The sequence below is a fragment of the Heterocephalus glaber genome, unplaced genomic scaffold (assembly GCF_053883595.1).
Source record: "Heterocephalus glaber isolate CG9 unplaced genomic scaffold, H.glaber_assembly_v1.0 deba00001538, whole genome shotgun sequence".
Lineage (NCBI taxonomy): Eukaryota > Metazoa > Chordata > Mammalia > Rodentia > Bathyergidae > Heterocephalus > Heterocephalus glaber.
In genome coordinates this window covers 2409803-2481891 of record NW_028258333.1, presented here as the reverse complement: position 1 = coordinate 2481891, position 72089 = coordinate 2409803, and the positions used below count along the sequence as shown (strand labels likewise).

The window sequence follows — 72089 nt, the reverse complement described above, 5'->3', positions numbered from 1 at the left end:
TGCATGTACTAATTTGCCAAAATCAAACTTTATTATGTATTACATATATACAGTAATAGAAGAAAAATACAAGCAGTTAATAATAACATCAAATTACAACTGAAGATCTTCCACATTGCACTGTTTTTGACTTACTGATTCTTATATTTTGCTGCACTATACATTTCAAAATAGAGCAATTCCAATCAAATGATAATCCTTAAGATACAAAGATGGTTCTTGATTCTAAATAACTCATATGGCTAAACATATCATACACAAATATGTAATGTCATATTTTAACATAAACCCAAGGAAAAAAACAATTCATAATTTTAAATAGTGGGAAGCTATTTAACTAAAACTTCTTCAGATACCCGAAAGCATCTCCATTTGGTTAAACTGACTCATCATCATTACCTTAAAATCAGAGTATTTTATAAAAGTTACTCCTTTCTCACTAGTCCCAACTTTAAATACAACTAACAGTGATGGGTAAAAAGGTAGTAAAAAAGGAATCATCTTCTTTATCCAGTCTCCAGTTGATGCGCAATTGGGCTGTTTCCAGTGTGTGTGTGTGTGTGTGTGTGTGTGTGTGTGTGTGTTTTAATGGAGTACTACTCTGCCATAAAGAACAAGGAACTAGAGACATTTGTAGCTAATTGGATGCATATTGAGGCCATAATCTTAAGTGAAATAAATAGGACACACTTGTGTAAATTCTGACTAGTTTCTCTGGTGTGAAAAACTAAAAGTGTAAATAAGGATTGAATTGCATAATTGATATTGTGAAATAAGAAGAAAAGTTTTAAAGGAGTAGGGGAAGTGGGAGAGGTAGGGGAAAGAAAAGCGAAAAGAAAAAATATGAGAAAAGGAAAAAATGGAAACAAAGTCTTTGTAAATAGGGAAGGATGGAGCGGGTGAAGGGAGGGCAGGGGAATGGGAAAAAGTTAAGAACCAAGATACATCATGTACAGGTATAAGATCCCAGTGATGAATGTAATTGTATTGTATACCTAAAATGTACCAATTTGGGTTGGGATTTAGCTCAGTGGTGCCACTGCCTGCCTCACAAGTGCAAGGTCCTGAGTTTGACCCCCCAGTACAAACAAACAAACAAATAAACACAACAAAATTTTAAAAACCAAGGAATAATAGCAATAAGATGTTGAAAATGACACATTATATTATAGAAAATATTTATATTTCTATAAATATAAAAGTCATCAAAATCACAATGAAGAATCTGATGCCAGCTTGCTCTCTTGAAAAAGTGCTTTTAAAGAATATAAAAGCTACATTTTATTGACTTGGCAGAAATGTTCATTAAGAAAAACGGATTACATGGCTTTACACCAGTGTTTAGATTGAGAAATCAAAGATTAATGGAGTGGACATTGGATATTAAATAAGAAATCATGCATCATAAAAAACCCTAATTTATGCTTTTTGACCAATTTCTCCCATCTCCAACTTCCCATAACCTCACCAGCCTATAGCAACTATTCTACTCTCTGCTCCTATGAGAATGATTCTTTAGCTTTTTCTCATGAGTGATATCATACTGCAGATGTCTCTCAGTCTCCAGAATATGTACCATGTCTTTTAGTTTCCTTCACACTACCACAAAAAGCAGAGGTTTTTCCTATTTTTAGTACTGGGAATTGAACACAAGGCCTTCAAACTGAGCTATGTCACAAGCTGTTTTATATTTTAATTTGAAAAAAGGTTTTGCTAAGTTACCCAGGCTGGATTCCCCTGAGTCAGCCTCCTAGGGTTCTGGGATTACAAATGTTCATCACAAGCCGATTTCTTAATATGGTTTACACATGCAGCAAAGTAATATTCTACAATAAAATGGAACTTTTTGGCACATATATACTGTATAAATAGTACTCTTGCATGTCTGTACCACAGAAATAATACTTCATTGCATGTACATATCACGATTTTTTTAACCTGTTTATGCAATCATACACACAACTTGATGACAGCAGCAAGGAAAAGATAATCAGATTTAAAAAATGGACAAAGGACCTGAATAGATATTGCTCAAAAGAAGCCATGAAAATGACCAACAGGTATGTAAAAAGCACAGCATATGTAAGCATACAGAAAATACAATTTAAAAGTACTTTGAGTTATCACATTATGCCAGTTAGAATGGTGACTATAAAAATCACAAGATAACAGCTATTGGTGTGGGTCGGGAGAAGAGGAAAACTTAGACCCTGATGTTGAAAATGTAAACTAGTACAGAACAAACATATTACGGTAAACAGTAGAGGTTCTTCTAAAATTTGAAAATAGAATTGATATATGATTCTGGTATTGAGGCTATAACCACATGAAATTGAATTGAGATGTCAAAGATAAGCACACATACTTTCATTACAGCACTATTCACAATTACCTAAACATACACTTTTGTGGTTGAATTCATGCATATATCTTTTCTTCATAAATTATGAATATTTACCTATTTTGATTCTGAAAGGCATGAATAATGTGATACTTATGAATATATCATACCAACTTGTTCAGGAAAAGTAGGTAATCTTCCCCTACATAAACATAGATGAGAAAAACGGCAAAAGGCCTCTGGACAGAAACATTACCATAGCTATAATCAAAAGACTGTATCTCATTAGCATTCAATTTTAGGTGAAACATAAAATACCAGAAAACACTAACTACAGTGTTTTCCAGAGAATTCCTTATTAAATTCAAATTATTAAGTTATGAACCAGAAGATATGTTTCCATTCAATTATTAAATAATGTACTCATATAATACAATGAAAAGAGATGCACAAATACAAAATATTTAGAAACAAAAACCACGTATAAATTTACCTACATGCAATCCTTATCTTGAAGTTCTTTCTTTTCTTTTATTGCTATTTATCTCAATCAACAAGTCTTGATGTATTTATTTTCTGAAAATCACAATGACTGCCTGTACTTTTCATGTTACATTTTCAGCTCAAGTAATTTTCACTGGCTATCTGGATATGTAGTTCCTGGTTCCCTTTTAAAGGTGGCTTAGGTATTTCTTTTCCATGTTGTTTTATTTTTAAGGGTGTTTACAAGATGTGTGACTTTTATAATGCTTCCTTGTATGTTCTCAACCTCTTTCCATTGGGAGGGCTAGATGTTGCAATAAAAGGTTTTTTTTGTTCTTCTTAAAACTAAAATTTTAAAAGAGTAGAAGGAAGTTCAGAGCAACTTTGGCATTTGTTATTTGAAGACTTTCCATAAAAGTCAGTAAATACAAAAGTAGTGAGCTAAAAGTATTATGTTGTTCTATTATCTTTTTATTCTGATATCAATATATCAAGCAACAGAAGCTCTGCACACCCGCTGACCCTCTGATCGCTCGGTCCGTCCTCACCGGGCTCCTCCCAGAGTCACGTGAAGTTGATGACCGGAATTCAACTAGCCCCACCCCCCACAGTTCTGTCGTTGAGCTCTAAGCCTGGCGGTGAGATCTGGTCTCTGCGTGAATCCACAGAGTCTCCAGGCCATCTTGGACCTCCTCTTCTGAGACGCCCCCTGTTACATTTTAAATAACCCTTACCTTAGTGTCAATTCTTTCTCATATTAAAGAAGTTGCAACTTTATCCTTTTGGCTAATGTTTCAGTGATACCTACAACTATTTTTCTTTTTAACTGCTTGTTTGATGTCAACCTTTCTTGTAAAACACAGCAGTTTTTGCTTATATATATAGTTTGATATTTTTATATTTTTACTAGAATATTATGCTATTTAGATATATTATATTGGGTTAAATATACCACTTATTCTATTTTCTAGTCATTTTATCTATTCATTTTGTTTCTTTTTGTCACTGGAAACTTATTTAGGATCATACATTTATTCTCAACAGTTAAACTTTCCTTCTACTTCCTTCATAGGTACATGTCTTTATTATTACTTTAGATTTTACCCTGAACTTAAATACAAAGCTTTGAATTTTAAATTAATCTTTTATTGCTCAACATCTTAAGACAGTAATTTATGGTACATTAATGTTAACTAAAATTAGCCTTTTTTTTTGGCTATTCCTTTGTTTAAATTACAACAGATTATGCATAGCATGAAATGATCCATGTTAACCATTACTGGTGTACAATTCAGAGGCATCAAGTACATTGTCATTCTTTCGCACCATCATTTTGACGGTCTTATTTCTTTTAGCATAGTAGCTTCAAGGTACATTCATAATGTTGATGTATTAGAATTTCATTCTTTTCAAGAACTGAATAATATTCAATTTATTAATATTAGTGTAGAAACATCTGATTTTAATGATTAGGATATATACCCAGGGTGCAATTGCTAGATCACATGATAATTCTGGTATTTCAAATCATTGTGCCATTTTGCAGAACATTTGCACCATTTTAGATTACCACTAAAAATGCACAAGGATTCCAGTAGCTCCATATACTTACCAATACATGTTATTTTGCTTTATTATCATAGTCATTTAATGGATATGAAGTAGTACTTCATTTTCATTATAGTAACATAATTCTATACATGTATTCTCTATCTCAAGTACATACCAGTTACCAGTCATTTATCTTTACCTGCAAAAGTATTTGTAATATTTCATTTTCCTCACTTCCACAATTTGATTTGTGATTTTATATCTTCAATTGCGAAAAAAAAATCTGTATTTCCCTTGGTATAGGCCTGCTCCCAAGTGTCTTAAGAATAACGACTAAACTTTATTTTTGAAAGACATATTAGCTAGGTATATCATAGGCTTTAATTATATTAATACTTTAAGAATGTCATTCCAGTTTTTGTCATGAATAGAATTTTATCCCTAAGAATGACAGAAAGATAATATTGTTTCACCATTGTTACTTAAAAAAAAATCTGAATGTAGCCCCAGTCTTCTGTTTCCTACCTCTTTCAAAAACTCAAACCCGATTTTCTAAATTATATGTTGTTACAGAGGGAGGCACTTTTTAACATCGAATTTTACATTTAGTTTACCATTGTTTAGCAATTTTAGAAAATTATTACCCAGTGCTTTCTAAGAACACTGGTTCTATGTCTTTCTCTTTTCTCCTTTTGAAATTCAAATTGCATATGTGTTAGCACTCCTGAGTTCCTTTTGTTTCTTTGTGATTGTTTTTCCTATTACCTTGTTACTATCTGTCTTTTACAAAAATATTGCTTGCTTCCAAGATACCATGTAGGAAAAATTATATCAGCATTTTTCGGGCTGTTTTATTTCCCAGCGCTTTGGACCTGTGATTTCAGCAGACACCCTGCAGCGTTGGATACCACTGGCATTTGTCATGAATTCAAATCTGCCTTCCTAGGTCTGTGTAACTACGGAAATTTCTGCTGAGCTTCTGCGACCCTTTCAGTTGTTGCATGCTTGTTTCCTGTGAGCCTCGCATTTTGCCTTCACACAGAAAATGACTCAAGAGTAAATTTGCAATTGGAGTTTGACACTCTCTTCCCGGTGATTTATTTCCTCTACATAATGCAGTCTGAACAACCCAAACACTTGTGGACCTTGAACTCCTACTTTGTCTCCATGGACCTTTAAATTTACCCACAACAGGGCCAGGGATTTAGCTCAGTGGTTCCTTGCAAGTGCAAGGACCCGAGTTCAATCACCAGTACCAAAAAAAAAAAAAAAAAAAGATAAAATAAAATAATCCACAACACACTCTCTCAAAAAAAGAAGAAAAAAAAAAAAGGACCAGCTTCCTGTTTGCGCTAAATTATCCTTCTGAAAATTGACAAATGTCTTAAGAAAGTGCAAGGCTACTGGAAGCATACATAACTATCTTTTACTGCTCTTCTCTTGGCATCTTGAACATTTACTGATCTTTGCTTCCAATACCTTCAAAACAGGACTTTTTTTTTCTATTTTATCAAGGTTGTGTTATTATATTGGGGAAAATAAGTTACACATTCCACAGCCGTACAAACCAATGTTACTCACGTATGTGCAGCGATTATTAAGTAACAGCATTCATGTACTTCACATATTTTCAAATCAATACTATGATATTGAAATTATTTAACATGCATATTTATTTAACATGCATATCGAAATTCTTCCACCAAAACTTTATATTGATATTTACATTTATGTTTCTATACCCTACTGTCATTTATTAGAGTTTGGCAGGTTTTATTATTTTATCTTGTACATAAAATCACTGAGAAATACTCCTCTCCTTTATCATCTCCTATGTCACTTTGAATGTATTTCCTCTTTCTAATGTTTCAAGCAGTCAGGAGTACATTTGTCTTTGCTGTCAGGACACTGTATAAATCCAACCAGAAGAAGTTAGGGTGACCGAATTATCTAATTTATGCCTAAACTTTCTGTACCAGACATAAATGCATGTGAGGTTTAGACCAAAGAAAATAGCCAGACATATGCCACTACATTACCTTGAAATCATTTAGCAGGGTTTTATCTGATTTCTACCATATTTTAAGTGAGAACTAATAAAAACATTAAAGTATTTTCTGATTTTGAAGTACAATCCTTATCAAATTAGAAATAAATCAAGAAGGAAACCAATTTACAAATATTCTAACTCTAACTTCAGAACTGGCATCAGTAAGAATACATATGTCATAGTACTTATAACCAGATGTCATTTCAAAAGTAAAAATTCTTAACTGAGGAAGATATATACCTGAAATCACTGATAGTTATTGTGATGATAGCAATAGTTTAAGAAAACACACTTTTGTATGTGTCATGGACAGATGGAATGAAAGCCTGAACACCCATAGGTGCTGAGAATGGCTTCTCATCTTCTGAAAATGAAATAGAAATGGGCATTATGCGCTGTGCTGGAGAAGGGTGAGTGATACCTATCATGCAGAAGCAGCTGCTGTCCTGATGGGATACCAGATCCTCAGAGTCACTTCCCCATGGCTGTATTGCAGAAGCTGTTTGGACAGCAAGAGGTATCTGCGAAATGATGAAAGAACTATTCCCCAAATGGACACTGTCCCTAATACCCCCTGGTTCTGTCCCAGGGAAGATTTATCCACTGAGCTCTTTAGGTTACCAAAAAATTTTCAAAATCTTATGAGTATGGGCTACCTGAAAGAAAATTATATTGGCCCCAAAAGTAATTTCATAAAAAGATGTTATTTGATCGGATGTGGATTTAGGTTCCAAGGTTACACACAAAGGAGCCCTTAGAATGTGAATTAATTGGTCCTACTTTAATTCTCATATTTAAGTTGGAAATAACTCCAAGTAAGTCTTATTTTTGGAAACAAATTATAGATTTTACATAACTATTTATGATTTTCAGAGGTTGAGAATAAGATTATATGGAGGTTATAACTTTGATTTTATGTCTTTCTATAGCAATGAGCATAGATTTTTAGCTAAATATTTGAATGAGAGATTTTGAAGAATGTTGCATGTGTCATCATTTGGATTAAGAATTTACTCTTAGCATGTGTACAGTGTGGAATGTAGATTTTGCATGCACCAACAGATTTTTCAGGGGTAAAATTTTGTACCTGGATTAATAAGGGTAGCAAATGTTGCATGAGGCATTCTACTTTTGCAGAAATAAGGACCCAAATCTATAACCATACTCTTGCTGTAACAGTACATTAACCCACTAAACTATAAATGTTTGTGAATTTTAAATTTCTTCACTCTTTTCTAATAACACTTAGCTTTAAAAACACATTTTACAGCTGTACAAAATTCTTCCCACCCTTGTCCTTTCCTTTATAACTTAATTATTTACTTTTTAAAATGTGTTAAAAACTAAGCCATATTAGCTGTATTCATCCTACACAAGGTGAGCATCATCATATTACTGTTTCCCACCTCCAACTCCTGTATTATTAGAATGATTTTAGGACAGTAACATGAATGGAACCATACACTCTTCTGACAACTGTGCATTCTTCTGAAATAACTCCTGAAGGGCTTGCTTGAGATTGTTTTAGACTTAATATTTCTTCATGGAACTGAAACCAGGGCCTTTGCACTGAGCTTCATCCTTGGCTCCCTTTAAATTTTTTTTTTAACATTTTTTTGGTACCAGGGATCGAACTCAGGTCCTTGTGCTTGAGAGCCAGGTGGCAGAACCACTGAGCTAAATCCCCAGCCCTTAAATTTTTATTTTGAGGTTGTTTTCCTTAAGTCACTAAGTTCATCAGGCTGAGCTTAGATTTTCAATATTCCTGTCTCACTTAGTCTCCTAGAGTTCCAACATTACAGTAGTGCACCACCACACCCAGCTCCAGGGAAATCTCTCTCTCTCTTTTTTTTTTTTTTTAATATAAGGACTACACACTAAAATAAAGATAGAGTATGGAATAGTCAATACTGAAAACAGTGACAGCCATTAATTATCATTAGCAAGTCATAATTTAAACGTGCTGTGCTTTTATATGGCTGGCAGTACAGTAGGTATACATACACTATCACCATAGATACATAAACAAGCTTTTGCAGAACAACATTATGATAACTACAACATCTCGGGGCAATATCAACACACTGTGGAAGTTCCACTGATGATGTCCGTTGTTGACAGAAACATAGTTATACAGCACACAATTGCAATTCTTGCTACTCTGAGTCTCTTTCTATTTTGTAATAAAAATTTTGTGACGTTTTTACAATATGGCGTTCTTCTTTGTCTGTCCTTTTGTACCCTACATTTTGTTAATAGTTTTATTCTCCTTGAGTAAATTTTCTCTTTACACTTAGTGCCATTTTTTCCCTTAGGGAATCTGCATTAAAATGCATGTGCATGCACACACACACACACACACACACACACACACGCACAACTACTTTTCTAGTTCTAATGTTCAAAAAAGGAGTAAAGAAGCCCAAAAATACATCCAAAATCTCCAAAGAGGCTCCTGAGTCGAGAAATGAATTTAAATGAAGATATAATCTCTTATTCAGTAATTAAAGCTTGGTTTTTCTATAGGAAATAATTTATTGATGGGTTGTATTGATATATATTTATATCCCTCAATAAACATTCAAAGTGATAATCTTTTTAAATTCTCTTATTAAATCATCACATTTTATTGCTCATTTCCCCAAATCATTAGACTGACATCCTTTTTGCTGTATGTTGAATGCTGTAGTATATCGAAGTTATATAATGTTGCACCTACCCATAACTCAAAATAATTGTAATTGAAGTTGTGCACATATATCACAGTATGCTTGGTATTGAATTTCTAAGTGATGAAAATGAATCCATTATGAATATAAATGTTACCGCTTGAGTTTTCCCCTTTCAAGGTATGTAACATTTTAACATAAAATCTCAATTCCTGAATTGTTACATTACTTGTTGCACTCTGTATATTTTCATAGATAATGAAGCTTCATCTTACTTTCTACTTAATACCTCGAAAATTATATTCTAGTATCATTTTATTGACTGAAATAATCACATGCAATAGCATTTTTCCTATATATATTCCCTGCTCTATAAAAGAATGTATTAGACTCAATTTGGTGTGTGACTTTAGCATTGCCAACTTTGGAGTTCTACTGCTTTTTTCACATCCAATAAAAGTAAACTGCCTCTCTAAAATATTAAATATTTTAAGCATCTAAACTATAATATATATGGACTCAATTGTATTATTATATTTTAAAAGATAATGAGAATGCTAGGGATTCTTTAACATATGTGTCATAGTCTATATATAAATTTTGATATAATATTCTGAATCTCATAGGGAATTTACATTTATTTCTCTCTCATTGATTTTCATGTCACTACTGTGTGTGATATATTGCCCAGAGAAATAACTTTTCTTTTTGGTAACTACTATTTAAACTTTCTCAGTTTCCTTTTCAATACCAATTCTTATGAGAAATATATTATTATCTTGTCTAGTAATGAAAACTTTTCTAGTACTTTCACTTTCCAGGTAATTGGTTACAGAATACTTGCCCATTCTAATGATGAGATTAGTTTTCACATTCATTTTGCCTTGCGGAAAAGCTGACCATGGGAGAAAAACTGAATTCTATTGGACTGAATAGTGAAGAGTCCTTCATATCTACAGTTTTTATACAGTGTCTCATTCTTTTGAAAGAGAGGGGAAAGGTACACTGTGGATATAGAAGGCACCGACTTTCAGGAATTTGGATACAAATGTGTGTTTCTATAGCAATTATCTTTTGGGAAACCAGAACCTACAGAGTTCTTTCAAAAATATTCCCATGCACAAGATCAGACTTTATGATAATTTAGTAGCCAGGATAAATTTTCATAAAACACAAGGATTACTTATTGTACAACGATACATGTTCTACACTTTATAATTAAAATCATAATTGAGAGTACAACCCAGAGAACAGCCTTTGGTATAACTGCTAAAAAGCAAAACACACAACCAAACAAACAAATTAAGAAAAAAATACGGAGCTGACATTAAATGATCAGGTTGCAAGTTTAAAAAGTATTATTTATAATTAAAACAAATTTTACTCACAGAAATTATTTGTTGAAATTTCTATCTACAAATTAATGAAGTTTACCTGTGTAACATCAAAGGTAGTAATTGTATTAAATCGCATAAATTAAGAGTATCACTGGAAATACCTAAATTTTGACATTTACAATTGAATTTCACTCACCATGAATCCATTAGATAAGAAAAATAAATTTGCGTAAGATCTACTCAGATCAGTTCCTAACTTTTACTAGTTTTCCAGATCTGTGATGACTCAAATACTTTCTTCATCTAAGAACTCATTTTAAAAAGTTTTTTATGTATAGTATACAGTATCTAGTTCTAAATGGAAGCATGCCATATTGTTTTTACCTTTCACCACCAGTAGCCTGGTATACCTGGTTCAAGAATTTTTGTGTCTGTTCTGTATTTATTAGTAAATAAATCCTGATTGTGATGAACACTAATTATTAGTCCTCTAAATAACTCTTTACTGAGTAATTCCAATGCACAACAGCATAAACTAAGGTTTTCTTAAGTCATTGCATACCTGACTTCTATTTCTGTAAAGTTGCTTTGAAAATACATTTTAAATTTAAGGGAATGACAAAGAGATCAGAGGAAATCCATTGATTGAGGAATAATAAATTTTGGAAGAAATGTCACTACCTGTCAACTCTAATATTCAGTTCTTTCCCAATTCTCTTAGCCCTGGAAGGTGTATAAGGATATAAGGTGCAGCTTAAAGGAATAGCAGTAGATGTTAAATCAAATGCAGCCCATTACCTTTCTGTTTTCTCATTTAAATTTATGGATTTTTGAATACCAAATTGCCTATGCATAAAAAGTACAGTGAAGGCATGATCACAGTGAAAATAGATTGTAAGAAATGATTTTATTTTATTTTGAAAATTAGGCCCAATGCTAAAAATGATTAATATGTTTTGAAGTATTATTATTGATCTATGTATACTAAATGTTCTTTATTGTTCATTATAATTGTTCTTGTTTTAGAAGTTCTATTTAATTGTTCATCACTTCAGTTTCAAAGTTTTAAGTGTTGAAAAAATTGCTTAGTAATTTCCAAAAATAGAATATAATTAATTATTAAAGCTGCAAATTTGAAATGGCTAGAAAAATGGTTATCTATTCATCTAAAAATGTCTCAATTTAAATTGTATTTAAATATCTAAAGTCAGATGTTACTCTATTCGAAATATATATAACATTTATAGTCACACTTTTCTTGAAATTTATATGTATAGCATAATCCAATAATATTATTTTTTGATATTGTTTAAAAGTACATATTAAATCTATACCTTGAAAATTAGCACACTGAGAGAAGATTGCATACTGTATCAGATATGATGGCTAATATGTAATTACAAAAAGTGAATAAATGTTGATTTATCAGTATTATTTTTCATTTGAATAAATCCTAACCTCTTTGTAAGGATAAATTATTATTTTCTGTAAACTCATAAACAAATATATTGCAAATATCACGTGTCCAAACAAACATATCTCTGTAATATAAATAACTAATACATTCAAAGTTTTGAAGATAAATTTTCCTGTCTATTGGAATTGAAGATAAATGGAGTTTAACAGGGTTCCAAATTACGTGCAGAAAAATCTTTGGTTTTGGATGCAGACAACAGAGAACTACACAGACTGAATAAAGAGTGTTGACTAGGGTAATGGACCAAAAGCTAGATTCAGCAGGGAAGAAAAATGTAAACAAAGAGGAGTGGAGAAATCAAGTTAAGAATTTGTACAGGAAAATGGGAGACTGAGGAAAATCTAAAGTCTCTTGGTGTCTGGACTTCATACCCACTGCTTATCTCTGTGATGGCTGTTAACGATCTGTCCTCATTAATTACACATTTATCTTGCAGGCAAAGCAAGTTGTCTCCTAATCTTGCATTATCCTTTAGTTAATCACAGTTGATTAATTTTATTGAGTGGCTCTAAAATACTTAGGACATTTTAGAGAAACAAAAAGAAATCTATAGTATAAAATGTCCTAAAACTTTATCAATAAATGGTTTTAAAATAAAAGTGACTAAATATAGATAGTTTGCAATATATTTTCTCTTCAAAGATTATTTGAAACAAATTGAATATAAAATTGTTACTATCATCATTTTGAGTGGTTGTTTATATGTTTTTTACATATTAATATATATGAAGCCTACAGTTATATAGGTTATATAAGTAAATATGACTAGCATATGTGTAGAAATAAAATGTTTAAAATATACACATTTTAATAACAGCAAAGGTATTCCAAATAAATATTTTATTTCCACAACATGATTTTCTGTAAACTAAACACAGACTTTTCAGTGGACAATTCTGATATGTTTTTATTTTTGCTTTATTCAAACATTTGGATAGGTTATGCATGATAATTCAATTCATGTATACAGTGTGCAACATGAAATCAGAGTATTTTCAATGTTTCCATTTTCTTAAACATATTTTAAATTTTTCATTAACTCATAATAATTATATATATTTACAGGATAGTGTTACATTTCAGTACATGTACCCAACATATTTGCTCATTGACATAGGTGATAGGTATTTTTTTCAGAAATATCTGTACAGAAATATGAAAATATTTTTCATGGAGCATTGTTTTCAAAAACTAAAAAATAAATGTGATATCACATGAGTAATTAGCAGGATTATGCAAACTATGATACTTTCATAAAGTATCAAAGGAAAATGCTAGAAAAGGAAGACAGCATAATACAAATGAACAATAGTTTTCATCTGCTCCTGTCAACTGGTTATAATTGCAATGAATGCGTGAACTTGAACCCAAGTCCCTAGAAACTACAAATATAACAGTAGCTGTAAGAGAGTTAGAAACACCAAAGAACAATGCTCCATTTCACATTTAAAGCTTCTTAAAATGTGAAGTAATACATTCATATTATGTTAATCATCTAAGCTTCTGTTAATTTTTTATAACAGTGTTGGGAAATTCAAATATGGGCTTTTGCATATAGATGATATATAATAAAGTAATGTTAGAATTCTACTTTATTATAAATTTGTTTATGTCTATCTAGTTTTCTCAATTTCTCACCTGGATATCCATCTTGTTGGCTAGATTTGGAAATTTTTCTGCAAACTATCAATGAACAATTTTTTATACCATTAGATTCTAACTCTACCTCTTTCTCTTATTCTAATAATCTTTAGGTTTTTTTCTCTTAAAGTCATTTTGAGCTCTCGGATAATCTAGTTGGGTCTTGTTTTTGTTTTAGTATCATGAGTAAACATTCTACTACATCAACCTTGTCCACAAAATCTGTTATTCTATCTTCTCACTGAGACGTACTAAAGCTTTCACTGAATTTTTCATTTTTAGGAATCTTTTTCATATTTTCTAACTCTGTGCTGTCATGTTCTTTCATATACCATATTTTCTTCCTGAATTCATTCAGCTCCTCATTGTTTTCTTCTTTAAATCTATTGATCATCTGACTAGTGGAATAATTCTATTGCTCACGTACATCTTCTTTATCTTGGTTGATCATCTTAGTAATTGATTCAGTAATTGATTCAGCCAGTGGTTTGTGTTTTCTTTGATCTCTTCTATCATTTTTACTGATTGTATTTTGATTTTATTATCTAGAAATTCAGTCACTTCTGTGTCTATGAGATCACCTTTGGGGGAATTTCAAGCTTTTGGAGGATATTTTGTGTCTTGTTTTCTCATGTGTCTTGCATTTGGGGAGTGAAGATTGGATTAGGGTTTGAGTCAAGTTGAACGTCATAGATGAGTTCACACAGAATTCTGTTGCAAAGCTGTGATGGTGTCTTTAGTAAGCTAATGTCTCCCTGTGACATGCCTTGGCTTTTGGTAGGACTCAGTGCCCGGGCACCGATTCACCTTGAACTTGGTCACCGAAGAACGTCCAGCCTGCCATGCGAATCCTGTGCCTGTGTGGTGGGCTCTTTGCTGCCCAGGGAGTTGTGCCAATTTGGGGGAGGAGGGGAAAAGATAGCAGCGCTGGGGTGATCACAGGTCGGGAAAGAGGAAGTTTGCTCTATTATGATGAAAGTGGACAGCCACTCCTCCTCTTGGTGGCCTTTCTCATTTTCCTCCTCCCTTTCTCACATCCAGTGACCTTCAGGAAATGCTGCAGCAGAAAATCAGCCTGAACATCCAGAACCATGTTTTTCTAGCCCTTTTAAGTGGGTTGCTTTCTTGACTTATTCTTCAGACAGTTCAGTATTGACATACATCCTTATTTTGGTATGTTCATTTTGTACTTTACAATTTTTTGTCGAAGGTGTTCATCAGCTCCAATAGTTTCACTTTTTAAAATTCTTGCCATGGTCTCTGTGTAATAACATTTCATCTCAAAATGACAGTTAAACTTTATCTTTTCCAATTTGAATGTCTGTATTTTGCTTGATTGGATTGGTGTAGATTTCCAGTAATATGTTGAATAAAATTGGTGAAAGCAGGCATTTTTGTCTTGTTCTAGATCTGATATAGAAAGCCTTCAGCTTTTTTCTGTTTATTCTGTGTCTTAGTTGCTTTCCTCAGTGCTCAGACAAAATACCCAAAACACAAAGTTAAAGGAGGAAAGCTTTATTTGGCTCGCAGTTTGTAGAGGTTTCAGTCCATAATCTGCTGACTCCAAGGCAGAGTGGCCATAGCAGAGGGGTACGGCAGAGGAGAAACTGTTCATGGCAGGCAGAAGGTAGTAAAGCAAACAAGGGACAAAATAAGCTTCTTTCTCTTTCTTTATTGCTTGTAGGCTACTGGGATTGGGGTAGTGCCAAACCAATAAGTGGATTGATTTAGTAATCGCCCACCCTTAATCCTGGTACCCTTGATCCTAGCATGGTGCCATGAATCAATCACATGCTCTGAATTCAGCTACCTCTGAAAAGCCTCAGCTATGACACCATGAGGCTTTGGAGGGACATTTAGACACAAGCTATAACAATATGTTAGATGTGACTTTCTTGTATGTGGAATTTATCAATTTAAGGAATTTTTATACCTAATTTATTCACAATAATTTTATGAACATATTTTGGATTTTTTTTAACGTGCCTTTTCTGCATTTACTGAGATAATCATGGTATTTGTCTTCATTCACTTGATGGGTTGTATTAAATTCATCATTTTGTGTATCTCGAAAAAGATTTGCATCCTTGGGTTAACTCCAATGGGATAATAGTGAATAATGGATTAATATGCTGCTGGATTCAAATTGCTAGTATTTTGTGGATTTTTTTTCATGAAAATTCATTAAAAGTATTGATATTTAGTTTTTTGTTATTATCTTTGTGTCCTCATCTGTTTTTAGAATTAGGTTAATATGGGACTCATAAAGTGAATTTGAGCAAATTTAATCCTTTTTCAAATTTTTGGAAGCATTTCAGAATAATTTATTGTTAGTTCTTCAAACATTTAAAATAACTCAACAGTAAAGGCCCAAGACCACAGGTTTTATTTCATGACAAATTTTTCCATTACTGAGTCAATATTATTACATTTTATTTGCCCAAATACTATCTTTTTCATAATTCAATTTTGGTAAGATGTACCTGTCAATGAGCTTGTTTATTCTAGCTTATTTGCATATTTAATGTAAAGGTGTTCATAATCATATTTGTACATCTCTTTTCTGTTGTGTTTTCTTTTTCTTCTCTGATGTATTTTTGAATATTTTCTCTTAGTCTAGTTAAGAATTTGTTTATATTTTTTTAAAAGCTCTTAATTTTGTTGATCTTTTGTATTATTTATAATCTCTTTATCATTTATATCAGCTCCTATCTTTATTATTTCTTCCTTCAGCTACTTTGGGGTTTGGTTTATAGTACTTGTTGAATGCCATCAGATTCTGTGTTACATCGATTATTTTAAATCTACTTTTTAATGTAGGCATTGATTGCTATAATCTTCTGTTTTAGTATTGCTTTTGTTATGTAGGTTTTGACATGCTATATTTTTATTTTCATGAGATTTATAGCAAGAAATATTGGCCGAGGATTTAGCTCAGTGGTTCCAGCAACTCCCTCGCAAACACAAGGTCCCAAGTTTGATCGCTGGTATCGCCCCCCAAAAAGGAAAGAAATATTTATATCTCTTTTTTTCAGTTCTTCCTTGATCAACTTGTTTTTCAAGAGTAAGTTGTATAATTTTTACATATTTATAGGATTTCCAAAGTTTTTCTTCTTTCACTGATCTTTTACTGATGTCTTATTTCATTCCATTGTGGTCAGAAAGATATAATTTCAGATTTTAAAAACTTTACTGAGATTTCTTTTCCGGTCTTCTAAGATTTTTCTTGATGAATTTCCCACCTGCAAAAGAGAACAATGTGCATTTTGTAGATGTTGGATGGAATGTTTTGTAGATGTTTTATAGGTCCACTTAATCTAAGGTGCATCATAATTCTGCTATTTTGTTTTGTTTTGTTTTTGTGTCTGGAAAATTTGTCCACTGCTGAAAGTGGGGTCAAATATGCACTACTTATGATTGTACTTGAGCTAATCTCTCCCTTCATTTTTATAGATATTTGATTGATTGATTTGGGTGTTCTGATATTGGGTGAATATATATTTAGAATTATGCTCTCTTGCTAAATTGACTCCTTTATCATTGTTTAATGACACTTTTTAATGTTTTTTATTTAAAGAGTATTTCACTTAAATATTATAACTACTTTCTTTTAAATTTCATGTGCAAATTGACAGATACAGTAGAGTAGCTGGATATGAGGTAAACACTCAAAAATCAATAGCCTTCTTGTACACAAATAACAGTCTCACTGAGAAAGAAATTAGAGAAATAATTCCTTTTACAATAGCATCCAAAAAAATGAAATATCTATGAATCAGTCTAACGAAGGAAGCACAAGACCTCTACATTAAGAACTTCAACACTCTGAAAAAAGAGATCGAAGAGAAATAAGAAAATGGAAAGACATATCTTGTTCCTCGGTACAAAGAACCAATATAGTGAAAATGGCCATACTTCCAAAGCTGCTATACAGATTCAATGCAAAACTGATTGAAATCCCAACAGTATATTTCACAGATCTAGAGAAAACAATCCAAAAATTTGTTTGGAGCCAGAAAAGACCTAGAATAGCAAAAGCAATTTTAGGCAACAGAGACATGGCAGGGGTATCACAATCCCCAACTTGAAACTATATTACAAAGCTACTGTGATAAATACAGCACTGTGCTGGCAAAGAAACAGACTGAAGGATCAGTGGAATAGATTAGAAGATGCAGAAACAACTCCAGATGTACTCAGCTACCTCATCATTGACAAAGGAGCCAACCATCCTCACTGGAGGAAAGATAGCCTTTTTAATAAATGGTGTTGGAGGGGCCGGGGATTTAGCTCAGTGGTTTTGCCACCTGCTGCACATGCGCAAGGACCCGAGTTTGATCCCTGGTACCAAAAAAAGTAAATAAATGGTGTATGAAAAACTGGATTTCAACTTGCCAGAGATTAAAACTAGACCCCTATCTTTCGCCATTCACTAAACTAAAATTGAAGTGGATCAAAGATCTAAATATTAAGACAGAAACACTAAACTTGTTGGAAGATAAGTTAGGTAGAACTCTTGAAGACATTGGCATAGGAAAAATCTTTATGAACTAACCCTCAGTAGCACGGGAGCTAGCACAAAGAATCAACAATTGGTATCTCATCTTATTAAAAAGCTTCTGCACTGCAAGAGAAACCACCAACAGAGCTAAGAGACAACCTAAAATGTGGGGAAAAAACTTACTAGCTGCTCCTCAGACAAAGGTCCACTATCTAGAATATATAAAGAACTTTTAAAAAATCAGACTCCCCAAATATAAAGACCCAATTCAAAAATGGGCATCTGAAATTAGCAGACATTTCTCAGACAAAGAAGTAAAGGCAGCCAATAAGCTTATGAAAAAATGTTCAACATCACTGGTCATTTGAGAGATGCAGATGAAAACAACACTGAGATTCCACTTCACCCCATTAAAAATAGCTGTTATCAAGAAATCAGCCAATAACAAATGCTGGCAGGGTTGTTGCGAGAAAAGAACCCTTCTTCATTGTTGGTGTGAATGCAGACTGATGCCAGCACTGTGGAAATCAATATGGAGATACCTCAAACTACTAGGATTAGAAGTCCCATTTGACCCAGCTATTTCTCTTCTGGGTATCTTCCCAAAAGAATTAAAAGAATCATACCACAGTGATATATGCTCACTCATGTTTATAGTGGAATAGTTTGTAATAGCTAAAATTTGGAAACAGCCCAAATGCCAGTCAACTGGAGATTGGATAAAGAAGTTGTGGTTTTTCTATAAAATGGTGTACTACTCAGCCATAAAGAATGAGAAACTAGAGACATTTATAGCTAAGTGGGTACACATTGAGGCCATACTCTTAAGTGAAATAAATAGGACAGACATGTGTAAATACTGAATAGTTTATCTGGTGTGAAAAGCTAAAACTGTAAACAAGGATCAAAATGTATAATTGATATTGTGAAATAGGAAGAAAAAGTCTAAAGGAGTAGGAGAAGTGGGAGGGGTAGGGGAAAGGAAAGAAGGGAAAAGAAAAAAATACAAGAAAAGGAAAAAAATTGAAAAAAAGTCTTTGTAAATAGAGAAGCGAGGAGGGCATGAAGGAAGGGCAAGGGAATGGGGAAAAAATAAGAACCAAGATACAACATGTCCAGGTACAAGATCCCAATGATTAATGTAATTGTATTGTGTACCTAAAATGTACCAATAAACTTAATGAAAAAAAATTTCATGTGCAAAAAAAATAAATAAATTTCATGTGCATGTAATACCTTATTCCATCCCTTCACTTATATTCTGTGAGTGTTCTTAGAGATGAGCTTAGTTTCTGGTAAGAATTATATACCTGAGTCTTGCTTTTGTGGTAGTGTTGTTTTTGTGTTCAGTCTACATATATTAATGTAGAATTTAATCCATTTCTATTTAATGTAATTACTGATAGATTTTAGTAAAGCAATTTTGTAACCTGTTTTCTAGATTTTTATAGTCCTTTTCTTCTCTTTCAGTCTTCATTTTCATTGGTACTGCATTTTAATGCCTTGCTTATTATTTTTGATTTATCTATTACAGATTTTTGTTTTGTGGTTATCATAAGAATCAAGAAAATCATCTCTTGCTTATAACAATGTATATTGAAATAAGAGCAACTTATCATGGTCATAAAGATAAGAAACAAAAAATTTAAGGTATACTAATTAAAAATTATATATTAAACTATTTCTCCTCATGCCTTCAATTTGCCACTTTTTACATCTTTCTATGCTTCCTATCAACATAATTCTGTTGACATTATTTCATTTATTCTTCACATTAAGATTTGGTTTATGCATCAAATTTTACTGTTAGAACATTTTGAATTTTCTTCATACACTTTCCAGTGAGCTTTACATCTTTCATGTTTTCTCTTCATTCATTAGTGTGTTTTTTATATTCAGTTCAAAGAATTATTTCATATAGATTAGACATAGTGGTAATAAGATCTTGCTGCATGTCAGTCTGAGAATATCATTATCCCTCCATTTCCAAAGCTGGATACAATATTCTTTATTGAGAGTGCCTACCCTTATCCACTGTGAAAATATCACGTCCTGCTTGCTTAGTCTGCAAGATTTTTGCTGGGTGGAATAGAAGTCTGATTCACTGGAGTTGCCATTGTCTGCCAGGCACCAAGGGAGGTTCAAAAGCTCTGTCCATTGTCCTTGGTCTAGGGGAATGGGGAACCTGCTGGACACCAAACATCATCAGCCAAGAATGGAGTTCCAAGGCAAAGTACTTTTCTGACTTTCCTGTCCTATGTTCTAGTTTCTGGAGTTCAAATTGCACGAGGTCTGAGCCCACCATCCTCTCCCCAAAGAGACAAAATGTTTTCTCTACATGAATCGCACCTGAGGCTTTGTGTCCTGTTTACCACCCAGGCCTAACCACAGCATTCTTCCTTCCAGTGGACCCTAGCCACAGCGCCCACCAATGAGACTCATAGGAGAGATGTCCCTGGCGCCCATCCCCTCCCTGGAACCATACTCTGCTAGCTCAAATCCCCACTTCTCCTTCCCAATAAAAGGCTGCTTCCTCTGACATTCAGGGCCAACTCCTGGACTCATGACCCAGGTGTATAAACACATGTATTTATATATGTAATAACACAAGTATGATATATAAATATTATATATAAATATTGTATAATAGTATAAAACACATAAATATAAATATATAATATATAAACGCATGTGATATATAAATATTATATTCAACCATGTCTATATACTATATAACATAAATGTAATAAATATATATGACATACAAAATTTATACATAATATGTGAATGTATAATATAAATAAAATGTATATATAAATAAAGTTTTATATAATATAAGCATAAATAATATAATATATAAAATGTAATAGTTAACTAGATTATTCTATAGTTAATTTTATTGAATAAATTCTTTATTCTATATCAACTATATTTTTTTTGAGGGTCAAAGGTCTTTACATAAGGAGCCTGTGACAACAAATCCTGTACAGGGGAAAGGTTAGGGTCCAGATCCGTTGTTTCAGCCTCGAGACTCCAAGGACCACACCGTTGACCCACAGCAGCTGGTCCCCACGCTTGAGGTCAGCCAGGTCTCTGGGGAGGACGCATGAGATGTAGATGGGTGAGCTCTGCTCTTTCCTCCCATGACGTTGAAGCCCAGCCCCTCCTCTGTCTTGGGGAGCTCCACCGCCCTGGGATGTGTGTGACTCTCACTGGCCGTGAGGGCAGCCACTGTGGCCTTCGCCGTGGCGTGAGCCCGGATCTCAGCGCTGCCTGTGGTGCCCAGCGTGTCAGAGAGCGCATGGCTGAGCAGAGGCCACTCTGCAGAACCTGCTGGAGAGCCTGCAGCTTCTGGGGTCGCCCGAGGCGAGGGCACAGAGGCCAGGGAGAGAGGCAGTGAGAGAAAGATGGAGTCAGGGCGGAAGATGTATAATAACAATTTATAATGAGTTTATAATGATGATTTATAGTAATTTTGGAAAATTAATACAAATTAATGTTCTTGAGAAAATGTAACATAGAATTTTGTTGTAGTCCTCTTCCATAAAATTGCTATAGCCTTCCTCAATAAAATTAAATGAGTATTACAAAATGCAGGCACTGCGTCAAAACATGGCATTTAATAATAATAGCAATTAACAGTGCATTATTATCTCCTAAATAATTTTCATTCCATTGATGAGACACATAATATTAAAACTAAATTTGATCATTTTTTAGGATGATAGCATGTATATGGCTGTATCCATCGATTTCACATTGCTACACACAAAATACCACAGGCAACTAACTTTTAAACATACAATATTTATTACACTCAAAGTCCTGAGAGTCAAGCCATGGCATTTAGTATGGTGAAGGCAGCAAATGCTGGTGCATAATGAGGGATGGGTGTACAGTAGCTAACTGTTCATACCTTGAACAGGGGCAGAAACAGCAAGATAGAGACACATCATCAAAGACATGCTTGCCATAACCTAAAGAACTTACTAACAGTTCCATCACATCCCAGTAGTGTCACTGTGGTCCCGTAGATCAAGCCTTGAACACGTGAGTTTTTGGAGGGTGTCCAATATCCAAACCATCAGAGTGGTCTCTAGCCAGCATGATGAAGACCAATTGGTTAAGCCTGCCAATGTAGCAGTTCAACTAGGTTAATTGAACTATGATAACCGAGCCTAAATGAGAGACACATGTATGTAACAACAATCATATATTAATGTTCAGAATAATTTTTCTTTTATGTTAGAGATATAAATCAGAGTTACATTGCTTAGTAAATGTAGAAGTAAACATAAGAATATCATTTCAAATTTAATTTCCACCATTAAAATTGTATTTAGAAAGAAAACAATAAAATGAGATTTGCAGACAAGGAAAGAAAAATTTATTGCTGTGAGAAATTTATCATTTTGCATAAGGAAATATGCCTTTCACACATGTAGTTTGATTTCTTCACCGCAATGATTCACCTAGAGTAGAGAATCATCATCTTTTGTTCTTCTTCTATCCCTAGAAAATATACATATTTTTGAAACCAGCATTTTGTCTACTCAAATGGAAACAAAAATCTAATTGGAATAATTCAATACATACAAACATGCCTTAATTCGAAATACAATAAAGTGTTTATTCATACATCTTGTCCTCATTTTATTGTTTCAGATTACATTTCTAAGAAGTCTTTCACCTTCACTTATGTTTGTGATTCTCTTTGATTCTGAAGAGACAGTAAAAAATATATATAATCTCAGACAATAAAATTGAATTTAATTAATGTGTTTGAGTTTTCACAAATGTGTTATAATTTTTGAAAAGTGTATGATCACAAAACTCATTTGATTAAACCACTCAGATGTAAAATTTCATAAATGGTTAGAATCTCATAAAATTTTGGAAGAATGAAAAATTGTTCATAATTAAAATGAAAATCTTTGCTTAATACATAATTCATTTTGCTATGGGACCAAATATTTACAAAGTATACTAATATAATGTTGAAAAGTGAGCCTAGAGATTATGTGACTTTTTTTATGATTGTAGACAAAGTCTGAAAAACACTGAATCACAGTATGTAGATTTTAAACAGAAAAACCCATTTAAAATACTTAATATTTACTGATGAATTCATTGCTGGAAAAACATGACTTTCATCTGTCCAAATCTATGTAAGTTTTGGTGAGTTTTATGCTGGAAATAATAACCTAAGTATGAGAATATTTTGTTTGTTTAATCTCTTTTTGTCTTTTTTCTTTTTCTATTTTTTTTTTTTTTTTTTTTTTGCTATTTCTTGCTCCAGACAAAATAATGAATTCTACTGAGCACATTCTGATTTGATCTGACTTATTCAAGAGCAGGTGCAAAAGAAGAAAAATTGAAAAGTAAAAATGACTTTGACTTGTTGGATTGCCATTTGCAGTTTTCTTAACAGAAATGTAGTTGGCTCTGCCTCCAAAAGATATTAAGAAAACCTAATGTAAAATGTGTGCAATTATGAGAATTTTGTTGATGTTGATGGTTATGCTTAAGTTCTTTTACCAGACAGCTTGGATATGATTCTCATCTCAAATACTTAGTTGTCTGTGTAGAGATGTAGACAATATGGCCTCTTTGATAATCTTTTTTTGTCAGAAGGAAGGGACAAATATCCTTCCTGCAAATATCAATAAAATATTAACATAATGGGCTATGTAATCGAATTTGGATAAGAGAGAAGAAGCCAAATACAGGGATTGATTGCGATCTGGAATCTGAGCAGCTGAGAAAGTAAGCTCCATATGTTGATTAATACTGTATAGCCAGAAACTACAATGTTTAAAATTTTGGAATATAGTGTTGTAAAAAGAAGCAAAGTTTTTGTTGTTCTTTGTTTGTTTTTGTTTCTTCATTTTTGTGTTTTTTTATCAGATTGTGAGAGAGATCTTGAAAAATAAAATGGAAAAATATTCATGGTTAGTAGGAAAAACAAACTAAATTTCAGATATCAAATCAACGGGCCTTCTAATTGTTTTAAAAACTGACTCCATGACCCAGCTAAAATGTGGATACTGATGACAAAAATTTGTGACATACAGAATTGAAACTTGATAGAGAAACAATTTTCATTAGACTAGCTGATAACGATGATGGAACATGAAGTCTGGGGCCTATAAATATGAATGGGCCTTTGGAATTAATGTGCTTCCAAAATCTCCCAGGAGACCCATAAAATTATTGGATAACAATCAATCTAGGCCTTCTGATTATAAATCAATTTTAAAAAATCAATTCTCCAGAGTCTGTATAAGCTATCATGTGATTTTTGTTTCATTTCTTTTAATATTTTTCAGTTCCCTAATCTCCTCAGATGAATATTAGCAATAACTTTTTCTATTATCCCAAGTACAGTTGATAACATAACCAAATAAAACAATTTATAAAAAATAAGCACAAGAGCTGGACATGGTAGCATATTCCTGTAATCCTAGCACTCTGGGAGACTGAAGTAGAAAGACTGTAAGTTCAAACCCAACCTGGGCCACTTATGGACTTAGAAAGAGCCTGCCTCAAAATAAAAATGATAAATAGAATTAAAATGTCTGGGGATATAACTTAGTGTGAATGCCCTGGGTTGAATACTCAGTATAGAGCCCCTCAAAAATGCGTGAGACATATCTCTATAATTTAAATATTTTTTCCCATTAAGTTTATTGGTACATTTTAGGTATAAAATACAGTTACATTCATCATTGTGATCTTGTACTATTACATGAGTATCTTGGTTCTTATTTTTTCCCCTTCCCTTGCCCTCCCTTCACCCCCTCCACCCTTCCCTATTTGCAAAGATTTTGTTTCAATTTTTTTCCTGTTCTCATATTTTTTCTTATTCCCTTTTTTCCTTTCCCCTACCCCTCCTACTTCCCCTGCTCCTTTAGACCATTTCTTCCTGTTACACAATATCAATTATACATTTTTAAAATTACAATATAAAGATCTATGAGACATTATCACAGATTTTACAGAATTTAAAAGGATATAGAAAGCATATTTCAAAAATCTGTTTTGAAATAAATTTGACAACTTCAAAGAAGAACCTTGGAAGACAAATTAATGAAACTAACTCTGGAGGAAATATAAAATTTGAATAGCACCTATTAAAGAAAGTGTATCCTAGCTTGAAAACCTACCTATATGACAACAGCAGGCTCATATACATTTTAACTGATAAATTATATCAAACAATTAAAGCAGAAAAAAGAAGGAACACTTCTCCCCTCATTTTAGGAAATCAACATTGAGCTAATCCTAAAACTGGATAAAGATAATAGAAGAAAAAAGTATGAACATAGATAGAAATTTGTTTAACAAAACAAACTATTAGAAGTCAGATCTAGCAGTGTGTAGAAAGTGGTTTTGTTATAGGGATGGCAGTGTTGGTTCAGCATTGGAAGATCCACCCCCAAAAGTCATCATTTAAACAGAGGAAAGGAAAAAGTCATATGATCCTGCCACTAGTTGGAGAAAAAGTATTGGACTAAATTCTACAGCTGTTCATGGTAAAAGCTATCAGGAGACTAGAAGTAGAACAGAACCTTCTCAAGTGATCAAAGACATGTACTCCATACTTCCAGTGAGAATGCCTTACATGAATGGAGAAGATACAATGCTTTCTTCCTAAGGTGGGGAACAAGGGCAGATATGCTTACTCTTTATCTGTCCATTAAACTTTGAAACCTAGGCCCCACCAAAATAGTCTGGCAATAAAATGACACAATTAGGATAGGATTGGCAAGGTAGAAGCAAAATCTTTATATGTAGATGAAATAGAGTACTGGGATTACAGGCACACAATACCATACCCAGCTTTTTTAAAAATTAATTTTATTTGACATTCATTATAAGGAATTTGTACTTATGCACAATACATCTTAATTATATTTTCCCATTCCCCTCCCCTCCATTCAATCTTTCCCATCTCCATAGACAACACTTTGTTTATATTGTTTTCCTTCCACTTTTTAAATTTTTAAAAATTCTTATTCTGTTCCTTCCCTTTCTTCTCTTCCCTATTTCCCTTCCCATTTGAACATTTTCTTCCTTATTCCCAATAGCTAGCTTCCATTTTGGTCCTTACTTACCCTTTGGGTTTTTCACACAGGCGAAGCAATGTGATATTTAAACATGTATGGGTGCATCTTGAGAACAAAATTTTAAGCAAAATAAATAAAACCATACTCAGCTTTTAAATCAGGGAAGATATAACTCCCTTCCTACCATTTTTCACCAAGTCCTAAGATTTTATATCTCAAGGTTGAAAATATGTTGAAAATTTTAATAATACTAAAAATTTTACTCTTAATTGACATGTGTTTACTGTATCATTCAATACATCGAGTACTATACATCTTTGAGATTTTCACAGAATACAATAATGAAAATTAATTTGAGATAAGCCTTTCACAGTGAAATTGTGCGTTACATATCGACTAAGACTCTAGTGTCTATATGAACTTCTAAGAAATTTCAACAATTTAATTTTAAAATTTAAAAAAGCATTCAAATAAAGTTAAATTTTACATTTATATTATATATTTAAATATCAGGACAAAAATGTCAACTATTTGTTAAATACTTTCACTTACATCTTCAAGTATGAGAAATGTATTTCTAGTGGGCATTATTAAAGGTGGTATAGTGTCCTCTACATTCATCTTCAATAGTTACATGAATAATTGGTACATTATCTACTGTCTAAAGGAATATTATGACATTACAGTCTCTCAAAGATCATGTCAAAATAGATTTGAGGAGAAACTGTCATTAATATTTAAAAAGTCTTCCTCCTAGATTATGAGAAGACAAAGCCAAAAGAATTAGAAATTAGTACCCATCTGTATTTTTCTTTTCTAGTCTAAACAGTGACAATGTAGATTGTGCAGTTTGGTCTTATTGTGATCAGCTACTCACTCAATAACTTTTTAATCAGTATCTCTAGCTGCTGTACTTGGAAATTCTTGACCGTGACTCAAGGTTTACATAACCCTCAATTTTAAATAGTTTAATAAACATACGAAATCATCTTAGACATTCTCTTACCAGAAGTATGCTTATTCCACATGTTGAATTATTATTAGAGGACGTTTGTTAGTAATTTTCATCATAAAAAGAACTAATTTCATATTCTTCCAAAGAATTTGATTATTAAAGTTCAATATTTGATGTTAATATTTGATTTGTCTAAGATAATATCATCATGCCATATTGCAGAATATTAATTTAATAAATTGTGATGTAGGCAAGTATAATTATATGAACACATATTACCTGTAATATTATGATTACAAAATTTTCTTTCCTGTGGTAAGATCACAGTTACTTTTCTACCTATGGTCCAAACACTTTCCTCTTCATCCCATGATATGTGTTTCAACTTGAATTAATACAAATTCTCATTAAATTGCATCATAAGCCTTCACAGAGATATTTTTATCCTTTTGTGGTTTAAAATGTATACTTTAAAACTATATTACATAATTTTCCTAATAGGTTGCTGTTTTCATCTGTTTCTCGGTAAAGGCAGTTATATGTTGTAAATTCATGGAGCATTCTTTCAATATTGTGATAAAATATTTAACAACCCTTTTGCGCTTGTCATGGGTGTTTTGGCTGCAAAGAACAGAAAAGTTATGAGAATGAGACCTTCAGATAGTAAAGGATTCATATCTGTAGAAGCAGAAGATAAATAGGAGCGTTGATTCCTGCTTTACAAAATGAAGTAAGGAAGAGAAAAAGAAAATACACAGTAATTCATTGAATATATAGAATGTTGTCAAATATATATATATATATATATATATAATCTCATATAATATGTATCATATAAAAATGAAGGTCATAGCCTGTATTTCTTTGTGAGATATGGCACACAGCATAAGCAATGTGGACTGTGGTTAGAAGATGCCCAGTCTTGAAAGTCATGCATTTGTCTTCCTTTGGAGTGGAAGAGATGATCATTTAGGTTACAGCATAGATGGTGACATAGGATCTTTCTTGGTTTCCATTGAGTCACTCATGGCTGGTATTTTCTTCCGTTTATTTTTTTGAATAGGTTCATCTTCTTGTCCCCTTTAAATATTCGTCTCCACTTTTCTGCCTTCTCTTTAAATTATATGATGTAAATACCTGGAAATTGCATCGGTTAGCACTTCAGTTGATTTCCACATCTTTCTCTTGAGTGGAGAACTCACTTCTGAGCTCCGAAGTCGCACATTTAATAGCGTCTCCACCAGTGGCAGAATGTCTCTGGCACACTGGGCCCTGATCCTTCTCCCTTTCTTCCTTCTTCCTTCTTCCCTTTTGTCCTGACTGCCTCCCACCCTTCCCTTGTTCTTTCCTGCCCTCTCCTGCCCCTCTCCCTTTCTTTTACCCTTCCTATTTCTTTTCCCCCTTACCTCCTTCCTTCCAATTCCTTTCACCAAGCACTGTTTGAGGGGTAGAGTTTGTACTTTCACAAAAAACACACAGAATAAATTGGACCTCTGACAAATCCTCATTAATTCCAGCCAAAAAAACCCCCTCACAGCTTCACTGTCAAACACCCATTTTTCACACTTTTCGTCAGATTTTCTCTCCCTAAACACCTGCCAAGTTTTTCACATTCTTGAAAGTCTAGTTCAGTGCATTTTTTCATGCCTGTTCCTCTGCAGTATCCTCCTGTGAAATCTCGCTGCTGCCTGGACTATTACATCTTCCATTTATCTCCACACAGCTTCAGGAATTGCCTTGCAAAGATGCAAGTATAATCATGTAGTTCACTTGTTTAAAATCTTCAGAGATCCTACATAGACACAATCAGTTGTGTTATATAAGAAGAGGGGCTACTTGAATTTTCTTTTGACAATTATTCTGCCTTTCTTTTTTTGCTTCTGAAATTTACACGGGGCTATATATTACTGCCCTAAATTTTTCTTAGGGAGAATAGAAACTGCATGTCTAAAATGATTGAGAAATGACTTTCTATCACTTGGCTGAACACAAAGAGAGAATGTGATTTTCTATTTCTACTTCTACTTCTCTTTTCTGTATTATTTTCCTTATATTTGAAGTGTTAAAGGACAGTCAGATGAAGTTTCAAGAGATTCAAATTCAAGACAATGCCATTAAAATATATTGTTAAATGTTGGAAAACATATGTAATGTAATAGAGAATCACAATAAATTGCAGTAAATTTTTAAATTAGTTATTTGAATCTGTGCAGATTTACATTTATCTAATCATATAAACCTTGGAGAGTAACTTGAACGAGAGAATGAGGGTTCTGAAATCAATGTTTATGTAATGGTGAAAGGTTAAGCAATGAAGAAGCCTCCCATCTTCAAAACAGAACATAAGTCCTCAGTAGGTTCCTGCACACTCAGTTCAAGGAGTGCAGTCACCATTCAGACCCCAGTCTACCGAAGACTGACCACTGCTCGGATCTAAATGATCACCCAGTAACTCTAAGTATCTGAAATGTAAGAATTCTAGAATCTAAGAATATTTGCAAAGTTGAGCACAATCTTCTCATTTGAAGTGCATTGTTTTTTGGAAAGCTTTTGTCTCACTAGGAGAACTTGAAAAATTAGCACTAAAATCTCAAAGTATAAAAATAAATAAGTAAAAGTATAGGATGTGTTTCAAATTTATCTTTTAAATATTGAACATGTATGTTTTTATAAATTCATAGTGAATATTTCAGCAAACAATTTTTATTATATTTATAGGTTTAATTGCTGAATTTGCATGAATTCTTTAAATATTTTGGAATATTTCCTTGACAAATTTACAAACTTGTTCAATGAGAAACTGAAAACACTTTCAAATAATCAGAACAGTTTAATCTTACAGTAAAATAACTACAGTTTAAAATTTTAAAGGAAAAAACTATAGTCTAAAAATGACACTAATCTCATAAGAAATGTACACATAAAAATATTAATCAGGCCCCTGTAAAGTGGCTGACTTTATTTCATATAAAATTTACTTCACTTTTACTTGCAATCAAAAGATAAAACAAGGTACAGAAGATACTGAATCACCCCGCTGCAGACAGGCAGCCACCTGGTTCCACATTACAAAGACACAGAGGACACCAGACCACCAGACCAAGGTACCGAGTCCTGCTGCTCCCGGCCCAGAGGTAGGGGCTTCTGAGCCACCGTCCCACTGCTCCTGGCCCAGAGGAAGGGGCTTCCAGGCCACCATCCCTCCCACTGCTCCCGGCCCAGAGGGAGGGGCTTCTGAGCCACCATCCCACTGCTCCTGGTCCAGAGGAAGGGGTTTCCAGGCCACCATCCCTCCCGCTGCTCCCAGCCCACAGGAAAGGGCTTTTGGGTCACCATCCCTATCGCTGCTCCCAGCCCCTGTCCCACCTCACCCAGCTCAGAGAAGATAATCCCTGCAGGTGCTAACAGGCCCCGCCCCAGTTGAAATGAGAAAACACATAAATAAATCTCAAAACCAGACTTCCAGATCACCTACAGCAACCCCAAAGGGAAATGAGATGGAACACTCTGATACTCAACCATCTGGTCCCACTGAACCGGCAACAAAAGGGGATTGGGAAAAAAAGAAATCAGAAATAATTTCTCAGATAACAGGAGAAATTGTGCCCCTAGGGCAAGACATGATTAAGAAATCTAGAGAGGAGCTCAGGAACATGATGGAATCCCAATATAAGAAACAAATGGAATCCATAAAACAGATGCAAATAGATTTCCAGGACATGAAAAACTCCATTGAAAGTCTACACAGCAGAATGAGCCAATGTGAGGACAGAATTTCAGATATAGAAGATAAGATTGCAATTAGTGACCAGGAAAAAAAAATTGCTTCAAAATTATAAGGGAACATGAGAAATCAATCCAGCAGCTGCTAGATGATGCAAAGAAGAATAACACAAGACTGATTGGGCTCAATGAAGAAACAGGAGAAATTGGAGATAACATAAAAAAAACTCTTCTCAGAAATAATGGCAGAAAACATCCTAAGCAGGGGAAAAGAGCTTGACATACAGATAAGTGAGGCATATAGGACTCCAAATAGCCTTGATCAAAAAAAAAATCTACACATAAGCATATAATTGTTAAGATTCCAGAAACTCAACACAAGAACAAAGTTCTCCAAGCAATCAGAGAAAAGAAACAAATCACATACAAAGGAAAGCCCATCAGAATCACAGCAGACTTCTCAACACAAACTATCAAGGCAAGAAGAGCTTGGAGTGACATATTCCAAGCCCTAAAAGAAAACAGCCTCCAACCCAGATTGATGTACCCTGCAAAACTATCTTTCAAAATTGATGGAGAAATAAGATACTTTTGTGACAAAGAGCACCTTAGGAACTTCGTGAATACCAAACAAGCACTCCAAAGAATTTTACACAATATCCTAGGAACAGACATTGAGGATCACAACCCCAGGAGGCAAAGCAGAATGAACCCATCTGGCATGACAAGAAATTAAATGTAAAGGAAGAGAACCCAACAAAAAGAAAAAGTCATGGCAATGACAACTCAATACATTTCAGTTATAACCATCAATGTCAATGGTCTCAATTCACCAATCAAAAGAAATAGACTGGCAGAATGGGTCAAGAAGCAAAATCCTACAATATTCTGCATACAAGAAACACACTTAATTCAAAAGGAAACTCATAGACTGAAAGTTAAAGGGTGGAAAACAATACTCCATGTGACAGGAACCCAAACAAAAGCAGGAGTAGCTATCATCTTTGCAGATCAAGTAGATTTCAAACCAACACTGATTAAGAGAGACGAAGAAGGACACTATATCCTTGTAAAGGGAACAATCCAAGAGGAAGAGATGACAATCATAAATATCTATGCACCAAACTGTAGTGCACCCAACTATATAAAACAAATACTAACGGACATGAAAAGTCATATATGCACTAATACAATTGTAGTGGGGGACCTCAACACCCTACTGTCACAAATAGATAGATCAACTAGACTAAAAATAAGTAATGAAATACTAGAACTCAATTGAACTCTTGGACAAATGAACTTAACAGATGTTTACAGAGTCTTCCACCTCACAAAATCAGAATACACATTCTTCTCAGCTGCACATGGGTCATTCTCAAAAATAGACCACATACTCACACATAGAACATGTTTAAGTGCAAAGTAATTGAAGTTATCCCCTGTATATTATCAGACCATAGTGTGATGAAATTGGAGATCCATAGCAAAAGAAACTCAAAAAATTTCATAAACATGTGGAAATTGAACAACACACTTCTGAATAACCAATGGGTCACAGAGGAAATTAAAGAAGCAATCAGACAGTTCCTTCAATTAAATGCCAATTACAATACAACATATCGGAATATGTTCATCAATACCTACCTCCAGAACCTATATGCCAATAAGATGGAGAACACAGAAGAAATGGACAGATTCCTAGGTACATATGAATTACCAAAGTTGAACGAAGAAGACCTAAAAATTCTGAACAACCCAATATCAACCAATGAAATTGAAAATGTAATTAAAAACTTATCAACTAAGAAAAGCCAGGGCCCTGATGGCTTCACTACTGGATTCTACAAGACATTTAGAGAGGAACTGCTGCCACTACTGTTTAAACTCTTCAGTGAAATTGAAAGGGAAGCAATACTCCCAAATTCATTCCTGGAAGCAAGCATCACCTTGATCCCCAAGGCAGAGAAAGACCCAACTGAAAAAGAGAACTATAGGCCAATCTCACTAATGAACATTGATGCAAAAATCCTTAATAAGATACTGGCAAACAGAATGCAGAAGATCATCAAGAAGATCATACACCCTGATCAAGTGGGATTCATCCCAGGGATGCAGGGATGGTTCAATATATGAAAATCAATCAATGTAATACACTATATCAATAGAGCCAAGGACAAAAACCATATGATTATCTCCATAGATGCAGAAAAAGCATTTGACAAAATCCAACGTGCATTTATGGTAAAAATCCTACAAAAATTTGGAATAGATGGTCTCTACCTCAAACTGATAGAAGCCATCTATGAAAAACCAACAGCCAATATCATACTAAATGATCAAAAACTGAAATCCTTCACACTAAAATCAGGAACAAGACAAAGATGTCCACTATCACCACTCCTATTCAGTATAGTTTTGGAAACATTAGCCACAGCAATTAGACAAGAGAAAGAAAAAAAGGAATAAAGATAGGAAATGAAAAAGTCAAATATTCATTATTTGCAGATGACATGATACTCTACATAGAAGACCTCAAGAACTCCGCCAAAAGTCTTCTAGACTTAATAACCAAATTCAGTATAGTAGCTGGACACAGGGTCAACACGCAAAAATCTATAGCTTTCCTCTGCACGAAGGACAGAATCACTGAGAGAGAAATAGGGCAAATAATTCCTTTCACATTAGCATCCAAAAAACTGAAATACCTAGGAATTAACCTACCAAAAGAAATCAAATACCTCTTCTCTGAAAACTATGGCACTCTGAAAAGAGAGATTGAAGATGATATCAGAAAATGGACAGACATCCCCTGCTCCTGGGTAGGAAGGATTAATATAGTGAAAATGGCCATACTTCCAAAACTGCTATATAGATTTAATGCAATTCCAATTGAGATCCTAGCAGCATACTTCATAGACCTTGAGAAAACAATCCAAAAATTCATTTGGAGCAAGAAGAGACCCAGAATAGCAAAAGCAATGCTAGGTAACTGAGACATGGTAGGGGATATCACAATCCCCAACCTACAACTATACTACAAAGCTACTCAGCATGGTACTGGCAAAGAAACAGACTTGAGGACCAATGGAACAGATTAGAAGATGCAGAAACAACGCCAAACACACTCAGCCATCTCATCTTCCATAAAGGAGCCAAACACCCTCACTGGAGGAAAGATAGCCTCTTTAATAAATGGTGCTGGAAAAATTGGGCTTCAACTTGCCAAAGATTAAAACTAGACCTGTATCTCTCACCATGCACTAAACTAAAATCAAAATGGATTAAAGATCTAAATATTAAAATAGAAGCTCTGAACCAGTTGGAACAGAGTTTAGGTAGAATCCTTGAAGACATCAGTGTAGGAAAAGATTTTATGAACAAAAATTCAGTTGCCCGTGAACTAGCACAAACAACAAGTGTGATCTCTTCTTACTGAAAAGCTTCTTCACAGCAAGAGAAACCACCAGCAGTGTGAAGAGACAACCCATAATGTGGGAAAAAATCTTCACCTGCTCTTCCTCAGACAAAGGTCTACTATCTAGAATCTATAAAGAACTTAAAAAGATCAGACCTCCCAAATTTAAAGACCCAATCCAAAAATGGGCACCTGAAATGAACAGATGTTTCTCAAAAGAAGTAGAAATAGCAAATAAATACATGAAAAAATGTTCAACATCACTGGTCATTCGAGAGATGCAAATGAAAACAACACTGAGATTCCACTTCACTCCAGAAAGAATGGCTGCTATCATGAAATCAACCAATAACCAGTGCTGGCGGGGCTGTGGGGAAAGAGGAACCCTGCTCCACTGGTGGTGGTAGTGTAGACTGGTGCAAGCACTGTGGAAATCTGTATGGAGATACCTCAAAGAACCAGGACTGGAAGTCCCATTTGACCCTGCTATTCCACTGCTGGGGATCTTCCCCAGAGAATTAAAAGAATCATACCACAGTGATATATGTGCACCCATGTTCATAGTAGCACAGTTTGTAATAGCTGAAACTTGGAAACAGCCCAAATGCCCATCAACTGGAGACTGGATAAAAAAAATGTGTTTTTCTTTATAAAATGGAGTGTTACTCAGCCATAAAAAATGAGAAATTAGAGACATTTATAGCTAAGTAGATGCACACTGAGGCGATACTCTTAAGTGAAATAATGAGGACACACATGAATAAATACTGAATAGTTTCTCTGGTGTGAGAAACTGAAAGTGTAAATAAGGACTAAAATGTATAATAGGTAATGTGAAATAGGAAGAAAAGGGGCAAAGGGGAAGGAAGTGGGAGGGCTTGGGGAAAGGACAGAAGGGAATGGGATTAATATGAGAAAATGAAAAACTAGGAACAAAATCTTTGTAAATAGGGAGGAATGGAGGGGTTGAAGGGAGGGCTGGGCAAGGGTGAAAAATAAGAACCAAGAGAGACTATGTAAAGGTGCAAATTTCCAATGATGAATGTCATTATATTGTATACTTAAAATGTACCATTGATTAGAATGAATAATCGATAATGCAAAATAGGAGGAAAAGGTCCAAAGGGGTAAGGGTCGTGGGAGGGGCAGGGGAAAGGAAAGAAGGGAAAGGAAAAATGCTGAGAAATGGAAAAAATTTAAATAAAGGCTTTGTAAATAGGGAAGGTTGGAGGGCGTGAAGGGAGGGCTAGGAATGGGGAAAAAATAAGCACCAAGATGCATTATGTAAAGGTACAATTCCCAATGAGAAATGTAATTGTGTTGTATACCTACAATGTACCAATAAAATAATTTAATTTAAAAAAGGAAAAACATTAAAGAAATAATACAGAAACTGCTAAAAAAAAAAAAAAGATAAAACAAGCTTTTAGATCTATAATCTTGATGAACTGTGATTCCCTTAAACCCAAGCAATCTCTTGTATGCCAAGAGCTGCCATACCTTGACATTAAATATCTCATATTACTAACTAAATGGATTAAAACCTAACTTATTTCACAGTAAATTGAATGATTACACATGTCTGATATATTTATATTGTTGCTTTCAATATACAATCCCATCATGTCTCAATAATAATAATAATCCCTTAATAATCCCATCATGTAACAAATTATTTCCTATGTGTTAATTTTTTGAGAAAATTGGTTCTTTCTCAGTTGCCAAAACTATAGCTTTTTTGAGCATGGAGTTATAATTTTTTTAAAAAATAGAAAATGATCTGATGTGCCCATTACCAAAATATAATTGATAGTATAATTGGATTTGGTTTTCTTGTTACAGGGATTTGCTTCTTGTATTCTGTTTCTGTTTTTTGTTTTGTTTTGTTTTGTTCTGTTTTGTTGAGGCAACATTGAATTGCTTTGTTTTGTGTGCAATGTTTTTAATCTGGTTGTATTAAAATCTTGTTTTGTTGGATGTCATTAGAACTTAAAGTAATTTTTATCTGAAAAAATATATGTAACATCTGACTTCCAACATCCTCAGGGAATTGTTTTAGGTTTTATTTTCTTTATCTCCAAATTAGATGAAATCTGTTAATTTGCCTACTTACCAACTTCTGCATGGAGTTTACAACTTTGTCCACAATGGTGATTTTATTGTCTTACAGAAAGAAATTTTAATTCATGAGTATCTTTGTCACCAATACTAATGTTCAATTAGGAAAACAAACAGTTTGAAATAAGTATGAAATTTCTTGATCTTACAGATGGATCATCCTTACATTAAACTGGCTCAGGATTGTCCTTACTGTCTTACTCTATATCCTCTTCCATTGCAAAGGCTTTTGTCATGTTTTCTTGCTTCTCTCTTCCCACAAGGCATTATGCTTCTGTACCTCATAACTGCAGCAATTTTCAAGAGTTTGCTGTAAAATCTCTGCTTGGTTATTTCCTCTCTTCGAAAGCAGAGCATGAGGCAATAGCACAGGTGGAGATAAGTTATTGGGAGATGACTGTGGGAAGGAAGAAAGAGCAAAGAGCTACAGAGAAGTTGGAAAAAACCAATGAAGTTTCTTTTGGTCAAAGTCTCTATGGCGGGCAAAAGGGAGAGAAAAGACTGAAAGGGAAGGTGACACAAAGAAGGAAAGAAAGCCAGTACAATGGCACCTGCTCATCTCAAGCACATCTGATTGTCCTCTCCTGCAGGACTCTCTTCTCAGAAGTCACATGAATTATTGTTCTGTTCATAGCCTTGCTCTTCTTGGCATGTTTGTACCTTCTCAAAAATCAGTGCTGAAACTTAATTCTGAGTGCAACCACATTAAGAGTTGGGGTTTTTCTGGAAGTGACTGACTCAAGAGGGCTCCCCTTGAATGGATTAAGGCTCCTAGGAAAGAAATTTTACACATGTTCTCTCTCCTTTTATTAAACCTCTGAGCAAAAATACCACACCCGTTTCTGACAGTTTATCGAAATGTATATTGTTGAAAATGACACTTTGAGTTACTTAATTAGTTCGGATTTTGAGGATTTTAAAATTTTTTTCCATGAGTGAAAACCACTTGCATTCTCCCTTTCTACCTATTCTTAACAAGCTTGCTCTATATCTGGTAAAAGCTGAACATCTAAACAACAATATGGCTGGATGTGGTGGTGTATGCCTGTAATCCCAGCACTTGGGAGGCAGAGGCAGGAGGCTTGCCAGGAGTTCCAGGGTAGCCCCAGCTACATAGTGAGTTCAGAGTCATTCTGAACTATAATCCAGGATCCTGTCTCAAAAAACTAAATAAATCAATCAATCAATCAATCAATCAATCAATCAATCACAGCTATATGGGCCCAGCTCATTATAGAATCCAAATTTTCATTTACACATAAATTAAAGGAAGCTATTGCACTTGGGTTACTTTCCTTTGCCAAAAAACTTTATATTTATTTTTTTCATAAGTTATATAACTTTTTAAATGACATAAAGAATGCAGCACATGATTTGTATTAATCTAAACATAAGCACGTGTGCACACACACGATAACGTGCAACACAACAGAGCACAACTGTGACATTCACTTTCTCAAACCGCCTGCTCTGCTCTTCCACTTTCTAATCGTGTGCAGACATAGAAACAGGGTACTGACTTGGAAGCAGAGAAAACCTGCACCTAACAGAGACCAAAGCTGATGGTGCTTTGGTCACTGTTTTCCCAGGACCCAGCATTGTAAGAACCACATTCCTATCCATAAGTTACCTTGTCTGCAGTATTTTGTTAATGGAAACACAAGAACCCTAAAAGTGGAAGGAAGAAAAAATATATACTCGTATTTCTTATTACTTATTGGTCAAGATTTTGCCCTATGGGATATTAATTGGCCCATAATTCACCACTATAGGTAGGAATCAGCCAATCCTACGACTTCTCCCACCTCAGGGTCAAGAGCAAAGCTATTTCCGGCAGGATGCAAAGGATGGATACAAGAGGAGGAGGTGACATGGCCTTGAATACTGTTGCTTGAAGTTTGCCAGAATCAGCAAAGCATTGCTTCAGAGGGCAGAAATTCTGAACTGAGTGGAAATATAGCACATTGCTGCCGATGGGGACCTGCTCTCTCCCCCTATGATCGCTGATCTTTCCCTCAATCTCCATCCCAATCTCAGCTCTCTGAAGGAGAATGATAATGAAGGGGTGGGACTCAGGTGAACCGCCCGCAAGGGAAATGGAGACCATATGCACCTATGGGCTCAAATGATGCTTTCTTCTTTAGATTTCCACTGAATCCCTCAACTACCTTTTCAACTTAAATCAATAAAGGTAATGAATAAATCACTCCCTGGTCTCCTTCATTGTGCTTAATTTTAACTAGCATTAATTATTTTCTAACATATCATATATTCACCTAAACATTGTAATGTTCTTATTTGTCAATTTTGAGAAAGGATCTCATAATACTGGCCAGGGTGGTGTGGAACTCTTAGCACCTGGTAATACTCCTTCCTGGGCTCCTGGAATAGCAAGATAACAGGTGTGTTTCACCGTGCATGGTTTACATAATCATTTTTAATTTATGTCTATGCCTCAAAGGTATAAAGTCTATCAAAAAGGGAGGTTTTTTTCCTTTGTAGTATATCCAACATCTACAGAGGTGCCTGACATACTGCAAATATTTAGTAAAATTGTTTTTAAATTTAAATGTAGGAATTCAGGAATGAGTCCATGAACGTATGTTCAAAACTATTTGGTTTTGGGCCGGAGATTTAGCTCAGTAGTTTCACCACCTGCTGTGCAAGCGCAAGGACCCCAGTTCGATCCATGTACCAAAAAAAAAAAGAAAAGAAAAGAAAAAACTATTTGGTTTTCTCCTTGTGTAATGAGATGGAGTAAAATATCTGGATATATTCTCAGTGTATTGGATTTAAAATCTATCAATCATCATTACTTTTATAATATAGTTTTGGCATTTCACTTTGCATTTAATTTTTCATGGTTGCTTGGATTTAGCTCTAATGAAATGGGTATTTTCCCCAGCAAATTTTCAAGAAGGAGATGTTGAAAGCTGCCCTTCCTGAAGCCTTGCATTTGTCAAACTCATCTTTACTTTGTTTTGAACCTTGGCTGGCATGTGTGCTGGTTCCAGGATTATTAGGTTCTGTTCAATTCTTTTCCATACATGTTGGAGTTTTCTCTATTGCCATCTGTCACCTAAAGTTGCTGACATGTTTAAAATAATCTTATCTTTCTTTTTGAATGTCCTCATGTTTACTGTCCCTGGATAATTGCACTTTTTCTTCCTTAAACTTGAAGATGGTGAATTTATCAGAAGCTCTCTTAGTCTCGGTGATCTTCATGAATATTTTCTGAGTCACTGAAGCACAGTGAATGTTTCAAATCAAGCTACTCAGTTTTTCTTTCATTATAAGATGTGCCCTTGTACTTATTCTGAACATTTTGTCCTAGTCTTCTTTTTCAAATACATCAGTTATGGGTGTTTTGTATCTCTAATGTCTACTTCCAGAAGAAAGCTCATGTTTAAACTCATTTTTTTATTTACTTGCTTCTTCTGACTAATCTATAATACTCTCAGCTATGATCCCAATGGTGCTGCTTCAGTTGTTTTAGCTAAAGAGACCATTTCTTAGGGTTTTATATTTCATGTGACATTAAATTCTCTAATTTTAATGTTTTCCTTGGCTTTTTTTATTATTCTACCATACATGACTTCACATTATTTGAATATTATTTTATTTTAGATAATTCATGATTTGTTTAAAACTTTAATTACAGCAACCATGTTGACCGTAAATATGCTGAACACCTTAAGGCCTGGCCTGTTCCTGTCAAAGCCATCTTGCCAAGATGCTTTGGAACCAAGTTTTTTTCATTTCTCCATGTGCACATCCAACCTACTATTTCCCAGCATCTTCCTCCCCTCCCTCTCCTGGATCACTGGGATCTATGGGAAAGCACTGCAGTGCCTCATCCTAACCCTAACTCCTTCAACCCGACGTTCTCTCCTTCCTGCATCATGTTTCACACACTAGTCATGTACTCACAGTATCTGTCCTCACCCTCACATCTCTACTTCTCTGCAATCAAGACCTCTTTGCTTCAAGTTTCTCATATTCAGGAAACCGACTATGGCCTCAGCCATATCAAACATCGATCTCTAAATGTAGTGAGAGGTTTTGAGTCCAGGTCTTTCCTGGAACTTCCAGTCCGATTGATACAGTTGATAAGTTATTCCTTATGGAAGAATAGCCTTTGCTTTATCCTTGTACCTCTGTTCTCTCTTCTGAAAATTGGGAATAAAAACCTTGCCCAGTTCATAGGCTAGATAGGAAGATTTAATTATTTAATAAGTGTACATGACTTAATACAGTGACTCCTTTTATTTTCACCTGAAAGAAGACTTACTAGCTATGTATTTTAAAACTTTCTTCTACATTACATCACTCTGCTGAATTTTTATGTATCATTTAATGCAATCTGATAGTAATATTTTAAAATTTATACAATTGACTGTCTTTCTCCATGAAAAATTTAAATCCCAGAGAGCTGAGACACAGATTGTTTTGATTTTTCTTAACATATTTCATCGTGCTTGACAAATTAGAAAAACAGTCTTCAATAAATATTTTTGAATTAATTTAATTTTCAAGGTTTATGACAATTAAGGAAAAACAATCTCTAATGAGAATTTGATGTACAAGTTTAAGTTTGTTTCCCCTAAGTCATGAAAATTTTATGTACCTGGATTGATATGAGGTCACTGTTACACAACTATTACCCATATACACTACTTTCTCCTTTTTATTTCTAAACAAATTATATTTACCTACCTCTCTGTTTATATATGGAGCTTCAGAAAACACTCATTTATTTGGTTAGTTTCCATGTTGAAACCCCTGTTAAACATTTTGATTATGTTCCCTACTATTAATTCAATAAGTTATTCACACAGAAATAAAATTTCAGAAGAGAAATATAATTCCCTGAATCAAAACTTACCATTTGAGAGTAATTTTTCTCATAATTGAAATAAATTGCTACATGAAAGTAAATATACTTCTCTTTTCCCATTAACGCAGTAGAATCTTCCTTATACTTTCTTTAGCAGTCAGGATATATTGTTGATTGACAGGTTCTACCTCTGCATTGTGAATAGATTCTGGGTAAAGAAATTTATTATCACTATATAAGTGATACATTGTCATATTATCAGTTCAGTTTTGCACTTCAGAAAGAGTGTTTTCCAGTCTCAATTAGTGTGGATTGCACTACAGAGTATGAGGTTTCTATGAAGTTAGAAGTTTTTGAAAAAATTTGCAGATATTAAAAACAAGAAATGGTGGTCTGACTCATAAATGACACATTTTTAGGTCATTTTCTTTAAATATTAATGATTTTGTATATAAACTAATATTTTACCAATGTGGGAATGCAAGGTGGATTAAATTAGTTAATAAATATTAGCAAATAAAGCAGTTTTGCTTCCAAAAAACTTCAAGAGTTATCTGCTATTTAAATTTATGATACAAATTGTATTAAAATTATTTTGTCTTGGCAAGCATGAGGTCCTGAGTTCGATCCTCAGTACCAAAAAAATTTTAATTTATCTTTAGAAAATAAATGATACAGAGTGTCACTGGAATGCATAAAAATTTTCATCATTACACCCAGAGCATATGAATCCTGAAAGATAGAGAAAATTAATGGCCAACAGAAAAAAGGTATAAATCAAAGAATTTTAAGAGAAAACAAAGACAAAATATAGGAGAGGCTTTTTGTAGGACACTAGAAGAGGTGTTTGACCTGCACACACTTGCCATATGGAAGCAGGGCTGGGTTCTGGCACATTACAAACACAGAAAGAAACATAGGTTCCAACTGCATAATAAAAACTGTGTGCCTACTTTACCTGTCTGGATATCTTTTCTCTTGCACAGAAGTTCTTTCCTCAGGCTGCACCAGAAAAGATATATCTGAAACCAGAAGACAATTTAAAAGGGAGATAAATTAACCTTTCTACAATCCTACCATAGATGCTCCAAAAGGAGACCTGAGAGAAAAAAGACAGTGTATATTAAAAAGCATAGATTTGACTTAGAAATTTAACGTCTGTTATACAGCCTAAGGGAAAGAGTTCTGATGGAGTATGATTCCTGGATGCCCATAAAGAGGAATAAAACCAGGTAGAGGACAAAAAGCATCATGCACAATTTCTAAAGACAAATGTTAAATTATGATGATTATATTGAGGGAGGGAGAGAGAGAGAGAGAGAGAGAGAGAGAGAGAGAGAATATGAAGAGGTAAGAAGAGATAATAACTAGTGGAGAGGGCCTCTCATTTTCAGATCCAATATATAAAGAAGTTAGAAGTTATACTTCCATCAATATAATGAGAGAAATCTTGACAAACTGAAAATCAACAAGGCTTTAATCATAGAACTGAAGTTGCACAGAAAAACATCACCCCAAATTGGCAGGTACAAATGACTGTCACTCACAGGTAGGACCTGTTGACCCACAGTGGGAGGGTGGACTCATAAGCAAGCAGGGACATTTAAGTGATAATTCTGATAAATTTCAGGAGACTAAGTGCTGAGTAGCTTGACAGTGAGAAACCCCAGGGCCCACTCTCTTAGAAGAATCTCCCCCACCCTGCTCCTCAGCGACCAGCTTAGCCAGGCAAGCGGAGAGGACCATGGCCTTCTGGAAACGCCCCTCCATCCAACCCATGCCCCACCCACCAGTGAGGAGCTTAGCACTGTGGATGCCTGGAGCCCCCCCCATCACCCCACCCCCCACGCTGGGGTCCTGGCCTCCTGGTTGTGACATTACCTGTTGTGGTTCCAGACTACAGAGGTACAGGGGGTCATAAAGGCCATTGTCCTCAGCTCCAGAAGATAGAGCAGAAGAGAAAAACAGAAAGAGGTCCTCTCTCAGGCTCCTGGATGAAAACAAGCCCACTGAAAAAGAGAAGAGAATCTCTGCAATAAAGGCACACCAGACCACTGTACTTGGTAGGTTGGAGGGATCATGCCCTCCCATCAAAACCTGGATTATCTTCAGGGGAAGAGCAGCTGGAACCTGCAGTAGAACCTTGCAGAGTGCAACCCTGCAAGAGGTCAGGGAGCTCAACTTGGGACTTGTAGCCAGAAATCACCCTGAATCTCACAGGTCTGATACTGGCTTGCTGAGACTCATTGACTTACATCTGCACACTCCTTCCCACTTTGTTTATTGTGACAGCAGAGACATAACCTGAAGGAGACCTTTCATTTTTATTTTTTATTTGATATTTTCAAAATTTTTATTTTTTTTCTGCTCTTATTTTCAATTTTTAATTTTTATTTTTTTATTTTTCTACTCTTCAAATTTTTCTTTTTCTTTTCTTTTCTTTCTTTCTTTTCTCTATTCTTTCACTCACTCTCTCACTGTCCCACATTGTTCATCATCTCCCTTTTTGTTCCTGTTCTGGCCCTAATTCAGATTTCTTCTTTATTTTTCTTTTCTTCTCTATTTCCTTCTTTGGATTATCATTAGTTTTAAGGGAAAGTAAATACAGTTTCTAGCCTCTGTATTACTGTTAGATTGTTCTGTTTTTGTCTTTGTTCTTTCATTCTGCTTTTCCTCTTGTCTTCAACAGTTTCTTAGGGTTTGTGTGATCTCCCTATGTCCTCTGACCTCACTGCTTACTTACCTTATCCTTTTACCTACCTATTCCTCCCTCCCAACTCCTTCTAACACTTCATCCTGAAGGGTAAAATTGGTATATTGAAGAGTTTATTCACTATAAACATATGTTGGTTTGGTCTTTGATTTTGATTAAATTCACACCATTAAAGATGATAGATTAATAACTACCAAAATTGTCATTTTCTAAGCTGTGCTTGATGCTATGGTGTTGCTAATTGTATCACTTGGGCTAAGGTGTTGTGATCGATCTATTTAGGTATACTTTCTGGTATAATGAAAATGAAATAGCTTCAGAGTCATTAGAGACTCAAAACCTAAAGACCAACTAATCTGGAAGACACCTCTGATAAGCAATCATTCCATAAGGGTTCTAAATACAAGCAACAAAGATATTTACAATAAACAGTTTCAAAGTATCAACCCAGGAATTAAATGGACAGTACCAAAAACAAAAATGAGAAGACATTTAAGCAAGGCACAAACTCAGACTTCCACCCCACCAAAGGCAAATTCTGGGAGAAATGAGGTGGAAAAGTCTGATAATGAACCCCCTGGACACCCTGAGCTGATAGCATGGGAAGTAACAAAACAGATGAATGAGGCTCTAGAGAAGTTGAAAACAGAAATAATTTCCCAGATAACTACAGAGATGGTGAGCAGAGTGAAAAACTTGATTAGAGGCTCTAGAACCGAAAAAGATAAAAAATTAGGTGAGCTCAGAACCCTGCTAGAAGCCATGAATTCCCAACATAAGAAAGAAATGGAAACCATGATCACCCAACATAAGAAAGAAATGGAATCCATGAAACAGATTCAAACAGATATCCAGGAGATTAAAAACTCCATTGAAAGTATTCACAGCAGATTAAGGGAATGTGAAGATAAAATATCAGATATAGAAGAAAGGATTGTGTTTATTGACCATGAAAACAAATATTTCTTAAAAATAGTAAGGGACTATGAGAAATCGATCCAGCAGCTGCTAGATGATGCAAAGAAGAATAACATAAGACTGTTAGGAGTCCCTGAAAAAGCAGGAGAAAGTACAATTGACATTAAAAAAAAAAACTGTTCACAGAAGTAACAGTAGAAAACTTCCCAGACAGAGGTAGAGAATTGGACATACAGATAAGTGAGGTATATAGAACTCCAACTAGCCATGATCAAAAAAGCCTACACCTAGACATATAATAGGCAAGATCCCAGAAACCCAACATAAGCACAAAATCCTGCAAGTAGTCAGAGAAAAGAAACAAATCGCCTTCAAAGAAAAGCCCATCAGAATCACAGCAGACTTCTCAACACAAACCCTCAAGTCAAGGAGAGCCTGGAGTAAAGTATTTCAAGCCTTTAAAAAAATAACATCCAACCAAGGCTGTTGTATCTTCCAAAATTATATTTTAAAATTGATTGGGGAAATTAGATACTTTCATGACAAAGAACACCTGAGAAATTTCATGAACACCAAACCAGTACTCCAAACATTTCTAAACAATACCCTAGAAAAAGACAATGAAGATCAGGACTCCATGAAGCCCTACAGAGGAAAGCCACCAGGCAAGGCAACAAACTAAAGGGAAAGGTGAAAAAATAAAAGAGCCAACAACAGTAAAACATCATGACCAGGATGAGTCAATATCCATCAATTATAACCATCAATGTTAATGGTCTCAATTCACCAACCAAAAGAAATAGACTGGCAGAATGGATTAAGAAGTAAAGTCCAACAATATACTCTATACAAGAAACACACCTAACTCCAAAAAATATCCATCGACTGAAAGTAAAAGGGTGGAAAACACTTATCCTCATGACAGGAACCGGGATAAAAGCAGGGTAGCAATCTTATTTACATACAAAGTAGATTTCAAATGAAAACTAATTAAGAGAGACAAAGATGGTCACTACATCTTTGTGAAGGGAAGAATCCAAGAGGAAGAGATGACAATCCTAAATATATATGCACCAAATATGAATGCCCCCAATTATACCAAACAAATATTAATGGACATGAAAAACCAAATAAGCACTAATACAATTGTGGCAGGGGATATCAATACCACACATTCACAAATAAACAGATCATCTAGACAAAAAATGAACAACATATTCTAGAAATGAACCAAGCTATTGAACAAATGGACTTAACAGATGTTTACAGAGTGTTCCAACCCACAAAATCAGAATATACATTCTTTTCAGTTGCACATGGGTCATTCTCCAGAATAGATCACATATTAGATCATAGGACTTGTTTAAGTAAATGTAAAAGAAATTAAGTAACCCCATGTATATTATTAGACCATAGTGTAATAAAATTATATATCAATAACGTAAGAAACTGCAAAACTGCCACAAACACATGGAAATTGAATAACACCCTCCTGAAAAATCAATGGGTAACAGAGGAAATTAAAGAAGAAATTAAACAGTTTCTACAAGTAAATGATAATGCCAGTACAACATACAGGAATCTATGGAAAACCATGAAAGCAGTTCTATGAGGGAAATTCATAGCAGTGAATACCCATATTAAGAAAACCAAGAAAATTCAAATAAATAAGCAAATGCAGAGCCTCAAGCTCCTAGAAAAAGAAAAGCATAACAAAATCAAAGCTCATACAAGAGAGGAAATTATAAAGATCAGAGCAGAAATCAATGCAATGGAGACTAAGAGAACGATATAAACAATCAATGAATTGAACAGTTGGTTTTTTGAAAGAATAAATAAAATCAATAAACCTTTAGTGAACCTTATCAAAAAAAGGAAAGAAAAGGCTCAAATCCAGGCAATTAAGAACAAAAAAGGTGAAGTCACAACAGATTCAGCAGAAATCCAGAGGATCATCAATACCTATTTTGAGAACCTGTACTCTAATAAAATGGAAAACACAGAACAAATGGACAGATTCCTAGATACAAACAAATTGTCAAAGTTTAATGAAGAAGATATAGAAACTGCTAACACCCAAATTACAATGAATGAAATTGAAAATGTAATAAAAATTTACCAACAAAGAAGCCTAGGTCCTGATGGCTTCACTGCTGAATTCTGTAAGACATTTAAATAAGAACCATCGCCATTACTCTTTAAACTCATCAAGGAAATTGAAAGGGAAGCAATGCTTCCAAATTCATTCCTAGAAGCAAGTGTTACTTTGATTCCAAAACCAGGAAAAGACCCAACCAAAAAAAGAGAACTACAGGCCAATCTCCCTAATGAACATAGATGCAAAGATTCTCAACAAGATGCTGGCAAACAGAATACAGAGGATTATCAAGAAGATCTTATACCCTGACCAAGTCAGATTTATCCCAGGGATGCAAGGATGGTTCAACACTCATAAATCAATAAATGTAATACACTGTATTAACAGAGCCAAGGACAAAAACCATATGATCATCTCAATAAATGCAGAAAAGAATTCAACAAAATCCAACACCCATTCATGATAAAAACCCTACAGAAAATTGGAATAGAAGATCTTTATCTCAAACTAATTAAGGCTATCTATGAAAAACCAACAGCCAATATCATACTAAATGGTCAAAGAAATTATATTTTTAAGGTAAAATCAGGAACAAGACAGGGATGCCCACTATCACCACTCCTGTTCAATATAGTTCTGGAAACATTAGCCACAGCAATTAGAAAAAAAGAAAGAAAGAAAAGGAGCAAAGATGGGAAAAGAAGAAGTTAAACTGTCATTATTTGCTGACAATATTATGCTTTACATAGAAGACCCAAAAAAGTCTGCCAAAAGACTTCTAGACTTAATTGACAGATTCAGTAGAGTATCTGGATACAAGGTCAAAACTCAAAAAACAATAGCCTTCTTGTACTCAAATAACAGACTCACAGAGAGAGAAATTAGGGAAACAAGTCCTTTTACAATAGCATCCAAAATAATGAAATATCTAGGAATCCATCTAACAAAGGAAGCAAAAGACCTCTACACTGAAAACTACAGCACTCTGAAAAAGGAGATTGAAGAGGATATAAGGAAATGGAAGGACATCCCTTGTTCTTGGGTGGGAAGAACCGGTATAGTGAAAATGGCCATACTTCCAAAACTGCTATATAGATTCAATGCAATACCAATTGAAATCCCAACAACATATTGCACAGAACTTGAGAAAACAATCCAAAACTTCATTTGGAATCAGAAGAGACCTAGAATAGCTAAAGCAATTGTCAGCAAAGGAGACATGGCAGGGGGTATAACAATCACCAACTTGCAACTATAGTACAAAGTTACTGTGATAAAAACAGCAAGGTACTCACAAAGAAACAGACCCGAGGTTCAGTGGAATAGATTAGAAGATGCAGAAACAACTCCAGACATACTAAGCCCCCTCATCTTTGAGAAAGGAGCCAACCACCCTCACTGGAGGAAAGATAGACTATTTAATAAATGGTGTTGGAAAAACTGGATTTCAAAGATTAAAACTAAGCCCATATCTATCACCATGCACTAAACTAAGATCAAAGTGGATTAAAGATTTAAATATTAAAACAGGAACACTAAACTTGCTGGAAGATAAGTTACGTAGAACTCTTGAAGACATTGGCATAGGAAAAGACTTTATGAACAAAACTTCAGTAGCACAGGAACTAGCACAAAAAAATCAATAGCTGGGATCTCATCTTATTAAAAAGCTTCTGCACTGCAAAAGAAACTACCAACAGAGCTAAGAGACAACCTAAAATGTGGGAAAAAATTTTTATCAGCAGTACTTCAGACAAAAGACTACTATCTGGAATAGACAAGAAATTTAAAAAATCAAACCTACCCCCCCCAAATTTAAAGACTCAATTCAAAAATGGACATCTAAAATGAACAGACATTTCTCAGACAAAGAAGTAAAAGCAGCAAATAAATACATGAAAAAAATGTTTAATATCACTGGTCATTCGAGAGATGCAGATGAAAACAAGACTGAGATTCCACCTCACCCCAGAAAGAATGGCTGCTATCAAGAAATCAACCAATAACAAATGCTGGCGGGGTTGTGCAGAGAAAGGAACCCTTCTCCATTGTTGGTGGGAGTGCAGACTGGTGCAACCACTGTGGAAATCAGTATGGAAATACCTCAAAGAATTAGGATCAGAGATTCCATTTGACCCAGCTATTGCCCTGCTGGGTGGCTTCTCAGAAGAATTAAAAGAATCATACCACAGTGATATATGTGCACCCACGTTTATAGCAGCACAGTTTGTAATATCTAAAGCTTGGAAACAGCCCAAGTGCCCATCTACTGGAAACTGGATAAAGAAGATGTGGGGGTTTTTTAATATAAAATTGAGTACTACTCAGCCATAAAGAATGAGAAACTAGAGATATTTATAACTAAATGGATGCATATTGAGGTCATACTCTTAAGTGAAATAAATAGGACACACATTTTTAAATACTGAATAGTTTGTCTAGTATGATAAACTGAAAGTGTAAATGAGGTTTAAAATGATTAAAATGAATAATTGATAATTTCAAATAGGAAGAAAATGTCCAAAGGGGTAGGGGAAGTGGGAGGAGAATGGGAAAGGGAAGAAGGGAAATGAAAAATTATTAGAAAAGGAAAAAATGGAAACAAAGTTTTTCTAAATAGAGAAGGGTGGAGGGATGAAGGGAGCACAGGGAATGGGGAAAAAATAAGAACCAAGGTACATCATGTACAGGTACAAGCACCCAGTGATAAATGTAAATGTATTGTATACCCAAAATGTACCCATAAAAGAATTTAACCAAAAAAAAGTCTTAACAAATCTCATAAAAAGTGCAGTTGATATGAACCATATCCAAAGACCACTAGAAAATACCAACTTCTGTTTATTGACTTATAGCAGTAGATTGAGCTATGAAACATTTCAAAATGTAGGAGTTAGAAAAATGCACTATAAGGAAGGGGTAGTTATGTTTAATTGTACAATGGTCTTGGTGGAGATTTCTTGGAATTTGTAAACTAGGGAGCTTCTTGAAGTGTCAGTGATTATAAATTTAGAACACAAAGTCTATGCAGAGTTGCTATTAGATCAGCTTCTCTGTGATCTTATCTAAAAACAACTAAGTCTTAAAACACCTGACGGTTTGAATTCAGGTGATCTGTGATGTACATCAACTTAAGCCTGGCACAGTTTTCTGATTTTGCAGGTCAGGTATATTTTTAAGTTACAGTTTCTCTTTCATTTTTCACATCTTTATTTGGATCTTTTGTATCCTTAAGATATTCTTTTTTTTTTTTTTTTTTTTTTTGGCACCAGGGATCGAACTCAGGACCTTGCGCTGGCAAAGCAGGCGCTGGAACCACTGAGCTAAATCCCAGGCCCAAGATATTCTTTGATTGCTTGATATTGCTACTCATTTTTATAGACTCTTTGAAACTAAGGCTAAAAGAGTTTGCATACCAGATCCAATCCCAGGGTCTGTCTCCAAACCATATTCTTTTTTCATTAAACATTCTCTTCTCCTAGATGTGGAACCCTATCTCTGGTATTATTAATGTTCTGGTAACATAGTTTGGATTTTTTAGTGAAAACACTCTCTTTTCTCACCCAAGTGTGTGACTTTGGGCATGGTCAGAGTACCCCTTGCCAAGGAAGCAGAGGCAGACCCTTCCCAACTGTCCCTACTTCTTTCTACCTGGATCCCAGGGATTCTCTATAATTTCTGACTTAAATGAACTCTATTCTTAGTTATTCAGAAACTATCCCTAAGGCTTATAAAGTTCCTAATAATAATAATGACAGTATACACCTCATAGAATCAATGGAGAAATGAAATTTTCCTTTCTAAGTAATTAGCCTAATATCTGCTACACAGTAGGTGCTCAAAAGTTATTAGCTACTCTTACTACTCCCATCGGTAAAAACAACAATAACAGTGCACACCCATACGAGACAGATTAGCAGACCTTACTACAGAAAAGTGGTCTGTTTCTGATCATCAAATGCTCGTGCCTAATTATGACACTAAATGAACTACAAATTGATAAAAAGTTTTTGGTTTTTGGTTTTGGTTTTTGGGGGGTCTTTTGTTTTGTTTTTGTTTTTGTTTTTGGCCTATTATTTTTCTTTCAGAGGGTTATGATCCTATTTACAGGCTTATATGGACCTATTGTCCCAAAGAAGTTTTTATTTTCCCAGGCATGAGTAATGCAACTTGGATCGGAGATACCAGGTGTGTGACTAGCCTACTTAATAGTTAGCTGATGTCTTAGTCACTTTAGCTCACATTCCTGTTGCAGGGACACAACACCCAACACCTACAATTTAAAGGAGAAGAGGTTTATATTGGCTCAGTTTTAGAAGTTTCAGTTCATGTTCAGCAGGCTCCAGTGCAGAAATGGCATGGTGGAAGGGCCTGTTTCTGAGGAGCGCTGCTCAGATCCTGGTGGCCAGGAAGCACAGAGAGAAAGAAAGAGCCAGTAAAGGAGACATGTCCTTCCAGGTCACCCCAGTGGCCCACCTTTTCTGACCAGACCCACCTCCCAACAGCACACACAGCTGCAGAGCTCAATAGCGGATAAGTACAGTGCCCCATGATGCAATTACCTTCCAGAACATGAACATATGCGGCTTTAGGGAACATCCCTGATGTGAACTATAGCAACTCAGCAAGTAACTGATAGAAGAAAACTAATCTGGTTTCCTTTCTACAAAATTATGACAGAGAAGAAAAACCATCCATGGTAGGGAACACGGAAAGGGGACGTTATTAGAACCTCTGCAGTAAGTCCTAGTCCCCTGTGAGCCATGGCAGCACAAGGAGAATTAGTTTATTATACAGGAAAGGTAGAAAAATGAGATTTAGAGAAGAAGCTGAGCTTTGGGTCTGATCAGTGCTGCTCTGGGCGCCAAAGACAAAAGTCCCCAGCTTACAGCACGTTTTATTCAGTACATCGGGAGAAACAAAGTGTAACAATCCAAGAACAGTGAGGAACTAAGTAGATGAAGATTTTGTTCCTCCCAGGATGTCTTCAGCTGGTGTAATCTTGTCCTGGAGAATCACAGCATCACCGGATCACTGAGGTCTCAGCTGTGACCGGAGGCCAAAATGGAATTATGTCTCAAAATGCCATAGCTGACCTGTAGGCAGGAGAACTAGGCCTAATCAAATGATTTTTCCCTAAAATTATGTAGCATTGCTCCTAACAATCCATCATCAAAAAATTCTTCCATGAGGCACAGCTGTCATTGAAGGCGGTTCTTGTAAGAAACTACATTTACTAGCCTTGCTTGCATTCAGAAATTTGACTAGAATTGAGTGGTGGCGAACCTATGGCATGCATCCCACAGCCAGCTGTTTATCATTGAAAGCTCTAAAAGGTTCACCATCACTGGGCTAGATCCTGCTAACACAATGTGAGTAAAAGCAATGTATTTCACTTCAGAGTTTGGATTTTAGAATAAGAAATGAGTAAAGAGCAATGTGTATCATGTCCCAGTGGGCATTCTCTTCATAGTCTTCCCCATCCTGCTGACTAATGCAAAGAGTTTTGAGATTGGAGAGTTTGGTCAAACCACAAGGTGAAAGAAGGCTGGATCCTCAAATTGCCACATGGAGGAAAGCAAAGCTCTCTATTGACAAGGAAAATTCATCATGTTATACTGCTGAAATCATGTACCTCATTTGTTGCAGCAGCTATTACCCTAACCAAAAGTTGTTTCTAATTGAAATATACATAATTATAAATATCTTGCTAATATTGCTATAATTTGGAGCAGGATCTAAAAGGGTATACTCAAGAGCAAATGTTAAGACATCCGCAAAGTTTTATATGTGATTATTTTAATCTGCTGATGCCAACAATGCGATTCTTACTGATAAAAAAAAGAAGAAGAAGACTCTTCCTAATTATTGGATTCTAATTCGATGCACACCACTAGGTTCTCAAGGTGAAGAATATTAGAAAATCCTCTTTCAGTTCTGACCACAGGGGAATATTATCTTTGTGAAACTATCTAAAGCAATCTACAAAGACTTTCCTCCTGGGAGAAAGACTGTTGCTTTCAGAGAGGGGCATTCCTGACACATTAGCCTTTTCTATCCTCCCTGCATCATAGGATGGACTGAGGAAGTGGCATGAGATTATCAACTGGTGAAACACTTGTGTAGGTCACAGCCAAATGCCTCAGATTTTCCAAAGATGAATTTATTCATGAGATTATAGAAATATTTTCCTCTACACTTTAACCTCCACACCAATGCTACACTTCAGTGTAGTAACAGTGATGTCTAGTAAAGAGATATGCATGACACACACTATCTCCAGGGGGTGTTTTGGGAATTCAAATCCAATGAACAAGACAACAAGAATATACAAGGAATCTAATCTTCTTACATAAAGAGCTAAAGAAAACATTAAATACAACCAAACCCTCAGAGAGATCTTCTCATTAAAGACCTAGCCATTGCTCTTACTTGATGCAATGTAGACAGTATTTAGCAACAACAACAAAGTTATACGTATAATGAATGAAAGGACAAGTAAACATATTCATATGAGATGCAGTAAACAAAACTCCCAGAAAACACAGATGTTGAAATTTTCAGTCAAGAAATGTAAAATAGTCAAGATTAATGTGATGGTTAAACTTGAATGTGTCAACTTGATGACTTCGGCATCTTTCTGAGTGATTGGTGGAGCACACTTATAGGTGTATCTGAGTGGGTCATGGAGGTGTGACCTCCAATCTATATCTGGTTCTTTATCCTTCTTCTCTGATGCTGTTCTCCTGCTCTGCTTCTCAGCCACCAATTACTAAGTACCTTTCTCTACGATGCCTTTCTGCTAGATGTTTCTGCTTTGGAGCCAACTGACCATGGATTGAATCCCCTTGCAATGAGTCAAGTTAAACCTCTCCTTATTTAAGTTGAGGACATTGGGTATTGTTTCCACCACTGGGAAAGCTGACTATTGTGAAAATAATTGTCATGATTGGGTACTTCTTATAACTCTTCCTGCCTGTGTGGTATAGGACCTTTTAGAACTGGCTGCTTTGAAGATTTTGGAATGGTTTATGGATGTGGGCCAGAGAAGTCTTAGAATGGTATAAGCATAACCTGATGGGTGATTGTGGTCAGAGTTCAGAAAACCATAATGCTGAGTGTGGACAGTACTGGCCAGAATAAGAGGTGTCAGTAGGGAATAAGGTCTTCACTGGCAACACTCTGGCAAACAAATTGTCTACATTTTGCCCCTCTTGTGAGACTACATAGGAGACTAGTATTAAAGGATATGGAATAATTCATCTGGTAAAGGAAATTTCAAGTCATCTCAACATGCAGGCTGTGGTATGAGCATTGCTTGTTGCTTTTAGCTAGACTCAAAATGAAGATCCAGAGCAAAAGTCATACAGAAATATTTGAAAATCTTAAATTTTGAACCAAGGAACAACATCCAATACTGGGGCCAGAAGTGGGATGGTTGCTCAAGAGATTAGTGTTGTTAAAAAAGAATGAAGTTGTTGTGCAAGGACAAGAAGAAAGATGAATTGAGGGCATATCAGAAATCCACACAACCCCTCTGTTACAGGCTGAAAGGTGCATAAATGTAAACTTTTATTTAACAAGTAAGTCTTTGGGCCTCCAGGATTGACAAGGAACTCTTTGGGAATTGATTTCCCAGGATTCATTCACTCTGCTCAGCCATCCTGGCCATCAGAGTCTGCTATAGTCACGGTTCAAGGAAGACTCACTACTGCTCTTGCCAACAGCAGACCTTGGCATCATCCACATGATACTGAGTAGTTTTTTGTTTGCTTGTTTGTTTTTAACTGGGATGGAGAATCCAAGTGTTGTAGGGTCAAGGAGGCTTGCACCCAGATTTCAAAGGAAGACATGGTAAGACAGGTAGGGAAGCCCTGAGAGGGCAGTGCATGAATGTTAGGATTGAAGCCAAAGTGGCCACGGACACTGGGAAGTCAGAGAGTCCAGGAATATCAAGCATCTTCTGAGGAAAAATGCAGGCATTTAGTTGAGCCAGCCCAAGAAGAGGCCAGGTAAGCTGCCACCAGGAAGGACACAGTGATGGTGCCTCCAAGTCCTCTGGAATCCACACCTCATCACCATGCAGCCCTGATGCCAGATGTGAAGCTACAGGACTTAACCTTTGCTCTGCCAAGTTTCAGTTTTGATTTGGTCCAGTTGTGTTCTCTCCTCCTGGCCCTCCCTTTTGGAATGTGAATGTTTACCCTGTACCATTGCACCTTGGGTTTATGTAACTTGTTTTCATTTACTTTTATGGAAGTTTACAGCAAGTGTCTGACTTAAATCTCAGAAGAGACTTGGCCTTTTGAAAAATGCTTAACTGTTGAGTCACTGGGGAAGGGATTATTGAGTTTGGGGTTTTATGTAAGATGATTGTTTCATGGTAGGCATAGTTATTTTCTTGTGTTTAATTGGAGATTAAGCACTGTTTAGAGAGATGTACTTGGGAGTCAAGTTGACAAGAAAGAAAATAGTACCTCGGGGGAGAGGGAGGGGAAGCGGAGGCAGCGGAGGAGCGGGCTGGATGCGGTGAAAGGCAGGACGCGGTGAAAGGCAGGACGCGGTGAACGGCAGGACGCGGTGAACGGCAGGACAGACCAGCGGGAGCCCGAAGGCTGCGCGCGACCCGTAGTCTCTGGCCGGAGCTTTATTTAATGAAACGTGCCATAGACTGAAAAACCAAACATGAGGGTAGCAGGAGCTGCAAAGTTGGTGGTAGCTGTGGCAGTATTTTTACTGACATTTTATGTTATTTCTCAAGTATTTGAAATAAAAATGGATGCAAGTTTAGGAAATCTATTTGCAAGGTCAGATTTGGACACAGCTACACGTTCTACGAAGCCTCCCAGATATAAATGTGTGATCTCAAAAGCTTGCCCTGAGAAACATTTTGCTTTTAAAATGGCAAGTGGAGCAGCCAATGTGGTGGGACCCAAACTCTGTCTGGAAGACAATGTGTTGATGAGGGTGTTAAGGATAATGTTGGAAGAGGGACGAATGTTGCCTTGGCCAATGGCAAAACAGCAGAAGTAGTAGACACTAAATATTTTGACATGTGGGGAGGAGATGTGGCACCTTTTATTGAGTTTTTGAAGGGCATGCAGGATGGAACAATAGTCTTAATGGGAACAAATGATGGTGGTGAAACCAAATTGGATGATGAAGCACGGCGGCTCATTGCTGAGTTGGGGAGCAGCAGATCTATTACTAATCTTGGTTTTAGAGACAACTTGGTCTTCTGTGGTGGGAAGGGCATTAAGACAAAAAGCCCTTTTGAACAGCACATAAAGAACAACAAGGACACAAACAAATATGAAGGATGGCCTGAAGTTGTAGAAATGGAAGGATGTATCCCCCAGAAGCAAGACTGATGGAAGCACACTTTTACTATTAATGGGAGAGCTATAAAGAAGAAACTAGGTGTAACTATTTTAATGGCATGCAGCCATCTCGGTGTGTGCATGATCATTCTCTTTTGATATCAGGATTATTTATTGGTAACGTAAATAGCTATCTTTGCGAATAGTCCTCACAATGAGCAAATCACTAAACCATTTTTAAGCACATTTCCCTAAGAGCACAATATTTAGACTGCTATGGTAACAACATACTTTAATTCTAAAAGTATACTCAGTGGATAACTGAGCAGATTGTGAAAATACTGATACATATACTGGTTGCTGTGAAAAGCTATCACGATTTTTAGAGAGATTTTGTTTATAGAGAGTGAAATATCTGGCCTCGTGACTATAGTCTCTTTTAAATTAAAGAGAGATTTGAAAAAAAAAGAAAAGAAAATAGAGAAAATAGTACCTCTATGAGAGGAGGAAGAAATAAGGAGTTAGAATTGTGTTTTAAAAGTGGAATTCAGTGGAAATCCTGATAATATCATACCATGGGCCCATCATTTTACCTTTCTAGTGTTCCTCCACGTTATTTGTCTTTCTTTAAGTGCATTTCTACAGCAAATGGAATTTACTGTAGATACAGACAATGCCTTCAGACCAGCTGTTGACATAATCTTTTTTGCTACTTTTAATTATAAATGTGGTCACATCTCTAGTCCTATTAACTCATTCATTTTTCTACCTACTGAACATTTCATTTCCTGATGAACTTTTAATTCAGAGGAAGCTCAATTTCTCTTCTATGTTCCATTCTGTATTTTCTTAAACTGTTAATGTATGTACCAAAAATAAACAAGAATATTGCAAATTAAACTATGTTACTAAAAATGTAGTTTCTTCTTTTCTCACAAACATAAATAGAGCTAGCTATTTGTGTGGGGTGTGCATATGTGCAATCATGTATGTCTGAATCACTTTTTATATATTTCCCTGAGAGACTGTAGCCTTTGCCTTTGGAACTGGCTCTACCCCCTGCTATGGTAATTTGATATTAAGCCAGTGCACTGTGGGTTAGCTAAAGGTGGATAGCAGTGTTAGTCCTGCCATATCCAGTGGGATTGTCAGTTTGCTCCACAATATATTTTGCCAATAGAATTTTTTGAAATGATGGAAATATTCTATATCTAAGTTTTCCTTATAGTAAACACTAACTACAAGTGAATATGGAACACTTTAAATTTAACACTACTTGAAGATTTTTGACTACTGTACTGAAAAATTCTAATTTGGAAAAACCCGTAGTTAATGATAGGATTATCTGGCTGTTGGACTATTTTATAACTCTGTTGGAAGCTATCACAATATTGGTATAAAGTTTACTTTATAATAATATCATGACTACAACAATAAGTAAACCTGTTCACACATGGTGGATATCATCACTTTATCTGTTAAATAAAAAGGTTAAATGAACTATTTATTTTGCTGCTCCCTTAATTGTTTTAGAAATTATTAACAACATTAGATTCAACTCTTTTGAAAACCAGGTATTGAACATAACCTGCTATCCAGTTCCTCATGTGTTCCCTCAAGAATTATTAAAATTTCCCCCACATCTTACAGGCAGTACTCTCTCTAGAAAGTTTCTGATGCACTTTTTGAATGAAATGTTTTATAAACACTGTAACTTCTGATTTTTCATGACAAAGTGCTGGGAGAGAGCTTCTTATAGCCCATTATTTTGCCTGGACATTTTGCTATTTTAAGAATTAATTTTACTATATTAGGGTTGACAAAGAGAGGCTACTGAAAGATGATTGCCCATTGGCAATGGGAGATGGGTACATTTTATTATGTATAAATCCCAAAAACTTGTTTGAGATGTTTTAATTGGTATTATTATTAGTTTTGTTTTATTAAGAATATTGGTGTAGTATGGAGATACCTCAAAGAACTAGGACTAGAGGTCCCATTTGACCCAGCTATTCCCCTGCTGGGTATCTTCCCAAAAGAATTAAAAGAATCATACCACAGTGATATTTGTGCACCCACGTTCATAGCGGCACGGTTTGTAATAGCTAAATCTTGGAAGCAGCCCAAATGCCCATCAACTGGAAACTGGATAAAGAAAATGTGAGTTTTTTATAAAATGGAGTACTACTCAGCCATAAAGAATGAAAAACAAGAGTCATTTATAGCTAAATGGATGCCTTTCGAGGCCATACTCTTAAGTGAAATAAATAGGACATACATGTGTAAATACTGAATAGTTTCACTAGTGTGAGAAACTGATAGTGTAAACAAGAGTTAAAATGATTAAAATGAATATTTCATAATTTGAAATAGGAAAAAAGGTCCAAAGACAAAGGAGTGAAAGGAGGGGAAGGGGAAAGGAAAAGAGGGAAAGGAAAAACTATGAGAAAAGAAAAAGAAATGGAAATGAAATCTATGTAAATAGGGAAGGGCAGAGGAGGTGAAGGGTGCACAAGCAATGGGGAAAAAAATAAGAACCAAGATATATCATGTACAGGTACAAGCACCCAGTGATAAATGTAAATGAATTGTGTACCTAAAGTGTACCAATAAAATTAATTTAAAAAAAGAATATTGGTGTAAAGGCTGGGGATTTAGCTCAGTGGTTCTGCCGCCTGCCTCACAAGTGCAAGATCCTGAGTTTGATAGCCAGTACCAGAAAGAAAAAAAAAGAATATTGGTGTTATAGCATGTCCTTGTTGCCAGAAAAATTGTTTGACTACTTCTTTTTTATTTTAATAAATTTTATTTTATCCCATTCTATCCCCTCAAGCCCCCTCCCCTCCCTAGGTACAAAAGCTTGATCATTGATCATTCAATGTAAGAGAAAGTGCTTTTGATTTGAATTGAATGACAGATCAAGATATTTTGTCAAAATGCCATTGCAAAAGTGGAAAAACTAGAAATTCCACCAAAAATGTCTCTTATCCTTATTCTCACCATTATTAATTATATACATATAAGTTGCTTATTATGATTTTTTTTTTTTTTGGTTCTTTGAGACAGAGTTTCACTTTATAGCTCAGGCTGTCTTTGAACTTAACTATGTAGCCCAGGCTAATCTCGAACTCAGGGTGATCCTCCTGCCTCTGCCTCCTGAGTGCTGGGATCGCAGGTGTGCACCACTATGTCCACCAGTATGATTATTAAACTATTTGAAAAATCTCAAGCAAACATATGAAGGGCAAAAAAACAAACCATCATCAATTCCAGGTAATATATTTGGCAACTTGTAAGGAATTTCTGTCTGTATAATATTGAATATTGTACAGATGTGGGAGAAGAAATACTGCTATTTTTTAAAAAATTCTTTTCCTTACTCATTTTATTGCATTCTAGAAGCTAATAATTAAACATGAATTGGGGATAATTTCTTCCTAATCTGCAAAGTCAGTTGCAGTAGAGTCTGTTTGTCAAATGTAGCTGAGTCTCTTAATGAGGTTTGTCCTAAGAGTAAATCCATTTTCTGCTCATTTGATTTTATAGCATATAAACACTGGAGATTCAAAGGTCACTACCACATCAAAAAAGTTGCAACTTTAAACATTTCTCTAAAATAATTTATTTCTTTTCTACTGATGTAGCATGTGAAAAATAGAATGTGTTCCCCCAGTGCATGAGTTACAAAACCTCAAATGTATATTGCCTTGTGAAGATCAGCATGCTAATTTTTGAGTTATATTTTTGACGGTTGTAATAGAAGATTATCAAAGCATGTCAACTATGAGTAACAAAAATGTGTCTTGTTTCAAGCTGTTGAAATAAATATCTACAAAAGTGTAGGAATGGCACATATTTGCATTTCTAGAATTAACATATGGAAAAGAATATAAAATAAAAAGAAAATCTACTGGGAAAAATGTTAAGTAAATAAGCATCAACAATTATGAAATACAACAAATACCTTATCAATTATTTTAGCATATCATAAGAGATTAATTATGTAGATCAATTTAATATTTTCTTTTATGTAACATTTTCCCATACTTTAAAGTCTTACCAAATAACTGGGGATTGACTCATGTATAAGACAAGGGCAATGAATATAATATGAGATAATGCCAGACAATGTGGCACATGCCTAAAAGCTAGACACTCCAGAGGCTGAAGCAGTAAGTTCACAAGTTCAAGCCCAGCTTGGGCAACTTAGCAACTTAGCAAAACTAATCCTCCCTTCACGTAAAACGAATCTGGAAGTGCACCTCAGTGCAAAGCCATGGATTGAATCACCAGTATGATAAATTAATAAATAAATAAATGTAATATATATGTATATGTGTAGATAAATTTGCAATACACAAAAAGCTAACTACTATATCAATGAAATTATGCTACTAATCCATCTCACTCTCTGTTATAAAATGTTTTCATTTAATTGCATGAACTTAAGCTTTAATACTCAACACATTTATGAACTATATTATCTACTCTTGAGGATTTAAGTCTTTAATCACTCGAATCTTGCTTTTATGATAGACAACCATTGTTATATCTGAAAATAATACAGAATATAAATGTAACTATATAAGTCAGACAATAAATCAAATTTATATTTTTATATTTAATAATACATTTGAATATAATTATGGATTACTATTTGTATGACATGCATATCAAAAAATATTAACATTTTAAAAATTTTAAATGAACTATTAGAAAGCTTAGAAATGCAAGTAAAGACCCAGAACCACTGAGGATTGTTTTCAGTTTTCTACAGTCCTGTCCAGGTTGGCCTTAAAATTCCCCTAGGCATGACTAAAGTTTGGTTTCATTATCTTGGAGCACTGACCACCCTTTCCTTAGATTTATATTAGAAAAATTAAAACCAAAAATTCTTTCTATGCCCCATTTGGATGAATGTAAATCTGCTTCATAGCTTTTGCTAGTTTTACAATATGGAAAAGTTTTTTCAAGGATCTCAGCATCATCTTTTTGAGATCCAATGATAAAGGAAAACATTACTCTATGTCCCACCTCCATATGATGACAAGGAGTCTAACTTGGGAGAACCTTAAATAACAAACACAGATAGACCAATCACAGAAAGAAGGATTTGCAAACTCAAAAATAACTCATCATACTGGTTATGTGCCATTGACCAATCTTTCACCTCCTGTCCTTCAGAACTTTTCCATCAGTTAACTGGGGAATTAAGAGCTCTTCTATCCATTCTTTCAGTGGAATTAAAGTTAGTTTTGTTTCTCTACTAAGGTAGTCTCAAACCAAACTTTGCTTATCTAAGTATGTCCCATGTTTTTGTTTTCCTTTAGCAATTGTCATGTGTCAGAATCCATATTTCCGATAGATATGGGATTCATTACAATGTAATTAAAATTACTTGGACAGTCTTGTTCTTTAGGCTCATGTGTATACAGAACCTATATTTGTTTAAATACTTTGGCCATTCAACAGGAAATCTATATTCATGATCTTGGTAGACCCTTCTGTCTACTTTATTGCATATGCAAATATCCCCGTATTTACAGATTGTGTTTGATCATGTTTTTATCTGTGGAATCAATCAAACTTCCCCTTTCACAAAGCTAAGTCTATATTAAATGCCACATTAAAGAATAAGATTGCAGTGTTCTAATTTATTTTATATAATTTACTTCAATTATGTCTCACATAGAACATTTTATTACAAAATACTACTATACTTTACTTACCATGAGATATATATAAGTGAACTAAGTTTAATGTAAATAAGTACTTATGGAAAGATACATACATATCATTTTTCTCTCATCACCTAAAAACCATGAATTTTATGAAAAAAGTCCAAATTAAAACTACTAAAAGAAAACCACAGACAATATCCTTAATAAACACAAATACAGAAAGTCTAAAAAAAGAAGCAAGTAAATGAAATTCGACAACGTATCAAAAATCATTCAACATAGTCAAGTAGAATTTGATATAGGTATGTAAGGATGGTTCACCATCTATAAATCAATAAACATGACATAACATGTTAATTAAATGAGACAAAAGCATTAATAATTTATTTAAATGCAAAAAACAATTTTACAGTTCACCATCCCTTCATGATGAAAATTCTCATGATAAAAACTAAATATGGAAGGAATGTACCTATACATGCTAAAGGGCATATCAAAGATAATATCAAACTGAATGAAGAAAACTTGAAATAAAATTAGAATTCTTATTCTCCATTTCTACTCAACATTATACTAGAACTATACTGGAAAAACATGTAAAAGACCTCCAAATTGGAAGGAGAGATATTATCCTTCTCTGCTGCTAGAGCTTGGATCTAAAATGTTCCCCAAAGATCCCTACCTTTCACATACAGGCACCAGCTTAGCATGATTCAAAAGTGACAGAAACTTTAAGAGGTAGAGTCTATGGAGAGGACCTCTAGTCACTGGGGAACTTCTATATTAGTTACACTCCCATCACTGAGTCAAAATACTTGACACTCACAACTTAAAGAAAGTGAGGAATATTTGGCTCACAGTTTCTGGCAGGTTCAGTCCATGTTTGGCTGACTTCAAAGCAGAAACAGCATGACAGAAGGGCATGACTAAAGAAAGAGGCTCAACCCATAGCAGCCAGAAAGCAGAATGAGAAGGGAGGAGACATGCCCCAGCACCCACCTCCAACCAGGCCCTACTTCCTAACAGCACATTCAGCTACTGAATTCAAGGATAGATAAATTCACTGATGAGTATATCATCCCCATGATAGATGCAATCACCTTTTAAAATCCCCACCTGTGAACACATTAGAGTTTTTTGGGGACATTTTAAGGCTCATCTCCACCTTATTATGCAAAATGTATTTAGTCTATCTTTAAAAGTCACCAAAGTCTTAACAATCCCACCATTACTGGAAAGTCTAAGTCCAAAATATTATCTGAGATTCAAATCAAATTCTTAGCTGTGTGAGCCCCTATCAAAATCAAAAAGGAAATTAAATGCTTTTTTTTTAAGTTCTTTTATTGGTACATTTTAGGTACACAATACATTTACATTTATCACTGGGTGCTTGTACCTGTACATGATGTATCTTGATTCTTACTTTTTCCCCATTACCTATGCACCCTTCATCCCCTCCACCCTTCCCTATTTACATAGAGATGATTTCCATTTTTTTTCTTTTCTCATAATTTTTTCGTTTCCCTTCTTTCCTTTCCCCTTCCCCTCCCTTCACCCCTACCTCTTTGGACCTTTTTTCCTATTTCAGATTATCAATTATTCACTTTAAGCATTTTAGCCCTTATTTATGCTTTCAGTTTCTCACACTAGAGAAACAATTTGGTATTTATACACGTGTGTCCTATTTATTCCACTTAAGAGTATGGCCTCGATATGCATCCATTTAGCTATAAATGACTCTAGTTTCTTGTTCTTTATGGCTGAATAGTACTCCATTTTATAAAAAAAACACATCTTCTTTATCCAGTTTCCAGCTGATGGGCACTTGGGCTGCTTCCAAGCTTTGGCTATTACAAACTGTGCCGCTATAAACATGGGTGGACATATATAGCTGGCTATCTATGAAAAACCAACAGCCAACATTATACTAAATGGTAAAAAATGAAAACTTTCATGCTAAAATCAAGGACAAGAAAAGGATGCTCACTATCACCACTCCTATTCAATATAGTTCTGGAAACATTAGCCACAGCAATTAGAAAAGAGAAAGAAATAAAAGGAATAAAGATAGGAAAGGAAGAAGTTAAACTGTCATTATTTGCTGATGATATGATACTTTACATAGAAGACCCAAAAAACTCTGCCTAAAGACTTCTAGACTTAATTGACAGATTCAGTAGAGTGCCTGGATACAAGGTCCAAACTCAAAAATCAATAGCCTTTGTGTACACAAATAACAGACTCACTGAGAGAGAAATTAGGAAAACAATTCTTTTTAGAATAGCATCTAAAAACATGAAATATCTAGGAATCAATCTAAAAAAGGAAGCAAAAGACCTCTACACTGAAAACTATAGCATTCTGAAAACAGAAATCAAAGAGGATAAAAGAAAATGGAAAGACATTCCTTGCTCTTGGGTAGGAAGAACCAATATAGTGAAAATGGCCATACTTCCAAAACTATATACATTTAATGCAATGCCAATTGAAATTCCAACAATATACTTTACAGAACTAGAGAAAACAATCCAAAAATTCATGTGGAACCAGAAGAGATCTAGAATAGCAAAAGCAATTCTAAGCAAAAGAGACATGGCAGGGGTATCTCAATCCCCAACTTGAAACGATACTGCAAAGCTACTGTGATAAATGCTTTTTTAAACTGTTCAGAGGAGCATGTTAGAGAAGGACTAGAATGCTCTAAGTAAAGCTTAACAGATAATTCTGGAAGGGCCTCAGAAGGCAAGGATGCTGTTGGAAAGGTAGGCATTAAAGGTGCTGATGAGATTTCAGGTGAAAATGAAAATTTTATTTGAAACTGAAGTAAAAGCTATTCTAGTTGCACTATTGCAAAAAAAATGAATGTATTATATTCATGTGTGACACTTTGTGCCAGGCTGAGAATAAAGATGATGGACTAGTCTATCTGGCAGAGAATACTTCAAGGCAGCACTGCATTTAGGCAGATTCACCAGTGCTACTGGCTGCTTTTATTAAGATTTACAGTGAGAATCAGGGGCTGAAAAAAGCAGAGTGAAATTATTTGAAAATTTGCTGCTTGGCTAGGAAAGGAGCAAGTGTAAATTTTGGGCCAGGGACAGGGCCATTGTAGTTGTTAATGTCAAGAAGCCAAGAACTATACCAAGCTGATAAGAAATAGGCATCAAGGGCATCATAGGAATAGACACAATTATATTCTGTGTAGACTTAAAGGTATACAAGTACAAATTTGTTTCAGAAACTTTCTATGGCAGTCTTTTGTGAGAGGGTTCCTGGATAAACTAGTTTGCCAGAACTACCTCAAACATTCTGGTACTCAGAGGAAATGATTGCCATCTTCAGACCAACCTGGGGACAGCTTGTGCGTGTACCAGACCTTGGCATTGTCTATATAAGGCAGTATGCAAAATGCAGGAATTAAGGAGCCATTTAGGCTTCCACCAGGATTTTAAAGGAAAGCCTTGGGGTATGATGTATGGGTGAAATCCTTTCAAGAACCCTTTGGCAAAACAGTGCAAGGAACTGTGAAGGTGAAGCTAAAGCTGCAATAGAAAACTCAGGAAAGTGACAGGAATGTGGAATGTCCAAGGAAGCTGCAGCAGGACACAAAACCTGCCCAAATGTAAGAGGGTAGGCTGCAACCAGCAGGGCCATAGGCGGTGGACTTCTTATGACCTTCAGAGTCCTCATGCTGCCGCACTGCACTGCATATGCTGACCATGGACTAGAAGATTTCATGTCTGCTTTATTGGATTTCAGGCTGGCTTTTGTATGATTCATCCTTTCTATGTCTTATTCTACACCCTTTAAAATGTTTACCCTGTGCTATTGGAAACTTGTAGTTTTCTTGTTGACTTTCATAGGGGCTCACAGTTGATTTTTCTTTGAGACAACATTTGCACATGGACTTTTGAGCAATTCTGTAACAGATAAAACTTTCAGGATTCTTTGAGATGAATTAAATAAGCTTTGCATTGTGAGGTAGACCTGAGCTTTCAGAAGCAAGGTGCAGAAAGCTATGGTTTTTATATGAAATGTCCTCTAAAGCCCATGTGTTCAATTCTTAGACCCCAGCTTAGTGCTATTAGGAATTGAAGGAAGCTCTGAGAGTTAGTGCCCTGTGAAAGATCTAATTTGGGGGATGTACCCTTGAAGAGGTTAATGGAGACTCACTACATTCTCTCTTCCACCTCCTTTGCATCAAGTAAATGGCTTTTTTCCTTCCACACACTTCTCAGCATGCTTTTTTGCTTTACTACAAGCTCAAAAGCTACAGGGCCAACTGAACATGACCTGAAACTTTTAAAATTGTGAGGCAAAGTGAAGCTTATCTCTTCTTAACACGGCTATCCCAAGTATTATTACAGTAATGGAAAGCTGACTATCACATCGTGTATGACATGATCTTATATCTAAAAAAACCTAAAAAGACTCCACCAACAGGTGTTAGAACTAATGAACAAATTCAGCAAAATTGCAGGATTCAATATCAACATACAAAAATCAGGAGCATCTTTATACACTAACAGCAAACCACATGAAATAGAAATAAAAAATGAAGCTTTTTACTTAGAATAGCTACAAAATTTTTAGAAATTAATTCAACCAGGGATTTGAAAGGTCTTTATAATGAAAAGTATGTAATACTGATGAAAAAAATCAAAGAAGTTACAAATAAATTGGAAGATATCCCATGTTCATGGAGTAGGAAAAGTTGGACACACGTACATTATCACACAGAGAAGTCCTATATGCCCTTGCGATGGATCTGAGTTCTGCCTACATCAGTGCCTGTCATGGACTTGACCTTCACACACACACACACACACACACACACACACACACACACACACACACCTTTGTTAAGATTATGCAGATCCCTTTGGCTATGAGAAAAATATATGATTCATATTAATTTCAACCTTGGTGTTCAAGGGACTATCTCCAACAGCAGAGGTATGTGCTCGTGTAAGCAAAGACTATGAACAAAACCCTGATCGAATGGGAAATATTACAAAGAATCAACAACTGAGTTCTCATCTTATTAAAAAGCATAGCAAAGCACAGCAAAAGAAATCACCAACAGATTAAAGAGACAACCAACAGAACGGGAAAAATTTGTTGCCAGCTGTTCTTGAGACAAAAGACTACTATCTAGAAGATATAAATAACTGAAAAAAATCAACTCCCCCAAATTTAAAGACCCGATGCAATAAAGGGTACCTGAAATGAACAGACATTTCTCAGATGAAAAAGTAGAAATGACAAATAAATACATGAAAAAATGTTCAACATCACTGGTCATTTGAGAGGTGCAAATTAAAACAACACTGAGATTCCCTCTCACTCCAGAAAGAATGGTTATTTTCAAGATATCAACCAGTAACAAATACTGACAGGACTGTGGGGAAAGGGGAACACTTCTCTACTGTTGGTGGGAGTACCAACTGGTACAACCGCTATGAAAACCAGCTAGGACTAAAGGCTCCATTTGATCCATCTATCCTCCTTCTTAGTATCTTCCCCAAAGAATTAAAAGCATCATATCATGGCTATATATATATATATATATATATATATATATACCTATGTTTATAGCAGCACAGTTTGTAATAGGTAAATCTTGGAAATAGCCAATATGCCCATCAAACAACAAATGAATAAAGAAGATGTAGGAGGTTTTATACAATGGAGTACTACTCAGCCATAAATAAAGATAAACTTGAAACATTTCTATGTAAATGGATGCACCTTGAGACCATGCTCTTACGTGAAATAAATTGGACACACATTTGTAAATATAGATAGCATTGTTTCTCTGGTGTGAGAAACTGAAATTATAAATAAGGACAAAATGTAATAATAGATATTGTGAAATAGGAAGAAAATGTTTAAATGGAAAGCAGCACTAGGGAGAGGGGAGGGGGAAAGGAAGGAAGGGGAAAAGAACAAAAGAAGAAAAGAAAGAATCCTAACAAAGCTTTTGTAAATAAAGAGAGGAAAAAGGGTAGAAGGGAGGGGAGGAGAATGGGAAAATATAAGAATCAAGAAATATCATGTACAGGTACAAATTTCTTATGATGAATGTGATCATTATGTAGATCTACCAATATATTTGTACTGATAAACAATTTTAAAAAGGAAGTTAAATTATCTTCGAGTCCAAGGAAGAAGGAGACAAAGGAATAGCTAAACGGTAGGAATAGGAATAGGAATGGGTAAAGGAATAGGTTAAAGTTGATTAATGGCTACTAAGTTACAGGTAGACAAGTAAAAAATTTCTGGTGTGCTTTTTTTTGTACCGGCGTTCGAACTCGGGTCCTTGCGCTTGCGCAGTAGGCAGCGAAACTCTGGTGTGCTATTTTATAGTATAGTTACTATAGATAACAACTAAATGTTGTATATCTCAGAGAGCTAGAAGAAAGGACTTTGAAAGTTTTTACTATAAGAAAATGATAAATATTTGAGGGAATATTTGTAAACATAATTTAATATCACATAATCGATACATGTACTCAAATATTAAGCTATTAAATCAATATGTATAACCTTTATGTTTTTATCAACCATATAAAATAGATTGCATGTAAAAATTAACAAAATAAAGCCTTTAAAAAGACATGCAGATATTAGTAACTCTCTCTCTCCCCATCCCTCTTTTTGTGGTGTCATTTTTTCATTTTCTCTTTGTCTAACATGTACACACAAATGCGTACTCTGCAAACATGAGGGAAATCGGAATAAACTCATTTTGGCACATACATTACTAGTGTATCCTGAAAGAATATGTTCAACGTATTTCATCAATGATAACCACAGATTTAAATACTCAGAAAAAATCTATAGGAAGTGCTCTTTGCCCTCTCTATAAATTACCTGCAGTGTTTGCTGTTTTGAATTGTTATCATCTGGTGACAAAATATAATTTTTATTTTTTGTTTGTTACTACATATTTGCAGTACATAATGTTTACATTCCTTGCAGGAAAGTGGCACATGAACATAACACATCTTCCTTCCTTTTTTCCGTCCCTCCTTCCCCCTCCAACCATCTCTTGATTCTTTTCCTTTTTTTGTACATGTTTACAGTACATAAACACTGAGACAAAAAGAGAGAGAAAATCAGTCAGTTAGGCAGATGTATTAAGGGTGATATATGAATTGTACTTCTCTATATTTGCCCGTGTACACATCAATATATTTTTTTAAATAAATCTTTTCTTTCCAAATCATAATATATTCACTGACTGGGTATGTTCTAGGTTTGTTGTTGTTGTTCTGAACATACTGACAAAGTTTATAAGAAAACTGGTTTCAAATGAGATGATTTGGAATTGACAATTTCAATCATCTAAATATGTCTTCCATCAGGATTAAAGTGTCTTTTATCCTATAAACTGAAGTAACTGTGATCTCACTCTTTGTACAAATACAACATTTTTTAAAGCTTCTGATTTATTTCTTTGTATTCTTAACTATGAGCTGCACAGGAGCTCCAGAAAAAGATATTCTGTATTGTACTCCAGTAAGCCTCAGGATAAGGCTGATAAAGAACAAAATTAGAGAGTCCATGGAATGGATTTCTCTCTATGTAATATATTTGATGGATACTCTTCTATTGTGGCTCTTTATTTAGGTACTCTGTCAATTTTATAAAACTATTTGTGTTTCTGACATATCATATGTTTTCTTTGCCTTATCTATTAAATGTGTCTTTTCTTCTCTTAGTTTGGAAAAAAGCATTTTATTGTTTCATTTGGCATTATAAAATACATGCTTTAAAATAGCAATGGAATATGTTTCCCCTTAATGTTTTTGTCAGCTTCAATCAAACGCCCCAAATAGTCTAGAGCTGTCTTTTTGCCATTGTATTCTGCTTTCATTTGCATTTTTCAAATTTCCCAGTGACCTACAGCATCATTATTAGCTTTAGTCACACCAGGGGGATGGTTTCCTTTTTTTCAAAGCAATTTGGTCAATTCAAAAACTTTGAGCTACTCCTGTAGGAAATTAAAATGCTGGTTGAGGCTCAGTGAATTCTCAAGCATCTAAAAACTTAGGGGAATTCAAGGCCATAAATTTTCCTATCTCCCCACAAAAAATATCTTAGGAAAACAGAAACCAACTCCTTTTGTCATTTTTGGCACAGAATTTTAAGTCTGTGATATTTACTCGTTCTTTCAACTTAGGAGAAATTTTTGAAATGGTACACATGACTTACCAACCTGTTAAGTGTTTTCTTTTTCCTTCAGAGTTTCTTTATAATTATCAAGTAAGAGGAACTAAATCTTATAACAAATAGAACTGGTGCATCAGTGTCATTTGCAGTGAGAGCTGTTTTATAATAGGCAAAGCCCACAGAATAAGGGCTTGAAGCTTGATATTTTATGTTTTGGGGACTAAATATCTAGAGATTATTCTTAGGCAAGATAGGACATATTTACATGCCAATTTCCAGGCAAGTGTGGGGGTATTATTGATTCCAAATTTCTACGGTGAGTTCACATGTAAACTGCCAACTACGTCATGGCCCAAATGTTGTATGCATTCATCTATCTATCTATCTATATCTACCTATCATCTATTATCTACCTGTCATCTATCTATCTCTCTATCTCTCTACTGCAGTGACAGTTCATTTAAAATTTATTATCAAAATTCATTTATCCAACAATTATTTGTTGGCAGTAGAGATTTTACTAACTTGAAGTATATTAATTAGTTCTGACCATTTCATTTAATGTACATTCATTTGACACTGCTTTAGAATTGGTGCTGTGATTCTGTGTCTATGCAAGGAAAAGAAAATATAAAATTTAAAGTTAAGGAAATCACAACCTAGTGAGAAAAGCATTTCTGTACAGAGAGAGAAATGTGACCTTTGTTGTTTGATAAGAAACTTAAGAATATCCTTAATTCCAAGAGACAGATAGGAAAATCTCCATTGAAAACAAGAAAGCTTTGATAGGGACTTAGGGAATTGATATTTAAATTGATATTCTATTTCTATAGTCCAATTAACATACGCATCTTTTATTCAGTTTTTTCAATTAACTAGGTCAATTAACTGAGGGACAACATACATAGGCATAGAAGTGGTTGTTTTACTTGATATGCAGAAGAGGGTTCTAGATCCACTTTAACTGGCTAAGTGAGGAATGACTAATGGTGCTATCCATGCGATAAAGCTATGTGCACCAGGGATTTGCTAGGTTGCTGTCCATCCCCATGTATCTTGTTAGCATAAGATTTCCCTCCCCTTGCGACTTCTTACAACACCAAATCTTTCTGATAAACTGGAGGATCCAAAAGTTGAGCCTAAGAGGAACTTCCCTCCCTTCTGTGCCAGTATACTGTGGAAAGGAAACGAGCACCAGTGGGGATTTATGTTCCAATTTCCCTGCCCCAGGCCTCCAAAAAAACGTGGGACAAAGCCCATTGGATGGTGTAGGAAAAGAATATAAAATTCAAGTCATTTCCTCCCATAGCAGAGTTCAGATGATGAACAGTGAGTTCTAACAAAGGTGACGAAAGCTCTGAGGAGAGCAATCCAGGTGGGTGTCAAGCAGCAGATGTGGCTGAGAGAAACACACAGTGCAATTGGGTCAGCAATCACAGAACTCAGCCCAAGAGGAGAGTAAAAGCATCAGCAAGTTAACCTGAGAATCATAATTCAGAGGATGGGACAAAGTGCATACGAAGGGCCGGTATGCACCCCGGAGCCTTGCTGCCTCCAGCTATAGCTAAGTACCATTTCCATACCAGACAAGAAAGCAGTTTCTCTATTAGCCATCTTGAAAAAGAGCAAGTTAACTAGGGGAAAATCTAAAAGAATAAGCAATTAGGCAAAAGGACTGGCTCCAACATGAGCAATGATAACAAAGCATAAGCCAGGTTTGGTGGCTCATGCCTCTACCCAGCTCTGTGAGAGGCTGAGACAGGAGGATCCTAAATTTGAGCACAACCTGGTCAACTTAAGCCCTTGGCACAAAATATTGAAAATAAAATAAAATAAGATATGAAAGGATGTACATCGATATGAAGGTGCTGGGTTCAATTCTTAATACTGTCAAAAAATTAAAATGATATATGATATTATATTTCAGACATTAATCTAAGATCTTCACACTTATGATTACAATTTTTTGTTTGGTATCGGGGATCAAACTCAGGACCTTGTGCTTGCGAGGCAG

General features: G+C 35.0%; 1 pseudogene; it reads left to right on the top strand.

The window, feature by feature from the left end:
* The first annotated feature begins 55539 nt into the window (after positions 1 to 55539).
* LOC101696595 (protein FAM3C pseudogene) lies at positions 55540 to 56355 on the top strand (annotated as a pseudogene).
* Positions 56356 to 72089: the final 15734 nt, after the last annotated feature.